The following is a 72089-nucleotide window of genomic DNA, read 5'->3' as shown; positions in this document are numbered from 1 at the left end:
ACTATAGTTTTGCTTTTCAAGAACTGCATATGAATGGCTCATACAGGATGTGGTCTACCTTGTCTGGCTCCTTTATTCAGTTTTTTTGTGATGAATCCATATTGTTACTTGTATCCATTGTTCCCTCCTTTTCATTGATAATATTTCCTTATGTGCATACACTACAGTTGTTGTTGTTGTTTTGCCATTCATCAGCAGGTGGGCATTTGGAAATCTTCCAGTTTGGGCTGTTACAAAGTGGCACTGAACATTCATGTATGAGTGTTTGATGGACATATATTTTCATCCTTGGAGTAACACTGCTGTGGCATATGGTAAATGCATGTTTAACTTTACAGTAAACTTCCAAACTGTGTTCCAAAGTGCATTCACACCAGGAGTTTGTATTGCAGTTACTCTACATTCTCACCAACACTTGTTAGTTTAAGTCTAAAATTTTTGCCATTCCAGTAAGTGTGTTGAGATACCTCGCTGTGACTTTAATTTTCTAATGACTAATGATGCTAAGCATGTTCTCTGTGACATTCTCCTTGCATTTATCCTTTTTGCTGAAGTGTCCGTTCATACTTCTTGACCCTGGTGGTATACAGAAATATAATTGAGATAGAAGAGTTCTAGAGAGAAGTTGTCTTATCAATACGTGCCTTGCAAATAATTTCTCCCTCTTTATATAAGGTGTATTTGTTTGTTTGTTTATTTATATACAATTACTCATTTTTTCTAGCATGATTCATTGAAAGATTACTCTCCTTATTGAATTGCCTTGCTACTTTTGTTGAAATCAAATATATGTGTGGGTCTGTTTCTGGATTTTATGTTCTGTCCCATTGATCTATACATCTATCTTTATGATCATATCACACTGTCATGTTTATTGCCACTTTATAGTAAATCTTGAAGTTGAGTAATTTAAATCTGCCAACTTCATTCCTTTAATTTTTTTTCTATTATAAGTCCTTTGAATTTCAATACACCTTGAGAACCTGGTTGTCAATTTCTTCAAAAGAACAACAACAAAAAAGCCTGCTGGCATTTTGATTGGGATGGCTTTGATATATGGATTTGATACTTTAGTATTGCATCTCCCACAAATTCATCTTTATGTTTTTAATAGTTACGAGTGTTATTGTAAATGGCATTTTAAAATTTCAATTTCTGATAGTTCATTACAAGTATGTAAAGCATTTTTGCAAATTGTCTATGTATTCTGCTAGTTTACTAGACTCAGTTTTTTTTTCCAGAAGATTTTTTTTGTAGATTCCTTAGTATTTTCTGCCTAAGTTATCACTTAAATATAGCTTTACTCTTTGTATTAGTTTCCTAGAACTGCTGTAATAACATCCCACAAACCAGGAGGCTTAAAAAATGTAAATTTATTACCCTACCTTAGTTCTAGAGGCTAGAAGCACCAAATAAAAGTTTCAACAGGGTTTGTTCCTTCTGAAGGCATTGAGGGAGAATCTGTTCCAGGCTTATCTCCAGCTTTTGGTGCCCTCAGGCATTCCTTGGCTTGTAGATGCATTACTCCAATCCTACGTCTTTATGAGGTGTAATTCCTGCATGTGAGTCTTCATATGGCCATTTTCTTATAAGGACATCAGTCATATTGGAATAGTGGCCCACGCAACTCCAGCATGATCTCATCTTTACTGATTAAGTCTGCAATGACCTTATTTTCAAATAAGGTCACATGTTGTGGTACAGAGTATTGGGACTTCAACATATCCTTTTAGGTGATGCTATTCAGTTCATAACACTTCTTTCCATTCCGTATGCTTTTCATTTTTTTTTTTCTCCTTGGCTTATAATACTTAATGTGACTTCCAGTACAACACTAAATAGAAGTGGTGAGAGTAGCTATCTAAATCATGTCTATACCCAGTTTTATAACTGAATCACTTTGCTGTACACATGAAACAAACACAGCGTTGTAAATCAACTGTATTCCAATAAAAAGAAAAAGAAAATTATATACAATTCAAAAAAAAGAGAAAAGTAATTGCTATTAAGTACTCTGCTAGATTTGGGGGATACAAATATTAAAATCATAACCCCTGAATAATAAAGAACTCATATTATTGTTAGAAACTAGCAAGTAAACAGGCAATATACAGTGAGAGATATTAAGTAGATGTTTTCATAGGACTACACAGGCAGGAAAAGTAACAGACTAGAATGAACAGCATGTTCAAAGACACTGGAATGAGAGAGAAAAGATTTATTTTAAACTCTTGTTCTTATCTACCCATTCTCTCCATTCTATATGGGATGTGTTCACTGTAACATGTTTCCAAACTGTGCCCTGCCTCTCATTCATTCTCATTAGTAGAAAACCAGCTCCATTCTACAACCTCCATGAGGAATTTTCTGCTGTTTTCCTTCTTTGAGCTCTGTATGTCTCATCTGTGTCTTGGGGTTTAATATGTACTTAATACTGGCTATCTCTACATGGTTTTTCTCTTCACTGTTAAACTCTAAAGGTTTTAACTCTAAAAGGGATCATACATTTTATTATTTCCACGGGATTCAGTACCTCACTGGTCATGTTGTCTGCAGTTTGTAGATGGGTGAATGGACAAATGGATGGATGCAGGCAAAGAACCACTGGTTTAGTCCTACAACTAGTCCTAAGTGTCACTGATGTATATTGTATAAAGGACAAAAACATGTTATAATAATGTGATTGTCATCAGAACGATGAAATAAATCAGATTCTCATAAGTGTATGAGTATTTTTCAGCACACATTCTCTTCCTTTATTATAAAACTCGAACAATTGTTGAAAGGGTTGCTATACTCAGTTTTAGGAAATACATCACTGCAGGGCCAGTTCATGCACAAATTCTAACATATTTTCTGAAGAAGTCTTATTGTCCTAAAAGCATTCTGGGCCTCTAATATACCCATGCAGCATTCTCTCTCAGAATCTTTACATCACAATATCTTTTATTCTTTCATTGTGAGACTATTTGTAACATCCCTAATTTGGTGTTGTGTTCCTTAATCTATGTTCTCAGTATTTTCACATTATAATTTTCTATCTCTTTCCTCCTTATTATATTAGTTGACCTTCTTACAGTGGTGGATTAGAATCATTATGCATGTGAGATTCAAAGCAATTACTGCTTTGAGTGTTAATAAGTATTTATTCTGATTTTATTAGGAATAATGTTATGATGATACTGAATTATAGAAATGTGTGAATTGGTTGTGGGCCTCACAAAACAAAGCCTTTGAAACTATTGCCAAAAGCAAAAGTAAACATAACTAGCTTCTTTAAAAATTCCTTGCTAAAATAAACATACAGAGGTTGTTAAATAAAAGTACTAAAGCCATTTTCACCTACAGTGATAGAAGTAGAGGATAAAGAAATGTGATATCCAGTCTACCATTTCTGGGTGAAAACTGTTTTAAGAGCCCCTAAACACACTTATTGTGCTGGCTATTCTTTAAAAAATGTTCCACAGCCCTAGCTTAGAATAACTATGATTCTTTTTCTTTCCCCCAGAGAGACTAGATAAATGGCTGTAACAGACAGAAGCAGTTTGTCCCATGACCTAAGACCATGTTCAGATACACGGGTTACTAAAAAGTCATACTTATATCCAGGTACAGGACTCTAAGTTTTGTATGTGAATAACAATTGGTCTCAAAAATCAATAAAATTCAAGGCTAGTGACAGAGGTGATGGAGCTTGGGTACAGCAACATGATGACTGGCCTTAGAGCAAGTGAGTTGTTGTGTGTGAGAATTTGTCTTCAAATGAAGTGTTTGATTACGTAGTCTAGTTAGATCCCAGTTGCAAACAGGATGCCAAGATATTAGTCAGTAAGCTTGCACATTGCCAATTTCTGAGGATTCTGTGATAAGAGAAACTTATAATGCTTTTCCAATCACTGAGATAGATATTAGTTTTTAAAGTGTGAGCTAAAAAATGAAAATTTGAGGGATTTCTTTTTTGCCGTCTGCTGTTGACTACTGTGAGGTCTTTATTAAAGCATTTTAACCTCATTGAATGTTGGTTTCTTACTATGTATGATGAAAATGATAATACTGAACAATTCCTGAGGGCCTGACAATTAACTAGCATTTATAAAATGCTTTAAAGAGAGGAGCCATGTGAGAGGAAATTATTTAATGTAAACTGATAGAGGACTTATGAGCATACCATCTGAATGAGAACTCTGTATCCACTGAACTAGCTGGGTGTGATAAAAGAGACAGCTGGAATTTGAAAACAAAAGTTTGAAAGTCTGGCAATTAATCCAGAATTCTCAGGACATACAGATAGCTAATTATTATGACTTTGCTCTTTAGAGCACATTGTAAAACACTATAAGTTTTATTTTAATCATTCTTTTCAGTGGTTTGGCTTCCACCCACAGAAGAAAGAGCAAAATAAAGGATCATCCAATCAATTGTTTGCAATAACCACCATATTCTTCAAAGTGGTTAAAATATATATATATATAAAATATATACGTAAAAAAAAATATATATATATATATAAGAATGTTAGAAGAAAAAGGGAAACAATGATCTGAAAGATAAATAAGAAATGTGTAAAAAAGAGGAGATAAATGACTTCCTGTTTAAGATGAAAACCAAAGGTGATGTACAGAGGGTGATGGAGCTGACAGCCATGCCTAGTAACTAACACACAAACAAAAATGCGACTCATGTTGAGTCAGTAGATTCGTCCAAACAGGCTGAAGAGAATCATTCTGCGTGCACCCTGTCACTCTCCCACTTTGCCGTGAGCAGATAATTGCCTGCTTCTTTGCCGTTAGGGAGAAGGAGGGCAGCAGCACAACCTAAAATTAAGGAGCAACCCCAGAGCAGTACCATCCAGAACTGGATGAAGTGGGGAGTTCACAGCAATGAGCACAGATGGGTCGACTGCCCTGAGAGTCCCCTCTTGCATTCTTCCTCAGTTCTGACTTGCGGGCTGGGTACAATGAATGGGGCCAACAGCCAGATGAAAGAGTTATGTCTTGGGAAGAGGCACAAGAGCCATTCCTCGGTTGAAGAAAGTGGCCCAGCCACTAAGTGGGTGAGTAGAAATTGATTGATTGATGACAACATGAAAGTCTGCCTTGAGGCATCCCCACTTCTACCACTTGCATCCTCTAAACTCGAGGGTGGAAACTCATCACAAGGGAAGCTCATGGTCCTAAAGGAACAAAAGTTCATGAAGATAGTTTACAATGTAAGTGTAGGATCTGTGTACTATGAAACAAAGATCACAGTGGAATTGCCCTAGCCAATGTAACTGGAATAAACAGAAAAAACAAACAAATGAGAATCTAAAAGAGCATAATAAATATTCTCAGAAAGAGACATTAAAAACATTAAGCAGTACCAGATTGAAATAAATTAAAGTAAAATGGGTATAAAGAGCATAAATGTAAAATATGTACATATATATGAAATAAATATACAATGATGGGTTTTATAACAGAGTGAAAGTATTCATAGAATAAGAAACAACTATATAATTGTGCAAATTCTTAAAAAACACATCAGAAAGATATAAAAATATGGAAAGAAGAGAAGACAAGTTAAATAATACAATAAATTAAAGTAAAAATAATGTTTTATCCAGGGGGCTCAAAGTAGTGAAGAGAGTAAATGGAAGACAGGAAATATTTGAAAACTATTATACTAAAGACATAAGTAACATCAGCTTTAAAAGGTTGAGAGAGCCAAAAAAGAATTGCTGAAAACGACACATTGTAGTGAAATGTAAGCATACAAATCAAAGAGAAAACCGCTAAAATATTCTAAAGAGAAAGAAACAAAGGAACAAAAATTACATCGGCATCAGTTTTCTTGTGATCATGCCATCTGAATAGAAAATCTGTGTATCTACTGAAGTAAATCAAAAGTCAATCAAAAGTCAATGGAGGGCTTCCCTGGTGGCGCAGTGGCTGAGAGTCCGCCTGCCGATGCAGGGGACACGGGTTTGTGCCCTGGTCCGGGAAGATCCCACATGCCGCGGAGCGGCTGGGCCCATGAGCCATGGCTACTGAACCTGTGTGTCCAGAGCCTGTGCTCCGCAACGGGAGAGGCCACAATAGTGAGAGGCCCGCGTAACGCAAAAAAAAAAAAAAAAAAAAAAGTCAATGGAACTACAGCATCAAAATTTTGAAGAAAAAGAAATTGTAATCTGTAACTTTATATTCAATTAAAGTATATTTTCTTGTAGACAACTTGTAGTTGGGTTTGTTTTTTATTCCACTCTGATAATACGTGTCTTCTGTTATATTTAGACACTCATTTAAAATGATTATAGATATATTTGGCCTTTGTATCTATCATCTTTGTAACTGTTTTCATTCATTACATTTGTTTCATGTTACCTTTTTCTGTCCATTTCTGCTTTCTCTGGTTTTAACTGAGCATTTTATATGGTTCCATTTAATCTCCTCTCTTTGTATATCAATTATCCTTTTAAAAAATTTGTTAGTTTGCCCTAGAGTTTCCAATCTGAATTTTTACCTAACCTAAATTCACTTTAAAATATTGTAACACCATAATGTTTCACAAATAGAGCTTTAAACAGAGTATCCCAGTTACTTCCATCCATTACGACACTGCTGTTCTTTATTTCACTTATGCATATGCTATATTCACAACAGTATATTGTTACTATGACTTGAAACAGCTTTAGATCAATTAAAAATTAGAAACAAAAGTTTTTATCTTCATTTATTTCTTCTCTTTTCCAATAGTATTATATTCTTCATGTAAATCTGAGTTTCTGACATATTATTTTCATTATGCCTAAAGAATCCATTCCTTGCAAGGATGATCTGATGGTCATAAATTACTTCACTTTTTGTTTGCTGTAGAATGTCTCTATTTCTCCTTCATTTTTGAAGGACAATTTTACTGGATACAGAAGTACACGTGGTGTTGTTTTTTCCTTGCAATACTGTAAGTATTTTATCTCACTTTCTTCTTGTCTGCATGGTTTTTGATGAGAAGTCAATGTAATTCTTATCCTTGTTCCTCTATAGATAAGAATTTTACCCCTTGTGGCTTCTATCAAGATACACTCTTTGTCTTTAGCTTTATGTCCATTGAATATGGTATGCCAAGTGGAGACTGCTTTGTTTTTTTTGTTTTTAAATTTTGCTTTGTGCATGGTGTTCTCTGAGCTCCCTGTATCTGTAATTTTGGAAAGCTGTCAATGATTAACACTTCAAAATTTCTTCTGCTCTGTTCTCTATTTCTTCTCCTTTTGTTATGTCCATTTTGTACATATTACACCTTTTGAAATTGTTCCATAGTTCTTGGATGCTACAGTTTTGTTGTTGTTGTTGCTTTTGGTTTAATTTTTTTTTTCATTTTTTTCCCTTTGTATTTCAGTTTGGGAAGTTTCTATTGATATGTGTTATCTCTTTAGTCATGTACCATCTACTGATGGATGCATCCAGCAAAGATGTCCTTCATTTCAGCTACAGTACTTTTGATTTCTAGCTATCTTAGTTCAGGCTACTATAACAGATTATCATAGACTGGGTGGCTTAAACAACAAACATTTACTTCTCACAGTTCTGGAGTCTGGGAGTCTGAGATCAGGGTGACAGCATGATAGGGTTCTTGGTGAGGCCCCTCTTGCAGACAGCTGTCTTCTTGTTGTATCCTCATATGGCCGAGAGAGCAGAGCGAGGACTAGTTTTCTTTCTTGTAAGGACACTAAGCCCATCATGGGGGCTCCACTTTCATGACCTAAGTACCTCCCAAAGTCACCACCTCCAAATATCATCACATTAGGGCTTCAACATAAGAATGTTGTGGAAACAGCAAGTACTTACTGTATAGCACAGGGAACTATATTCAATATCCTGTAATAAACCATAATGCAAAAGAATATGTATATATGTGTGTGTGTGTGTGTGACTGAATCACTTTACTGTACATCAGAAACTAACACATTGTAAATCAACTACAATAAAATAAATAAAATCAAGTTTTTAACACAAAAAAATCAAAAAATGAAATTAAATAAAATTAAAGAAAAAATTGTGTGGGGACTCAAACGTTCAGCCCATAGCACTAGTGCTTCGTTTGAGTCTTAACAGTTTCTGAATTTCTACTTGCATTGCCTATTTGTTCTTGCATGTTGTCTACATTCTCCATTAGCCCTTAATATGTTAATTATAGTTACGTAAAGTTCCCTACCTGATAATTCCAAATATGTGTGTCATATCAGAGTTTGGTTCTGATGCTTCTTTTGTCACTTCAAATCATGAGGGAGTTTTTATTTTTTTCTTGCCTTTAGCATATCCTATAAAATTTCTTGTTGAAGCCAGACAGGAGGTGTCAATGTACTGGGAACTGAGGTAAATAGGTCTTTAGTGTGAGGTTTTATGCTACTTTCTGGGCGTTAGGCTGTGTTTAATGTTGGCTGTAGCTATAGGTACCACAGACTTCCGTTTCCTCTACTGTCCTATTTTTTCTTTCCTCTTGACTTTGATATATCATACTAAGACTAAAGAAAGAAATCACTAGATTATCTCAATAGATCTATGGAAGTAATGTCTTAATATTCATAATATTTTTATATTAATACACTCAGAAGACTGGAAGTAGAAAAAAACTTGATGCAGAACTTGATATAGTCTATATAACAAAACTCTAACATAGACCCATCTCCGCTGTACATCCACCAGTAACAGGTCTAATTGTTGTCCTCAATTTGCTCATCTTATTCTGGTGTCTTCATGTGGAAAGTTAGATCATTAATTTACCCATCACAGATATTAAAGAGAAGACATTTTGAAAGCATTGTTTAGAGTAAGTAACGTCAAAAGGATGGATGCTATCACCTTTACTTTTTTCACAGAATTGGTGCTACTACCATGTTAAAATAAAGGCAGGGAGACCTTCAGGATGGCAGAGGAGTAAGACGTGGTGATCACCTTCCTCCCTACAAACACATCAAAAATACATCTACAAGTGGACCAACTCCTGCAGAACACCTCCTGAACACTAGCAGAAGACCTCAAACTTCCCGAAAGGCAAGAAGATCCCCACATACCTGGGTAGGGCAAAAGAAAAAAGAAAACACAGAGACAAAAGAATAGGGACCGAACCTGCACCACTAGGAGGAAGCTGTGAAGGAGGAAAAGTTTCCACATACTAGGAAGCCCCTTCACTGGCAGAGATGGCGGGTGGGCATGGGGGAAGCTTTGGAGCCATGGAGGAGAGCACAGCAACAGGGGTGCAGAGGGCAAACTGGAGAGATTAATGCACAGAGGATCGGTGCCAACCAGCACTCACCAGCCCAAGAGGCTTGTCTGCTCACCCGCTCCCAGTGGGGGCTGGGAGCTGAGGCTTGGGGAAGTCAGATCCCAGGGAGAGGACTGGGATTGGCTGTGTGAACACAGCCTGAAGGGGGCCAGTGCACCACAGCTAGCAGGGAGGGAGTCTGGAAAAAAGTCAGGACCTGCCAAAGAGACAAGAGACCATTGCTTTCCGGTGCGCGAGGAGAGGGGATTCCTTTCCCTTGTACCCACAGTAGGCAGAGCACCACCTAAGCGAGCTCCAGAGAAGGGTGCAAGCGGAGCTATCAGCACAGACACCAGAGACAGCCATGAAACGCTAAGGCTGCTGCCACTGCCACCAAGAATCCTGTGTGCAAGCACAGGTCACTATCCACACCTCCCCTCCTGGGAGCCTGTGCAGCCTGCCATTGCCAGGGTCCCATGATCCAGTGACAACTTCCCCGGGAGAACACACAGCACACCTCAGGCTGTTGCAATGTCATGCCAGCCTCTGCCGCCATAGGCATGCCCCACATTCCAATTATAACTACTGTACCCCTCCCTCTCCCCGGCCTGAATGAGCAAGAGACCCCTAATCAGCCACTGCTTTAACCCAGTCCTGTCTGGGTGGGAACAGATGCCTGAGGTTGACCTACATGCAAGGTGGGGCCAAAACCAAAGCTGAACCCGAGGATCTGTGTGAACAAAGAAGAGAAAGGGAAATTTCTCTGTGCAGCCTCAGGAGCAGTGGATTAAATTCCCACAAGCAACGTGATGGACACTGCATCTGTGGAGTACCTGAATACATAATGAATCGTCCCAAAATTGAGGTGGTGAACTTTAGGAGGAACTGCAGACTTGGGGTTTGCTGTCTGCAACTGATTTCTTACTGATATTTATGTTTATCTTAGTTTAGTTTTTAGTGCTTGTTATCATTGGAGGATTTGTTTATTGGTTTGGTTGTTCTTTTCTTTGTTAAAAATGGATTATTTTTTATGTTAATAATTTTAAAAAATGTTTTTATTTATCATTTAAAAATTTTTTATTTATTTATATATTTTTTTCTCCCTTTTCTTCTGAGCCGTGTGGCTGACAGGGTCTTGGTGCTCCAGCCTGGTGTCAGGCCTGAGCCTCTGAGGTGGGGAGAGCCAAATTCAGGACATTGGACCACCAGAGACCACCCAGCCCCACAGAATATCAACTGGTGAGAGCTCTCCCAGAGATCTCTGTCTCAACGCTAAGACCCAGCTCCACCCAATGGCCAGCAAGCTCCAGTGCTGGACAACCCATGCCAAACAAATAGTAAGACAGGAACACCATGCCACCCATTAGCAGAGAGGCTGCCTAAAATACTAAGGTCACAGACACCCCAAAATACACCACTGGATGCAGCTCTGCCCACCACAAAGAAAAGGTCCAGCTGCACCCGCCAGAACATAGGCACCAGTTCCCTCCACCAGAAAGCCTACACAAGCCACTGAACCAACCTCACCCACTGGGGGCAGACACCAAAAACAATGGAAACTACGAATCTGCAGCCTGCAAAGAGGAGACCCCAAACACAGTAAGTTAAACAAAATGAGAAGGCAGAGAAATATGCAGCAGATGAAGGAGCAAGGTAAAAACCCACCAGACCAAACAAATGAAGAGGAGATAGGCAGTCTACCTGAAAAAGAATTTAGAGGAACGATAGTAAAGATGATCCAAAATCTTGGAAATAGAATGGAGAAAATACAAGAAACGTTTAACAAGGACCGAGAAGAAATAAAGAGCAAAAAACAATGAAGAACAACAAAATAAGTGAAATTAAAAATTCTCTAGATGGAATCAATAGCAGAATAACTGAGGCAGAAGAATGGATAAGTGACCTGGAAGATAAAATAGTGGAAATCACTACTGCCAGAGCAGAATAAAGAAAAAAGAATGAAAAGAATTGAGGACAACCTCAGAGACTTCTGAGACTACATTAAACACACTAACACTGGAATTATAGGGGTCCCAGAAAAAGAAGAGAAAAAGAAAGGGTCTGAGAAAATATCTGAAGAGATTATAGTTGAAAACTTCCCTAACATGGGAAAGGAAACAGTCAAGTCCAGGAAGCACAGAGAGTCCCATACAGGATAAATCCCAGGAGAAACACAGCAAGACACATATTAATCAAACTATCAAAAATTAAATACAAAGAAAAATACTAAAAGGAGCAAGGGAAAAGCAACAAATAACATACAACGGAACCCCCATAAAGTTAACAGCTGATCTTTCAGCAGAAACTCTGCAGGCCAGAAGGGACTGGCAGGACATATTTAAAGTGATGAAAGGGAAAACCTACAACCAAGATTACACTACCCAGAAAGGATCTCATTCAGATTCAATGCAGAAATTAAAACCTCTACGGACAAGCAAAATTTAAGAGAATTCAGCTCCACCACACCAGCTTTACAACAAATGGTAAAGGAACTTCTCTACATAGGAAACACAGAGAAGGAAAAGACCTACAAAAAAACCCCCAAAACCATTAAGAAAATGGTAATAGGAACATACATATCGATAATTACCTTAAATGTAAATGGATTAAATGCTCCAACCAAAGTTGTAGACTGGCTGAATAGATATAAAAGCAAGACCTGTATATATGCTGTCTACAAGAGACTCAATTCAGACCTAGGGACACATACAGACTGAAAATGAGGGGATGGAAAAAGATATTCCATGTAAATGGAAATTAAAAGAAAGGTGGAGTAGCAATTCTCATGTCAGACAAAACAGACTTTAAAATAAAGACTATTACAAGAGACAAAGAAGGACACGACATAATGATCAAGAGATCAATCCAAGAAGAAGACATAACAATTGTAAATATTTATGCACGTAACATAGGAGCAACTTAATACATAAGGCAAATGCTAACAGCCATAAAAGGGGAAATGGACAGTAACACAATAATAGTAGGGGATTTTAAGACCCCACTTTCACCAACGGACAGATCATCCAAAATGAAAATAAATAAGGAATACAAGCTTTAAATGACACCTTAAACAGGAATGACTTAATTGATACTTATAGGACATTCCAAAACAAAACAACAGAATACACTTTCTTCTCAAGTGCTCATGGAACATTGTCCAGGATAGATTATATCCTGGGTCACAAATCAAGCCTTGGTAAACTTAAGAAAATTGAAATGGTATCAAGTATCTTTCCTGACCACAATGCTATGGGACTAAATATCAATTACAGGAAAAAAACTGTAAAAAATACAAACACATGGAGGCTATACAATATGCTACTAAATAACCAAGAGATCACTGAAAATCTTAAAGAGAAAATCAAAAAATACCTAGAAAAAAATGACAATGAAAACACGACGACCCAAAACCTATGGGATGCAAATAAAGCAGTTCTAAGAGGGAAGTTTATAGCAATACAATCCTACCTCAAAACAAGAACAATCTGAAATAAACAACCAAACCTTACACCTAAAGCAACTAGAGCTAGAAGAACAAAAAACCCCCAGAGTTAGCAGAAGGAAAGAAATCATAAAGATCAGATCAGAAATAAATGAAATAGAAACAAAGAAAACAATAGCAAAGATCAATAAAACTAAAAGATGGTCTTTGAGGAGATTAAAAAAAACTTGATAAACCAGTAGCCAGAATGATGAAGACAAAAAGGGAGAAGACGCAAATCAACAGAATTAGAAATAAAAAAGGAGAAGTAACAACTGACACTGCAGAAATACAAAGGATCATGAAAGATTACTACAAGCAACTATATGCCAATAAAATGGACAACCTGGAAGAAATGGACAAATTCGTAGAAAAGCACAACTTTCCAAGACTGAACCAGGAAGACAGTATATATAAACAGACCATTCACAAGCACTGAAATTGAAAGTGTGATTAACAATCTTCCAACAACCAAAAGCCCAGGAAAAGATGGCTTCACAGGCAAATTCTATCAAACTTTTAGAGAAGAGCTAACACCTAACCTTCTCAAACTCTTCCAAAATACAGCAGAGGGAGGACCGCTCCCAAACTCATTCTATGATGCCATTATCACGCTGATACCAAAACCAGACAAAGATATCACGAAAAAAGAAAACTACAGACCAATACCACTGGTGAACATAGATGCAAAAATCCTCAACAGAATACTAGCAAACAGAATCCAACAGCACATCAAAAGGATCACACACCATGATCAAGTGGGGTTTATCCCAGGAATGCAAGGATTCTTCAGTATACGCGTATCAATCAATGTGGTACATCATATTAATAAATTGAAGGAGAAAAACCATATGATCATCTCAATAGATGCAGAAAAGCTTTTGACAAAATTCAAAACCCATTTATGAAAAAACTCTCCAGAAATTAGGCATAGAGGGTACTTTCCTGAACATAATAAAGGCCATATATGACAAACCCACAGCCAACATCATCCTCAATGGTGAAAAACTGAAACGATTTCCAGCAAGATCATGAACATGACAAGGTTGCCTACTCTCACCACAGTTATTCAACATAGTTTTGGAAGTTTTAGCAACAGCAATCAGAGAAGAAAAAGAAATAAAAGGAATCCACGTTGGAAGAGAAGTAGTAAAACCATCAGTGTTTGCAGATGACATGATACTATACATAGAGAATCCTAAAGATGCTACCAGAAAACTAGTAGAGATAATCAATGAATTTGGTAAAGAAGCAGGAAACGAAAATTAATGCACAGAAATCTCTTGCAAACTTATACACTAATGATGAAAAATATGAAAGAGAAATTAAGGAAACACTCCCATTTACCATTGCAACAAAAAGAATAAACCTAACTAAAGAGACAGAAGACCTGTATGCAGAAAATTATAAGACACTGATGGAAGAAATTAAAGATGATACAAACAGATGGAGAGATATACCATGATTTTGGATTGGAAGAACCAACACTGTGAAAATGACTATACTACCCAAAGCAATCTACAGATTCAAGGCAATCCCTGTCAAACTACCAATGGCATTTTTCACAGAACTAGAACAAAAATTTTACAATTTGAATGGAAACACTAAAGACCCAGAATAGCCAAAGCAATCTTGAGAAAGAAAAATGGAGCTGGAGGAATCAGGCTCCCTGGCTTCACACTATACTACAAAGCTACAGTAATCAAGACAGTATGGTACTGGCACAAAAACAGAAATATACATCAATGGAACAGGATAGAAAGCCCAGAGATAAACGCACGCACATATGGTCACCTTATCTTTGATAAAGGAGGCAAGAATATACAATGGAGAAAAGACAGCCTCTTCAATAAGTGGTGCTGGGGAAACTGGACAGCTACATGTAAAAGAATGAATTAGAACACTCCCTAACACCATACAGAAAAATAAACTAAAAATGGATTAAAGACCTAAATGTAAGGCCAGACACTATAAAACGCTTAGAGGAAAACAAAGGCAGGACACTCTATGACATAAATTGCAGCAAGACCGTCTTTGACCCACCTCCTAGAGAAATGGAAATAAAAACAAAAATAAATAAATGGGACCTAATGAAACTTGAAAGCCTTTGCACAGCTTAGAAGACCATAGACAAGACAAAAAGAAAACCCTCAAAATGGGAGAAAATATTTGCAAAGAAAGCAACTGACAAAGGATTCATCTCCAAAATTTACAAGAAGCTCATGCAACTCAATATCAAAAAAAAACCAAACAACCCAATCCAAAAACGGGCAGAAGACCAAAATAGACATTTCTCCAAAGAAGATATACAGATTGCCAACAAACACATGAAAGGGTGCTCAACATCACTAATCATTAGAGAAATGCAAATCAAAACTACAGTGAAGTATCACCTCACACCAGTCAGAATGGCCATCATCAAAAAATATACAAACAGTAAATGTTGGAGAGGGTGTGGAGAAAAGGGAACCCTCTTGCACTGTTGGTGGGAATGTAAATTGATACAGACTCTATGGAGAACAGTATGGAGGTTCTTTAAAAAACTAAAAACACAACTACCATATGACCCAGTAATCACACTACTGGGCACATAGCCTGAGAAAACCATAATTCAAAATGAGTCATGTACCACAATGTTCACTGCAGCACTATTTACCATAGCCAGGACATGGAAGCAACCTAACTGTCCATCGATGGATGAATGGATAAAGAAGATGTGGCACATATATACAATGCACTGTTAGTCAGTCATAAAAAGAAACGAAATTGAGTTATTTGTAGTGAGGTGGATGAATCTAGACTGTCCTACAGAGTGAAGTCAGAAAGAGAAAAACAAATACCGTATGCTAACACATATATATGGAATCTTAAAAAAAAAAAATGGTTCTTATGAACCTAGAGGCAGGAGAGGAATAATGATGCAGACATAGAGAATGGACTTGAGGACTTGGGGAGGGGGAAAGGTAGGGTGGGACGAAGTGAGAGAGTGGCATTGACATATACACTACCAACTGTAAAACAGATAGCTAGTGGGAAGCAGCCACATAGCATAGGGAGATCAGCTCGGTGCTTTGGGACCACCTAGAGGGGTGCGATAGGGAGGGTGGGAGGGAGATGCAAGAGGGAGGGGATATATGTATACATACACCTGATTTACTTGTTATACAGTAGAAACTAACACAACATTGTAAAGCAACTATACTCTAATAAAGATGTGAAAAAATAAAAATTAAAACAATAAAGGCAAAAACGTGTCAAAGAAGAGACCAAACTGTCATTATATGAGATAAAACAAAAACAAAAAACTCAGGCAATAGAATGTTGCTGTGTGGTTTCTCAAACCTAAGGGTCTTAGTGTGTCTTCTTTTTCCCACTTTCAGAGTCCTTTTGTGATTGTTGAATTATTTCCAGGGCATTCAGTTGTATTTGGGAGAAGCAGGGAAAGTGACTCTGTGTTATCCAGTCTGCAACCAGACTGTACTGGTAGTTATTTCCTTTCATCATATTCTGACTATTACCTTGCTTTCTTCTCTTTCCCATTGCTGTTTTTGAGAAAAAGCTTTTAGCATAACTGTTATTGTGAAAGTAATGTATATTTTTCTCCAGGTACTTTTATGATTTTCTATTTGTCTTTCAGTTTTCACAGTTTAACTGAGATTTTCTAGGTGATTTTTAAAAATTCATCCCGTTTTGGATTTTCTAGATTCTATGAGTCTTTGAGGGCTTTCTGTTCTGGAAAATTCTCAGGCATTTTCTTCCCAAATAGTATATAAATCTCATTGTCTCTCTTCTACCACGATTTCTATTAAACCACGGTTTCTATTAAACATGCGTTAGAGCTCCTCATTCTATGTGGGATGTCTCTTAATCCTATTTTAGTACTTTTAATCTTTTTTTTCCCTCTTTGTTTTATGATACGTATAAAGTCTTCTGTTTCCCACTTCAGGAAGTGTGAAGTTCAAGTGTATAGTATTGGGAGGTTCTCTTGTGTTAAAAGTTATCTCAATTTTAATAATTATACTTTACAAACCTGACACTAAAATAAATTGTATATATATGTATATTATATATTTTTATCATATTTATATATGTGATATATATTTTTAGCATATTTATCAAATGTGAGACACTGTTGTGAATGTTATAATAAAATATAAAATATATCCCAATTTCATCAATTTATAGTGAAAAAAAAATTTTGTGTCTTAGAGTCAAGGAACAAAAGTAATCCTGAGGGAAGTAAATCCCCTTCCATTCATAGTTTTTTCATCTCTGATAATGTCTTCTACGGGAAAATATAAATAAGACATTTATATTAATCATTCAAAATGGTGAAATAATAAATTTGGGTCTTCTTGTCTCTTTTCCTCCGTGTCTCTGCCTCATTTCCAGGCAGTGTATATTTTAAGCACTTTCCTAACAGAGGTTTCTCCTCCTATCCAAATATTGATCTGTTTCCACCCATCACTATAATACAGCAATGCCATAGCTTCTATGGTATTTTTTCATATCTTAATCCTTGCAACTAATCCAAAATGAATGCCTTCATAAAGAAATTTCTGGCAACAGGAATGTGTGACAGCAGCCAGTTAGGGAATGAGAAGGCCTGGTGAAAGGAAAGGAAATCATCTTTCGAAGGAGACATCATCACAGTTTCTTCATAGGGGCCAGACTATTACAGCAGAGACAAATATTATTGTTTTATAAATACTATTATGATTATTGATTATTTGGCCTATTTAAGAATGAGTGAGATTTTATTTTATTTTTTTTTAAGTTTACAACACTCATTCCCCCCACTATTCTGTTATGCTATCCAAAAAAACATCATTACCTAAACTCTTGGGAAAACTATTTCATAATAAGACAGCAAAAATAAATGCCTTACATGTTATTATATATATATACAATAATTTATAAAGTAGAATATTTTAAAGAGCTCTCATATCAGCAATAGGGCACTCTTACAATGAAAAAACCTTCAATTATGCTGTAAAGGTCTAGTAATCCAAGAAAATGTCACTTCAAAATAAACTTCTAACAGTTAATTATCAGTGATATTTAACTTGTACAAAAATTAAATATCACCATATAATCCTGTGATCATTTTATTGCTTTTGTAGACATTTCAATATTTTAAGGGTTTTCAAGTAACAATGAAAAAGCCTTGCCCTGAGCCCAGTTCTTAGCTTTGTATGAAAAACCACATGACATTCTTGTGCTTTGTTTTACAAATAGACCTTTAAAAAACATGAGAAAAACAGTGCATTATCACCAAGAAATAAACATCTAATTATATAGTGTAAGTTTTTAAAGTCCCAAGAATTAGCTTTATTAAATATGAAATATAATACCAACGGAAGAAAAGAGTATTTACCAGTTTTCTATTAAAGCTTAGCCATGATAATAAGATTGTAAGAACTGATAACTTCTATTTCAGAAGTGAAATTCTTTGAATAACTTAAATTTTTTTAGCTGTTCCATGTTTTTCAGATGAAGTGATAAATACTATACATTCTTACCCTTGTATATGTAATATAAAGATTATATAAAATATAATATATAGTATAAAAATGAAAATATAAAAACTTTTATTGAGAAGAGTAAAAGAAGGACTTTTTATTGATTTGAATACTTAATAGTAATTTGATTAGTAGCCAAACTTAAATAAGCTAGTAAAGGGCGTTTTTTTTTTTTTTTTTGCAGTACGAGGGCCTCTCACTGCCGTGACTCCTCCCGCCGCGGAGCACAGGCTCCGGACGCGCAGGCCCAGCGGCTACGGCCCACGGGCCCAGCTGCTCCGCGGCATGTGGGATCCTCCTGGACCGGGACATGAACCCGCATCCCCTGCATTGGCAGGCGGACTCCCAACCACTGTGCCACTAGGGAAGCCCAAGGGCTATTTTTTTATATGCATTCCTACTGGTGGAATAATATCACCAGAATTTACATTTTCAAAACTCTCATCCTTATCAACTTCTCCTAAAAACAATGATTTCTGATTGTGTACACTCACAGAGAAATGAAGTAGTCAACATTGTCCAAAGACACAAAATATTTTTAGTAGAAAATGTTGTGGATTTAGATTTTATAAAATCTAGATGTCCCTCACTGAAACATCTCCCACTTTGCTTTCTGATGCCAGAGGGCATATTACTAGATACATGTCCTGGGCTATGCAGCTTTAAACAAACACTCATGAACCACCAAAGATGAAGGGGTATAAGTTATGTATGTATACCCAGTTGTGTTGTTATTATTTTAAAAAGGAGTTTCTCCAACAGTATGTAGATTACATAAACCTATATGTCTGTGCTCAAAAAGTCCCTTTTAATTTAATGATATCAACCTTTGATAAGTAATATTGTATAGAGTAGCTTTGTAGTAAAATCCATACATTCAAGCCCCAGCCCTAATTACAGATGAATGACAGTTGTAATAAACTGCTTTTGGTTCAGTAGTACTGAGAAAATATTTTTTATGAGAATATATCAGTGTTTGTGTGTACTTAAAGTTGGCAGTTCTGTGTTTATTAAGAACATATAGAAAAGAATATAAGTTGATCTCTAAAACACTTAAGATGGGTAAAAAGGGTGCTGGTTAAAAAATATTCCAAAGTTAAAATTAAGTTTAAACCTATAGGTGTATAGGGGAAATTTTTCTGTAGTTCGAGGTAATAATCATCTATCAAAGTGCCCAGAATTTGGAGAGGTAGGAAAAATAATTCAGTAAAACAACTGAGAAATGTAGGACTACTACAATCACAGCTGAGGATTCCATGGCTGAAATGTTCTCAGTCACTCACCCCTATTAATGAGCTACAACTGATTCCTCAACAGCTTTAACAAGGCTTTGTGAGTTGAAAAAAATCCTTATAAAAATATAACTTCACATTTTGGGGTATGATAATACCTACTGTACAATAGAGATCCCCTTCCTTTACTAAAAGCCACGGAGTGAAGCCAAGTATGAGAATACCAAAAGATTCTTATTTTCTTACCTTTCTCTTTCATTTTCCTTCTCTGTCCTGGGTCTAAAGGATGGGAAGAAGAGATAAGCATATTAAAGCATAACAAGAGATCATACGTGGATACTGGTATTTCTTTACATTTGTTTTTCTACCTAGCACACAGTTAAAAGTAAGGCACGGTCAAGCAACAGTAGAGTACATCGTCGGAACCAATATAAGGAGACCGAGTTAGGTTCAGAAGCAAAGGGAAGCTTTATTATTTGATTAAAGAAGTGAGAGGAGGAGAGGTGAGGGCTTGCGCTCTAGAGCACATGCTCTCCCTGACAGGCTGAGGGTGTGGCTGCATTAAGGGATTCTCCCCAGAGGGGAGAGGGTGGAATTCCCGCGGGGTGGGTCAGAGGCAGCTACGGAGCTACTCAAGGTACTCACTGCAGATCGAAGTGACGAGAGCGGTATCCCCGCTCACCGACGCGATATCCCTGCTCACCGGCGCCATCTTGAATTGCAGCGTCGCGCACAGCACTTCTGCGCACAGTACGCGTTGCTGTCTTGAATTGAGGTGTCGTGTGCAGCATCTCTGCACACGGCCCGCTGCCGCCATCTTGAATTGCAGCGTCGTGCCCAGCGCTTCTGCCCACGGTACGTGTTGCCGTGTTGAATTGAGGGGTCGTGTGCAGCACCTCGGCGCACGGCCCGCTGCCGCCATCTTGAATTGCAGTGTTGCCTGCGGCACATTTCCTAGCCTGCCAGACGCGGCTTGGCGCAGCCGTTTCGCGCCAGAAACTCTGGCCTGAGATGACAGGTGCGGCCTGCTGTGAGTCAGTGAAACCAGACCAAGCACAAAGGAAAAGAAAAAGGTTAGACTCTATTTTATTACCCATATTCTATTTTTATTGCCTGGGACTTGTTAATGGGCTTTGCCTGTGGCAGCACTAATAACTTTCTGACAGACTTTGAGTTTTATATTATTTCATTTGTGTTCAAGATAGAGATACGAAACAAATAATTTAGCTAAATACCTACTATGTGCAGGACTGCTCAGATATATATGGCCAGAGAGAAAAGGGAAAACACACTAATTATGTTGTTTTTTTCTTTGTTTCTTGCGGTACGCGGGCCTCTCACCGCTGCGGCCTCTCCCGCTGCGGAGCACAGGCTCCGGACGCGCAGGCTCAGGGGCCATGGCTCACGGGCCCAGCCGCTCCGCGGCATGTGGGATCTTCCCGGACCGGGGCACGAACCCGTGTCCCCTGCATCGGCAGGCGGACTCCAACCACTGCGCCACCAGGGAAGCCCTAAGTTGTTTTTGTAAGAGGAGATTTTGAAGAACTTTTTATTTTCCATTGTTTCCACTTTTGTGTGAAATTTCCTTATGAAGTTATACATTATTCAGACATTTTGTTATTTTTCCTTTTTAATTGCCAAGGTAATACAGGAAGAGTTGTTCCTAATAGTATGTGTTATCTATGTACAGACATTTGTTTTATAGATAAAAAGAGTCAAGCTCTACCTATAAATTTTGTATTGTTTTTCACCAGCATCAAAGTGCGGAGAATTTCATATTACATGCACATGTTATATGTAATATGTAGCACATTTAGATATATCTCATTTTTCTAAATTATCATGTAAAATCCTATATGGGTATCCCTATGGATATTATTCACTTTACCAAAACCAGTGTCACCATAACAAGCAGCCACAAGAGCTGGCTTTAAACAAGCATTTAAATATGCTTTTCATTTCAACCAAGCAGCGAATCAAGGGTGAGCTTCTCTGATTAACACACTTCTGAGCAGTAGCCAGTCCCCAGCAGTCTCACTGGAGTAACTGTGCTCCCACAGATAATGGCAATACCTGTACAGCTCTGAAAATCCACCAGTCCCTGTAGCTGTAGAGTGAAATTTATTGTATGAAAAGTAGGTTTTAAAATATGCCACAAACCATTAATCTATTGATGTTCAGTTGTTCTCCATTTGTTTCGTGGTACCCTTTACAGGTTCTCCCTGTATCATTTTAACATGTCTATTATTTGTTAAGCATTTCCTTACTTTCTAGCGCAAGTAAGTAGTCTAGGCTCACACCGTGTAATATATCTGCATCAGCACTACAATGAGATATATCTCTCCAGGGAGTCCTGATTTTTTCCAGTGGAAAATGGTTTTGAAAATCAAAACCTTACCATGAATTTTTGGAGCTACAAGTGTCACTGTGGGGGGGGGGGGTTCTTGTGTTAGATAGAATTAGGAAATATATACTATATATTTTAGGCTGTGTTTTCGATGTTGTCCTTAAACAGATGTACTGGCAAACACACGTGTGTGTTATTTATCATGAATTCATAGTGATGATTATAGTTCCAATCTATCCTTCTAACCCAAAATGTTTTTTATGCTCTCATCCATCCCATACATATATCTCTCTTCTTCCATGTGAGAACCACCCCGATATTCAACAAAATCATAATTTTTTTGTGTTTTCTCAATTCTACAATAATCACAATTATTTCTCCTGTGCACTTACCTACATGTCAAGCAATTCTGTTTTTAAAATATTTTCCTCTAATTTGTGCGGCATTTTAAATTTATATTTCCATGTCTTATCAATAAGAACATTTTTCATATTTTATTGACTATCCCTATTAGCCTATTTTGTACTTCCTATTTTAATTGACATTTCTAGCTGTTCCTACCCTGTACTTCTTAGAACCTGTTTCTGTTTTGGATTAACAGATGAGTTTTCAACAATGTGTGAGAAAATTGTGCACAAAGGAAGCTCACTTAGTTTTGGGACTTCTCAATTTATGTGACTACCACTAACTTTGTACCCAGCAATGCCTCATAATTTAAGATTTATTTATAATACACAATTTAGAGAGACTGGCCATGTCCTTCTAAAAAGCATTTTTTTTAAGATAATGACTCCTTAAATACTTCTGCTGGTGAATATTAAAGTATGTATATGAGGAGACTGGTTGAGATTATTCATTCCTTTGGGAATACTGGAGTCTGGAGGGGCGGAGTCACAGACCTGTTAATCCTTTCCTTCCCTCTAAAGTATAAATGTCAAGGATTGGAAATAGCCTCAGGGCATGAGCATATTTAGTGCTCTGATAATTCTTGCATGTTTCTGTATATAGGCTTTCATGCAGGGGGAAAAATGGCCAGGGAATTTACATTTATAGATATTAAGTTAATTTTCAGAAATACTTTAACAATTTTTTCATTGTTTTGAGCTGGAGGGCTAATCCAAATAAATAACCTGGCATATCATTAGAGGAAACCAGAATGCAGAAGCAGCATGAAGAATTTGGCTTTGCTCTGCACACCTGAAGCAGAGGACACTTACAACCTTCATTCCAAACTCAAATTTTTAACAGGGGAAAGATTATCTGAAATAAAAATTATAATTTTCCTAATTGTCCCTGGGTATAGTACAGTTCTCTTGTTTCTTTAATCTGATCCTTTTATGAGTTATATTGGTTTCTCTTGAGATGAAATCAATATTGAGGATTAGGTATTCTGAGATGTTGCCTCTGAGACCACATTTTTTATTAAAGTGAGGCACATCTGCATAGTGAATTAACATCTTATAATAAAACCTTTGTTTGACTAAAGATAAATACGGCTAGAATGGATAAAAATATATGAAGTGTCTACAAGATTAACATCAACAAGAAACCACTACAGTTCTCATCCCCATGCAAGCATGTAAACGGGATATTTAATGAATAGCCAAGAAAATGTTAACGCCAAAGGAGAAAGATATACTTCTTTTTCCTCTCATTTTGCTTATAACTCAGATTGGAGACTACAAACCCCTATGTTGAACTGCCAAACTGTTCTCTGGTGTTATATATGCTTGCTCCATCGTTCTCTGAACAGCTTCCCTACTTCCTGGAATTCCACAGCTGTACATGCTCCAGACTAAAGCTAGCCTCAGGAAACCCAGCCCTCCTACATTAGCCTTTCAACTCCTGGTAATGAAGTTTTCCAACAGGAATTAATTATGACATGGAAATGCAGCTGCAGCATATTCACCCTTGCTGAGATCAAATTTGAAAATAGTGTTGGTTTCTTCCATTATTGAAATTCATTCATCCCACAAGACAAGGATGGATTATTTCCAAACTACTACAAGATGAGGTAGGGAAATATATTAATGGTCAAAACCAAAACAAAACAAAATAAACAAATGTAAAAGCCTATGGATTCAGAAATTGTACGTCTTTATAAACAACATGAAAATGTATTTTTAAATGCCTTTGCTATCTGTGTCTTTTTTCTCTTTTTACCTCTTATTTTTATAGGCTAGTTTTTTTTTCCCACTCAGCTATATTTGTTTTTCTTTTTAAGCTTTCTTTTCCTTTCTCAAAAACAATATTGATATTTTAAATTCTCAAATATAAAATACATAACCCCATGTGATTTAGTTAGATACTATTAGCTAGTTTATTAGTATGTTACATTTTAAATTAAACAAGGCACATTGCAATTGTTTTTGGTGGTCTAAATATAGGAGAGTATATTGTGATGAGTACCATCTATGAAAAACTTTAGTAGCGATCAGGGTAAAGAGACTGTTAAAAGAATAATTATTGTGCAAATGAATAATTTATTAGACAGTTTTCTGCAAGTCAATTCTTGAATTCAATGATTTCTGCCCTCTTTTTTCCTTCACTTGGCTATGCATTGAGTCCGCTTCTCTAGTTCTAATAATTCCTTGTCTACTAAATATTTGGGGTTTTCAAAGGAAATGTATCTAACTATGAATACATTTTTTTAAAAAATGGAAAAATCTATGATGATTTTTATCACGAACAGTTGTTTGTAGATGAAAATAGCATGCCGTCAGAGAAGAATTACCAGTTGTTTTGTAGATGACTTTCACTCCCTTTGAGGAAATTTTCATGACAGCTAATTGATATTCCCAGTATTATATTCATAAAAACAGCTTCTATAGAGTACCTTTGACATGCTATATAACTTGTACTCAACAGGTTAAATCATCATTTATATCTGTTAAAACTTTACTTCTGTCCTCTGTTGAGTCTTCTTAGATTAATAATAACACAGGGGTCAAGAACTTTTCTTCCAAAATATATACAGCCTAACATTTGCATAGGATATTATGGTTTTCAAAGTGATTTAACATGTATTCTTGAATCTCCTCAACAACTCTACAGTTGGGAAGAGCAGGTATTATATTTCTCAATTTGCAAATTAATACACTAAGAATAATTAAAATGACTTTTATAGAGTAATATAACATATATATTAGAACTAGGAAAACTATGTACTCAGTTTTTCCAAAGCTTGGTAGAATTCTTTAAAAATAGGATTAGATTATTTCTCATGTACTTGATTCAGTCTCCACCTCTGTTGTATACATACTCAGATACTTTATAAATTTATAAATTCTAGACCTCTATGGCATGCAATTAGGTAACTGTTCATGTTCATATGCATCCTAATATATTGTTGAATGTCTATCTACTCTATTTTTCAAATAAGTACATTTTTAGATACCAGATTTTGCTTAAATTTGTCATTGCAGAAAGCGATATGTTTTGTAATGCTGGGAGAATATAATATCTAAGATGCAGAATCACAAAATAAGGTAATTTTAGTACAGTAGGTATTTGTGGTTTTCATATGCTCACTTTTCTATTTGAATGTATTACCTTTTAGATGACCACACATTATCAGTCTATGTAGTTCAGTTTGATTCCTTACCCAGTTGTAAAAGTTAACAGATGACCTAATGCTGACCAGTTTGAGTCACCTACCTGCCTGGCTCTAGCCCTTGTTTCAGGATGGGCATGTGAACTATAATAGCTCGTTCATCATTAGTCTAAAACCTTTGCCAAAACTCTTGAGAAGAAGGTTGTATTAGTGAGGATTTTCTTGAGAAGCAGAACCAACAGGATGTGGGGACATATAGTCAGGAACAATCCTGACCATGGTTAGAAATTGTTCCCAGAAAATAGGAATTGCATTTGAACTTATATGTGAGGATTACAAGGCTTAGGGTCTGGGAAAAGTTGGGCATGGAAGCAGAGAAACAAGCAGTGTTTGGTTCTATAGAAATTTAGGTAGGAAGCACATGGAGTATGTAAACGATGCAAAGATATACCTTCCTGGATTATATATTAGACTCCTGAAAAACATTTCCCGTTCATGCCAATGTATCAGGAATACAGTTTTATAGATCTGATTTAGATAAATACTCTTCTAGACATTAGAGATGGAGAAGCAGATGGGAAAGTTTCTCATGCTTCTGACTCTTAAACTTATACCTGGTATGATGTCATCCTTCTTATGTGTTCGTGCAAGAGACAGCTTTGAAAAATCAGGTCCTTCACTGGGACCCATGATTTTCGAAGTAAGTATTAATAGGAAAACTCAGATTTACTAAGGATCATCATGCAGAATTAAGTAAACACATTTAGTCCTCAAAACAACACTTTGAAGTGAGAAAGCTAAAGGGGATGGGAATGGGAAATCTGGAAGGTCAGATAACAACGATATGATTGGCCTTGATCATCTGGTTTCAGCTTATATCTTCCATTTCTTTTTATCCATTCTCCACCTTGCTCCTTTTAGTTCAATTTTTCTAAAGTCCTTGCTGAAAATACCTTTGCTCTCATCTGCCTTAGGGCATTACCTTATGTTCCTGTGTGGAACACTCCTCCTACCACTCAGACTAGCTACTTCCTACTTAAAATTTACATATCAGTATCTCTAATGTAATTCCTCTGAAAGTATCACTGACTACTATAGAATTAAGTTAGGTCCTCTTTTTTGTATGCTGCCTGAATGCTGTGTATTCTGCCTTCCCACTGGTTTCCACATTTCTAAATATTAAATTGTTTTTTTTTTTTAATTTTCTGGCATCCCTGCATGTCTATAGGCCACAGATTAGGGAGCTGTTTTTTGCTTCTTTTATCTCTTTATCTCAAACTTTTGGCCCCATACCTAGAACAGAGCCAGCCTTCAGAAATAATAGTTGACTTACAAACTCTGGCCAACAGAAGTCCTCTAGAAGTTTCATGGACCTAAAGAACATTGTTTCCAATATTGACATAACTTACGTAGGTTTATATAAAGTAAAATGAGGGACTTCTATTATGAGTATGGCAGAGTAACTGATGGTAGTCTAACCTGTCTGTAAACAAACATGAAATCGGATAAAATATACAAAACAGCTGCCTTCAACACTAGACAGTTATCCATGCAAGAATGTGATTTCTGAAAGAAGGAAAGCTCATGAGATCAGCCCCATGATTGCCCGGGCTCTTTGGTCAGGACAATTTCCTGACCATAAGGCATCAAGCTGGAGTCCAAGCTGTGTGCAGTGTTTTGAATGTGCTGAGGCAGAGATCAGAATTTGAGGCTCAGCAGGGGAACTATAACAGAAGGAGCTTTAAAAAGGGGGTCTCCAGAGCTGCTCTGGGGTCCTGTGAGTACTTGGCTCAAGAATGGACTGCCCATATGCAAGCTAGCTACCCAAAGCTAACCAGCCATTATGGGGATGAGACACTAGAAAACTAGTACTGCTTGAGACCTTGGTGTTCCAACCCAACCAGAATGGAGAGTCCACTTCAGTACCTCCTTAGCACCTTGAGCATCCAGCTGAGACATCAGAAAGTCTGAGTTAGTAGAAAGGACCATAGTATAGAGTAAGACTTACTCTAGTTCTTTGCCAAGATGAAAGCCAAGCTAAGCTCTCACTAGCTCCATGGGGAGACAGCGCTCAGAGACTGGGTTCAGCCTAAAGCTTGGGAGACAGCTTGAGATTTTCGCAGATTGTCTAACAAAGCACAAAATCAAGCATATATAAGTGGAAGCTTTATAAATACACTTTAATCCACACCTACACGCATGAGTTGTATGGTACTGATTACCAGCCCCAGTGGAAGAATTTCAGTGCCAGAGTCTAATGAAACCAAAGAAAAATAGAAAATCTTGAAAGCAGGAAGGGAATAGAAACACTTTACATACTAGAGAAGAAAGTGAAAAATGATGTCTGACCTCTCATCATAAACAATGGATACCAGATGAAAATGTAATGAACTTTTAAGGGTTGGGAAAAAAGAACAAAAAACAAAACTCTAAACCCAGCAGTCTATATTCAGCAATATTATGGTTCAGAAACAAGATTGAAAAAATACATTTTGAGATGGACAAGTGGTGAGAGAATCAATTGCTAACAGAAATGCACTACAAGAAATGCAAAAGGATATTCTTCAAGCTGAAAGCAAATGTTAACAGATGGAAAGCTGTATTATAAGGAATAAGGAGCACAAGGAAATGTAAAAGAAAATGTTTTACTATTTTTCTGACTTATAAGTTACCCTAAAAGACAACAAGCTGTTTAAAGCCAAAGTAATAAAATGGAAAGGTGGCTTTTATAATATACATAGAAACAAAATATAGGAATACCTTGTTTTATTGTGCTTTGAATATACTATGTTTTTTTACAAATTGAAAGTTTGTGCCAGCCCTGCATCAAGCAAGTATGGGCGCCAGTTTTTCAATAGAATTTGCTCACTTCCTGTCTCTGTGTCACATTTTGGTAATTCTCACAATATTTCAGATGTTCTCGTTATTATTAAATTATGTTTGTTATTGTGATCTGTGATCAGTGACCAATGAAGTTATTGTTATGACTTGTCGAAGGTCCCAAGTGATGGCTAGCATTTTTAAGGATAAAGTATTTTTTAATGTGTGTTTTTTTTTTTTAGATTCCATATGTCAATAATATCTGACAGTATTTGTCTTTCTTTTTCTCTGACTTATTTCATTTAGCCTAATACCTTCCAGGTGCATCCATGTTGTTGCAAATTGCAAAATTTTATTCTTTTTTATGGCTAAGTAATATTCCATTGTATATATATATACATACACTGCATCTTCTTTATCCACTCATGTCTTGATGGACACTTAGGTTGCTTCCATATCTTGGCAATAGTAAATAATGCTTGGCAATTGTAAGTAATGAACATTGGGGTGCATGCATCTTTTCAGATTAGTTTTTTCAGATATATACCCAGGAGTGGAATTGCTGGGTCATATGGTAGTTCTATTTTTAGTTATTTTGAGAAACTTCCATACCGTTTTTCACAGTGGCTACACCAATTTACATTCCCACCAACAGTGTTACGAGGATTCTTTTTTCTCCACGTCCTTGCCAACATTTGTTATTTGTGTTTTTTTGATGATAGCCATCTTGACAGGTGTGAGGTAATATCTTATTGTAGTTTTGATTTGCATTTCTGTTATGATTAGCAATGTTGAGCATCTTTTCATGTGTCTGTGGGCCATCTACATTTCCTGTGTTGCTTTTTTTTGAACATAATGCTATCACACATTTAATAGACTACAGTATAGTGTAAACATAACTTTTATATGCACTGGAAACCAAAAAAATTGTGTGACTCACTTTATTGTGGGGTCTGGAACCAGACCCTCAATATCTCCAGGGTATGCCTATATATGATAAAATAACAAAATGATGGAGTGGGACAAGCAGACATACTGCAGTTTGGTTTTTATGCTTGTGATGAAGTTTAACATTCCAGGTGGGAAATGGCAAATGTATTATAAGAAGTGTAGAATGTGATATAAAAAGTGATGGTATCATGGACGGGATGTGAAGTGGAAAAACATTAACTACAAAGAGACTCTGATAAGTTAAGGATGAATATTGTGCACCTTGAAGCAAACAGTAAAACTCTCCTCCAAAAAGTGCAATTAGGAAGTCTGTAGAGAACATAAAATAAAATATTAAAAATACATTCCTGACTTCTCAATAACTGACAAAATGGATTGCTTTGTAATTCTGTGCCTCCACACACAAGAAAACAACACTAACAACAAGAAGGATAATTTACACAAAATAGTACCCTTGGTATAAATTGCAGATGGAGAATGGGAAAGAGTCAAAACAACTGTTAATAAAAAATTGGAAAAAAAAATCACTAAACCCCTTCATGCACTTTCTCACATACTTTCTGAAAGCCTTTGTGGCAAGTAAGCGCTGTGCAAGGAAAGCCATGGGGAAGAGTGAAACAGAGAGCTAGCATCCAGGCTAGTATTGCTCTAAAACCACCAGAAAGATAAATTCCAGACTAACTGGTAAGAAATATCTCCTTGAAAATAAGATTAGTGGGACAGGGCTTTCAGTTATGTGTGATTCGAGTGCCAATTTTTAAAGGGGCAGCTAGAGGAGACTAGTTAAAAAAAAAAAAGAAAAAAAAAAGGCCCCCTTACCAGTTATGTGATGAAGCTGAAAAGCACAGCAAAGGGGGAAAATTTAGAATCCTGTGAGATAACAGACAACCAAGATTTTGGTGGATACTTAACACCTCCTCTCACCACAAAATGACAAAAACACAAAGGAACTTTACTCCTAGAAAAAGAGGAAATCAGTAAACAGGGGTTCTTATAAATTACTCAAAGTCCAGAAAATGGAATTATAGTTCTGTACTTAACCTAACCATTAAAAAAAAAAAAAGATTTTCAGCTTGGTTTACAAAGCAAAAAACAACTGCATGTTAGAGATACACCTAAACAAAGTAATTCAGTAAGGCTAAAAATAAATAATTGGAAAAAAGTATTCTAGACAAATGGAATCGATAAGAAAGCAGGTGTTGTAATCCTTAAATCAAAGTACAAGTCAGTCCTAAAAGCATTAAACATGATAAAGAATTTTGTAGTGCTAAAAAACCACAATTCACAATGAAGTGAATATCTGTGTGCCGAATATCAGTGATTATCTTTTGAAGCAAAACTATAGAAGATAAAGCATAAATTGAAGTACACTAATAATGGGTTACTTTAATTTTCCAGTCTCAATCCAAGAGATATCCTGGACAAAAAGTAAGTTAGAATCTAGAAGATTTAATCAATATAATCAAGAACATGGATCTTAAGGAAATATATGAAATTTTATACCCTCCTCATAATACTGTTACAAAAATCCTAATAAACTGAATAATGTAAACATATTACAAAGGATATGCTCTAATTTAATAAAATTAAATGAAACTAGAGATTTTTAACATAATAAATCAACAGTCCCTTTCTCTTCCTATTAAACTTTTGTGGAAGAGGAAATAAACACTAACCTTAAAGAACTGCCTAAAATGATAATAAGTAGAAGCCTTTATATACAAATGTATGGAATATGATTAAGGCAGTCATCTGAGGAAGACTTATAGTATAAACACTTTAATCAATAAATATAAAAGAGTGAAAATAAATGAAGTAAAGTCCAGGTACAGAAAACCTAGAAAATTAACAAAGTAAGTCAAAAGACATTATGAAGTATGAAATAATAAAGATAAAATTAGAAATAAATGGTATAGAGATTAGAAACATAGTAGAACATAGTAGGTTTTTTTTTTTTTTTTTTTTTTTTGGCCATACCTCACAGCTTGTGGGATATTAGTTCCCTGACCAGGGATTGAACCAGTGCCCTTGGCAGTGAGAGTGCAGAGTCCTAACCACTGGACCACCAGGGAATTCCCCATAGTAGATTTAATTCCTGAATCAAAACCCTAATTTACAGGGAAAATTAATTAAAGAACAACAGTTTTATCGATTAGAAAAAAGGAGAAAAATCAAATGTATAAAGATGCTAGGGAAATAACCATTGAAACAAAAGACATTTTTAAAAAAATGTCATAAGAAAATACTTTGCAAATTCGTACATAAATGCATTTGAAAACCTAGTTTGACCCCACCATAGATATAAAGTTTGAACATACCACTTTCCAAGGAAGAAAAAATGTTACCAAGAAACTATTCCACCAAATAAAACTGTGTGATAGTTAATTTTGCATATCAACTCAGCTAGGTCATAGTACCAGCTATTCAGTCAAACATTATTCTAGGTGTTTCTGTAAAAGTATTTTTTAGATGAGATTAACATTTACATAAGTGGACTTTGAGTAAAGTGAATTACCCTCCATACTCTAGGTGGGTTTTATCTAATCAGTTAACGTTCTTCACAGAAAAAAAGCTGACCTTCTCCCACCCACCTCCACCAACAAAGAAAAAGAAAGAGAATTCTGTCAGCAAATGGCCTTTGTACTTAAACTGCAGCATCAACTCTTCCTTGAGTCTTCAACATGAGAGCCTGAGATGCCAGTCTTCACAATCTGGTAAATCCATTCCTTATTATAATAAATCTCCCCCTGTCTTTCTTTCTTTCTCTACATATATCTACACACACACACACACACACACCCCATCTTATTGGGGTTCTGTTTCTCTGGAGAATCCTAATACTGCACAAAATGAATACCAAATGTTTTCACTGAGAAATTCCACCAAACCTACTATGCCTCATTATGCTGTAAATTGTTCAGAGTTTCAAAATAAAGGAAACTTTCTTTATTTCTTTTTTTGAAGCAAGTATAACATTGTCTAAATTTGACAAAGCCAATACAAAAAAGAAAACAATAGATGTATATCATTTTTGAATATAGATGTAAAAGTATTAAATAAAATCTTTTAAAAAAGAATCCACTGCTACATTAAGCTAATAATATATCATTAACAAAAGAGATTTATCCTAAAAGTTTAAATTTGATACACTGTTAGGGAATTCAATACTATCATACATGGTTTTAATAGTTTTATTTAAGGAAAAAATCATAATGATCTGCATAGATGTTGAAAATTATCATACAAATATAAAACTTATTCCTAAAAAAGCACTCAGGAATATAGTAGTTGACAGAAACTATTAACACAATACAACATAATCTTAGTCCTAAAGCCAGGATCTCACTTAATCAAAAAATAGTTAGATGAACTTTTAAAATTAGGATCAAGGCAAAGATGCCCAGTAATTCCATAACCATTCAACATTGTCTTAGAGATATGACCCAATGGAAATAAATGGACCGTGGTTAGAGTTGTATGATTATTAAGAAGAAAAACTATAGCTACTGTCAGATGATATATTAGTATATCTGAAAAACCATAGTGAGCCAGCAATAAAAGTAAAACAATCAATAAAATATTCAGGCAGGTAATATGGCATAAAATTAATATATAGAACTCAATAGCCTTATAATAACAATAACTAGTTATTAGATGTAATGGTAGAGAAAAAGCCCATTTACAGTTACAACAAAGATGGTCAAATGCTTAGGGATAAACTTAATAAGAAATGTGCAAAGCCTTTACAAGGAAATGTTTAAAATACTCCTGAACAACACAATATTAGATTTGAACAAATGAGTAGACATTCCCTGTTTGTAATTAAGATGGCTCAATATCATCAATATGTTAGTTCTTCTATGATAATTCATTAATTTAGGGTGATTCTAATAAAAATACCAGCAGACTTTTTTATAGAACTAAACAAGTTGTTACTAAACTTTATATGGAAAAATAAAATGCAAAAAGAGCCAGGAAATTACTGAAAAAGAAAAAGGAAATTCCAAAGGGGTAGTAGTCCTGTAAGACTTAAAAACATACTGTAAAGTTTCATAATAAAGACAGAGTGGTACTGAAGCCTGAATAGACAGATGACAAGTGGAGTAGAACAGAAACCCCAGAAATAGATCCACATACATATAGAAATATGGTAAATAATACAGGTGGCATGTCAAATCAAAGAGGTAAACATAATCTTCTTAGTAAATGGTGTGGGGACAACTGGATAGCCATTAAAAAAAAAAAAAAAAGATAAAATTGGGTTCTTGCCTAACAACATACAGAAGAATAAATTCCAAATTCTGTCTCTTGGGCATTAGCTCACATTTTGGTTAAATTATTTTATCTTTACCTGTGCTGCTTTATGTTATCACTGCACATCCAGAGACTAAGATCAAGTCCAGAACTGTGCAGACCTATATGCAAAATTTAGAACTCCACATCTCTGGCCCTCTCCTTACCATTATTTCCCTCTACTCTCCAGTGGCTATGGTTTCTCTCAACTATGTTTTATTTTGTTTTGTTTCTTCCTTCTGCCAGAGGGACGGTAGATTTTCTACAGGAGTTTTAGCTGCCCTATGAGCACAAACTGCAAGCTAAGATTATGTTTTTAATTTTTTTTGCTGTACGCGGGCCTCTCACTGTTGTGGCCTCTCCCGTTGCGGAGCACAGGCTCCGGACACAGGCTCAGCGGCCATGGCTCACTGGCCCAGCCGCTCTGCGGCGTGTGGGACCTTCCTGGACCGGGGCACGAACCCGTGTCCCCTGCATCGGCAGGTGGATTCTCAACCACTGTGCCACCAGGGAAGCCCTAAAATAAGTTTTGAATATTTCTATGTTTCTCTTTTAATGTTTTTTAAAGTATTGTTACGGTATGAGGAGTGATCTAAGTTTATTATTATAGAAATGGAAGTCAATTGTCCCAGTACTATATATGTTGAATAATGCATTGGAAATGCTAACATTTGCCTTCCAGTTGCCTTTTATGTCATGCTATTTTAGATGTCTTCAAGGTCTATTTCTCATTGTATGAATTTTTAGTTTTGTTGTGTTCTTGGGGAACCTGTACAGTATGTCTTTCTTAAATCTTCAAAATGTCGGTGATATATTTTAGATTGTAATATGAAGTTGCAATAATCACTATGCTAATATGTATACATTTATAAATGTGTCAGTTTATTTGAGTGTCAATTTCTTTTTTGGAGATGGTCAGTTTTTTTCAAACTTTTTAAGACTCAGTATACTTAGTTCTGTTCAGTCTACAGAATTCTTTGTCTATAACTTCATGAGCAATAATAAATGTTACTATGATTGTACTTTCTCAGCCCAAGCTTCTGATTTTCAGAATCAATAAATTTGGTTTTAACCAAATCCTATAATTATTAGAAATAGTCTATATGGCTTCCCATGAACCTGCTTGCCTCTTCCCCAAAATGCCTGTACAGCTTTTATGTTTTGTGTGTGGAAAGCCAAACAGCTAGTTATCAATAATAATCTGCACAGATAAAATATAAGATTATATTTAAGTAATTTACAGTTCATAAATCAGTTACACATATGTGACTACATTTCAACTTATATGATTTCAGAGACAATGTTTTAGAAAGCTGAAATTATATCTTTCAGTTCAAGCAATTGTTTTATATGGCTCCACATGTAAGGACAAGAGGAGCATATAATTATTTTTCTTTTTATTTCAGCTTTATTGAGGTATCTATCATTGGCATGTAAAATTGTATGATATTTAAAGTATACATCATGGTGTTTTGTTTTTTTTTTGCGGTATGCGGGCCTCTCACTGTTGTTGCCTCTCCTGTTGCGGAGCATAGGCTCCAGACACGCAGGCTCAGCGGCCATGGCTCACGGGCCCAGCCGCTCTGCGGCATGTGGGATCTTCCCGGACCGGGGCACGAACCCGTGTCCCCTGCATCGGCAGGTGGACTCTCAACCACTGTGCCACCAGGGAAGCCCCCCATCATGGTGATTTTATATACATTTACATTGTGAAAGAATTTCTTCCATCTAGTTAATTATCAAGCACATTGTTCACCTCACATATTTATGCTTCTTTTTTTTGATGAGAATATTTAAGATCTACTATCTTAGTGAGTTTTAAATATACCATACACTATTATCAACTGTAGTCACTATGTTTTACATTAGATCCTCAGAACTTACTCATCTTACAGTTGAAAGTTTGTGCTTCCGACCACCTTCAATCATTTCCTCTACCCTCTACCCCTGACAACCACCCTGCTTCTGTAGATACCACATGTAAGTGATATCATGCAGAATTTGTCTTTTTCTCCCTTATTTCACTTAGTTTAATGCCCTCAAGGTCTATCCACATTGTCACAAACAAAAGAATTTCCTTCTTTTATCCTGGCTGAGTAATGTTCATTTGTGTGTGTGTGTGTGTGTGTATAAGTGGTATGATATATAACTCACATACTCTTTATCCATTCACCTGTTGATGGGCACTTAGTTTGTTTCCGTATATTAGCTGTTACGAATAATGCTGCAGTGAACATGGTAGTGCAGATGTTTCCTTGATATCCTGTTTTTAATTTCCTCTGGATATATACCCAGAAATGTGATTACTGGATCATATGGTAGTTTTATTTTAATTCTTAAGAAACCTCCACAGTGTCTGCACTAATCTACATTCCCACCAACAGTACAAAAGGGTTCCCATTTTTCCACACAGTCACCAACCCTTGTTATTTCTTGTTCTTTGATGATAGCTGTTGCACCAGGTGTGAAACAACAACTTGTGGTTTTGATTTGTGTTTCCCTGATAATTAGTGTTGTTGAGTCACATTTTATGTAACTGTCGGCCATTTGTATGTTTGTTTTGGGAAAAAGGTCTGTTCTGTTACTCTATTTTTCCCTTCAGTCTGTAAATATTTATTTGCTTTGTTTATTTAAGCCCTCCTATGTTAGATGTATAAATATTTACAAATGCTATATCCTTTTGTTTACTTGACCCCTTTGGCATTATAATGATCTTGTCTCTTGTTTAGGTTTTGACTTAAAGTCTGTTTTGTCTGATATAAGTAGAGCTGCCTTTGCTTTCTTTTAGTTTCCATTTTCATGGAATATCTTTTTCTATCCCTTCACTTTCCATCTGTTTCTTTACAGCTGAAGTGAGTCTTTCGTGGGCAGCACATAGATGGGTCTTTTGTTTTAACCATTCAGCCACTCTGTGTCTTTTGACTGGAGAATATAGTCCATTTCCATTTAAAGTAATTGTTGACAGGTGTGGACTTACTATTACCACTTTAATTTTTTTTCTGGTTGTTTTGTAATTCCTTTTATTTTTCTTTCTTTTTCTTCCTCTCTTGTTATCTTCCTTTTTGATTTGATAATCTTCCTTTGGTGGTATTCTTAGGTGCCTTTCTCTTTATATTTAGTGTATCTGGTATAGGTTTTTGCTTTGTGGTTAGAATAAGACTCTCGTAAAACATATTGTATTTAAAACAGTGTACTTTAAGCTAATGATAATTTATCTTTCAATGCATGCTGAATCTTATTCTCCTCTTCCCACATGTTTTTATGTTGTTGATGTTTCAATTTACATATTTTTACCTTATGTATCTATTAACAAATTATTGTAGTTATAGTTATTTTTACTTCTTTTGTTGTTTAACCTTTATGCTAAATTAATAAGTGATTTATTCACTACCATTACAACATTAGAGGTTTCTGATTTAACTACATATTTATTTATACCTATGAGATTCATACTTTCACATGTTTTCCTGTTACTAATTAGCATGCTTTGGTTTCAGCTTAAGAAGTCCCTTTGACATTTCTTGTAATTCTGTTACAGTGATGATGAGAGCTAAAGAGTTTTTCACATAAGCAAAAGCTTGTCTGGAAAGCTTTCTCTCTCTTTCAATTCTGAAGGACAACTTTTCTGGATAGAGTGTTCCTGGTTGGCAGTTTTTTGTATTTTGGGTTTTTTTTTTAGCACTTTGCCACTAAAGTGCCGTATTGTGCCACTCCCTTCTGTACTGCAGAATTTCTGGTGAAATATTTGCTGATAGTCTTATGGGCATTCCCTTGTATGTAATGATTTTTTTTTTTCACTTCTTTTAAGATTCTCTCCTAATCTTTAACTTCTGACAATTTCATTGTAATATGTCTCTGTGTGTTTCTCTTTGGATCTATCTTTGTCTGTTCTCTGAGCTTGCTGGATCAGAATGTCTGTTTCTAGCTCCAGGTTAAGGAAGATTTTAACCACTACATCTTTAAATAAACATGCTGCCACTTTCTCTTGGTGACCCCTATAATGTTAATATTGGTTCATTTGATTGTGTCTCATAAGTCCTTTAAGCTATCTTATCTCTTTTTCATTATTTTTTTCTTTCTGCTCCTCTGATTGGACTGATTCTACTGCCATGCTTTCAGTTTCACTGCTCCTTTCTTCTGCTTCATCTAGTCTGCTGAGGAACCCTCTATTTTAAGTTTTTTAGCTCAGTTATTGTATTATTCAGCTCTATGATTTCTGTTGAGTACTTTCTTATATTTTTCTCTCTCTTTGCTGAAATTCTCCCCTTATCCATTTTTCTACTGACTTTGGTGAGCATTTTTATAACCATTATTTTGAACTCTTTACCAGGTAAATCACTTATCTCTGTTTCCTTAAGGTCTGTTTCTGGAATTTTATCTTGTTTTGTTTGCAACATATTCCTGTGTTTCCTCATTCTCCTTTTGTCCCTCTGTTGGCTTCTGTGCAGTAGATAAAGCAGCCGCCCTTCCCAGTCTTGATGAAGTGGTCTCGTGTAGGAAATGAAACTTAATCATCCTTCCTGGCCCGAGCTCTTTGTTGTCTCTCAAAATCTTTGCGATTATTCAAGCCACACTCTTTGTTTAGTCACTCCCAATAGTTGAACATGTACCAAGACCTCCCCAATGTGGATATTTTCTTGTTCATCCAAAGTGTAAGAGTCACTTAGTTAGTTTCTGGATTTCTTTCAGAGAGAATTTCTCAATGTGTATGAATACATTCACTGTGTCCAGGGGAGGTGGTGAGTTTAGGATCCTCCTATCCCACCATCTTAGACTGAAACTCAGCATTTAATTTCTTTATATATAGTGTTTAAAAATAGACTGGGAGATAATGAAAAGAATAATGAAAACATTTTAGAGAGTGAAACCCAATACATTATAATCTTTATCTCACAACTTTTCCACTTTGTAAGGTTCAGGGAACTTTGTATAGTAGATTTAACAAATGGATCTTGAAAATCAAATTGTTCCTCTACATAATTTCACAAGTAACCTAATATCATAGATAGATTGATAGATATTGATAGATAGATGTAAAAAATGGATGGATGGTTGGATAGATATAGATATTGATAGATGATAAATATTAGATAAATATAGATGATAGATGGGTAGATAGGTATATAGGTAGATAGATAGTTGGATGGATATAGGCGTTTCCATCCTTTTTTATAAATTTATTTATTTTATTTATTTATTTTTGGCTGTGTGGGTCTTCGTTGCTGCGCATGGGCTTTCTCTAGTTGCAGCGAGCGGGGGCTACTCTTTGTTGCAGTGCACGAGCTTCTCATTGCAGTGGCTTCTCTTGTTGCGGAGCACGGGCTCTAGGCGCACGGGCTTCGGTAGTTGTGGGGCACAGGCTCAGTGGTTGTGGCTCACGGGCTTAGTGGCTCCGCGACATGTGGAATCTTCCCAGCCCAGGGCTCGAACCCATGTTCCCTGCATTGGCAGGCAGATTCTCAACCACTGCACCACAAGGGAAGCCCTCCTTCTTTAAAACAGGTTTAATACAGCACTTAATTTCCCCATTTGATTGTTGTAAGTAATAGCCCAAGGAAATGATTGTAGGCCTCTTTGTAAAATATAAAGTCTTGTGCAAATATGAAGTGTATAAGGTGAGAAAAAATAAAGTATAATTCAAGTACAAATGATACAAATATTTACTATTTTAGGAACCTAGTCCTGCAGGCATTCAGGGGTAAAAAAAAAACAAAAAAATTGCTATACTGGGAAACATCCCCTTAGTGTCCCACTGGGTTGCCTAGAGGCATAAAATATGCTGGCTCTTATTTTAACATGGAGAACTACAGCTGCTTTGATTGTTTCTTAATGAATCAGCCCTTAAAAAATTTAGCCCGTTTGAGACAAAGTTGACTAGGAACTGGAAAGAGAATAGCCCCTCTAATTTTCTCTAAATTTAACAGCCACTAATTGCACTGAAAGACCCCCTTCCTTTGCTGATTACCTTAAATGCTCCATAATATAAGGTGCTAATGAGATTTTCTTTCCTTCTTTCTTTTTTTAAAAACAGCACTGTTAATACTGGTGTATTATGCAAGATTTACTCCACTAACTATAGCCCAGTCTGTGTTTCTTTTCACATGTAAGCAGAAGGTGATTTTGTTTTATGGAAGATGATGATTAATCCTCAAGTGAAAATGCTTTATTTCTATCATTAAAGAACAAATTGCTATTTTACAAGGCTTGGTTGTAAGAGATTAGCTGTTCCTTTCTGGTTATTTAGAGGCCCTCAGGCTTTCTTTGGGGATATCATTAGTTTCTACAGTGCTTCAAAAAGAGATTAAGTAGTCCTAAAGGATTCTAACATATACATAAAACTTAATATGTTATTCTTCTTAGAAAAAGAATGGGGAAAAAGTAGCAGGAGGTATGTTGTCTGGGAGCCATATAAAAACCTAAAATATTTTATCTATGTGAGGGTTTTGGCACCTGATTCCATTATTAAACACTCATGAATAATTTTCTCTATTGAACTTTTAAAAGTTAGTAGAACTTAGAGAATGTTATAGCAAATAACTTTTTGTCATTTTTTGATTACCAATTCATAAATGACTGTGCAGCTTGATTCCATTTAGCATCATCAGAATTTTATCATCATCATTATAATAAAAGTTAACACTTACTGAACAGTTACTATACTCTTAGCACTATGCTGTAATTTACATTCATCATTTCATTTAGTCCACTGAATAATTCCATGGGATTATTAACACTCTTATGTCCATTCATAAATGAGGGAACTGAATGTCACACAGTGCGTGAGTGGTGAAGACATAAACGGAAACCAAGTTTGTCCAACTGGAGTCCACCATCATGCAACAATTTAACCTATTTTGTTTTTAAACACAGGAGTGGAAACTCAGAAGATTCCGTGTTAGATACATTGATTGAGACTAAACGCTGCCACTAAACCATCCATTTTGGTATCCATTAGTCATAGTCCATTTGGAGGCAAATTTCCTGGCAGCCAGTTACTCATTTGGTTGAGCAAACATGGGATCTAATTAAGCAGGAAGTACATTCAATGGCTTGATTTTGCACAAATGTAGTGATCCTTAGCCTGTGGACTGTGACATCAGAACTTCCTATCTGACTGTAGTACTACCTCTGTCTACATAAAGATATTAGCCAGAGTTTTTATTCTCCAGCTGGATTTCAAAGAATAATAGAAAATATAATTTATTGAGGGTTTATTATGTACCACCTACTGTTCTAAATACTTTACATAAATTTTTTCACTTATTTAACAACTTTATATAGTAATAATACGACCAACTCCTTTTCACCCATAAGGAAAAGGAGGCACAAAAAAGTTAAGTAACTTGTCCAAAATCACATGGTGTGTGGCAGAGCCAAGGTTCTAAATTATGCAATCAGTTGGCATCAGGCAGTCTTGCTCTCAGCTGCCATTCTGTTGATAACACCATCCTTCCAGTGGCTCAGGTCAAAACTTTTAGAGCTACCTTTAACTTCTCTTTTTCTCTCACATCCATATTCAATCCAACCAAGATCCATTGTCTCCACTACCTCCAGATTCTGACCATTTCTTGCTGTCTCTACTGCCTTCACTCTGGGCTGAGTACCATCATCTTCAATGGATTGTTCACAATAACCTTGTATTTTTATCTCCATGTTTGACTCTTACTTTGCTGTAGTCTATTTTCAAAATATTAGCCAGATTCAATTAAAATACCTCTGCATGCTTTTGAAAGATGAACTAGCATCCATATACTATTTAAATGCTGGCCATCTGACCTTTCAATATTATAGATAACCAATACAGAGATTAGAATCCAGATGGCCTAATTACTAATGTAAGCTTCTTGTTATTTATTCTATTGAACTTTCCTATTTCCTTCTCAAGTTTCTTATGGGGTAGTATTTTGGTTATACTCTTAGTTTTTTGTTAATCAAAGTGAATCTCTGATTAAAAAAACACACACACACAGAAGAGAAACAACAGCAACAGAGCAGCCATAGTGGTAAGAAGAATCATCTCTGTAGTTTATTCAGTTATATATAGTTTGTCTTGCCTTAATGATACACTCAGAAAAACCTTTTATCTAGGATATCACTTCTTTTTTTTGTCAATAGATTTATTTATTTATTTTTAAATTAATTTTCATTGGAGTATAGTTGATTTACAGTGTTGTGTTAGTTTCTGCTGTACAGCAAAGTGAATCTGTAATAGATATACATATATCAACTCTTCTTTAGATTCTTTTGCCATATAGGTCATTACAGAGTATTGAGTAGCATTCCCTGTGTTATGCAGTAGGTCCTTATTAGTTATCAATCTTATAGATAGTAGTGTGTATAGGAAATCATTTCTAACCGAACTGAAATCATAGCAGGCCTGCACTTACTTTTTTTTTCTTTAACATCTTCATTGGAATATAACTGCTTTACAATGTTGTGTTAGTTTCTGCTGTATGACTAAGTGAATCAGCTCTATGTATGCATATATACCCATATCCCCTCCCTCCTGCATCTCCCTCCCACCCTCCCTATCCCACTCCTCTAGGTGGTCACAAAGCACCAAGCTGATCTCCGTGTGCAATGTACCTGATTCCCACTAGTTATCTATTTTACATTTGATAGTGTATATGTGTTAATGCTACTCTCTCACTTCATCCCAGCCTACCATTCCCCATCCCCATGTCCTCAAGTCCATTCTCTACATCTTTATTTCTGTCCTGCCCCTAGGTTCATTATAACCACATTTTTTTTTTTTAGAGTCCATATATATGTGTTAGCACACGTTCTTTCTTTTCACTTTCTGACTTACTTCACTCTGTGTGACAGACTCTAGGTCCATCCACCTCACTACAAATAACTCAATTTCATTTCTTTTTATGGCTGAGTAATATTCAATTGTATATATGTGCCACATCTTCTTTGTCCATTCATCTGTTGATGGACACTTAGGTTGCTTCCATATCCTGGTTATTGTAAATACTGCTGCAGTGAACATTGTGGTACATGACTCTTTTTGAATTATAGTTTTTTCAGGGTATATGCCCAGTAGTGGGACTGCTGGGTAATATGGTAGTTCTATTTTTAGATTTGTAAGGAACCTCCATATTGTTCTGCATAGTGGCTGTATCAGTTTACCTTCCCACCAACAGTGCAAGAGGGTTCCCTTTTCTCCACACCCTCTCCAGCATTTATTGTTTTGTAGATATTTTGATGATGGCCATTCTAACCTGTGTGAGGTGATACCTCATTGTAGTTTTGATTTGCATTTCTCTAATGATTAGTGATGCTGAACATCCTTTAATGTGTGTGTTGGCAATCTGTATATCTTCTTTGTAGAAATGTCTATTTAGATCCTCTGCCCACTTTTGGATTGGGTTCTTTGTATTTTTGACATTGAGCTACTTGTATATTTTGGAGATTAATCCTTAGTCAGTTGCTTTGTTTGCAAATATTTTCTTCCATTCTGAGCGTTGTCTTTTCGTCTTCTTTATGGTTTCCTTTGCTGTGCAAAATCTTTTAAGTTTCATTAGGTCCCATTTGTTTTTTTTTTGTTTGTTTTTATTTCCATTTCTCTAGGAGGTGAATCAAAAAGAATCTTTCTGTGATTTATGTCATAGAGTGTTCTTCCTATGTTTTCCTCTAAGAGTTTTATAATGTCTGGCCTTACATTTAGGTCTCTAATCCATTTGGAGTTTATTTTTGTGTATGGTGTTAGGAAGTGTTCTAATTTCATTCTTTTACATGGAAGCTGTCCAGTTTTCCCAGCACCACTTATTGAAGAGTCTGTCTTTTCTCCATTGTATATTCTTGTCTTCTTTATCAAAGATAAGGTGACCATATGTGTGTGGGTTTATCTCTGGCCTTTCTATCCTGTTCCATTGATCTATATTTCTGCTTTTGTGCCAGTACCATACTGTCTTGATTACTATTGCTTTGTAGTGTAGTCTGAAGTCAGGGAGCCTGATTCCTTCAGCTCCATTTTTCTTTCTCAAGATTACATTGTCTATTCTGAGTCTTTTGTGTTTCCATACAAATTGTGAAATTTTTTGTTGTAGTTCTGTGAAAAATGCCATTAGTAGTTTGATAGGAATTGCATTGGATCTGTAGATTGCTTTGGGTAGTATAGTCATTTTCACAATATTGATTCTTTCAATCCAAGAAGATGGTGTATCTCTCCATCTGTTTATATCATCTTTAATTTCTTTCATCAGTGTCTTATAGTTTTCTGCATACAGGCTTTTTGTCTCCTTAGGTAGGTTTATTCCTAGGTATTTTATTCTTTTTTAGCAATGGTAAGTAGGAGTGTTTCCTTAATTTCTCTTTCAGATTTTTCATCATTATTGTATAGGAATGCAAGAGATTACTGTGCATTAATTTTGTATCCTGCTACTTTACCAAATTCATTGATTAGCTCTAGTAGTTTTCTGGTAGCATCTTTAGGATTCTCTATGTATAGTAGCATGTCATATGCAAACACTGCAGCTTTACTTCTTCTTTTCCAATTTGGATTCCTTTTATTTCTTTTTCTTCTCTAATTTCTATGACTAAAACTTCCAAAACTATGTTGAATAATAATGGTGAAAGTGGGCATCCTTGTCTTGTTCCTGATTTTAGAGGAAATGGTTTCAGCTTTTCACCATTGAGAATGATGTTGGTTGTGGATTTATCATATATGCCTTTTAGTATGTTGAGGTAAGTTCCTTCTATGCGTACTTTCTGGAGAGTTTTTATCGTAAATGGGTATTGAATTTTGTCAAAAGCTTTTTCTGCATCTATTGAGATGATCATATGTGTTTTATCCTTCAGTTTGTTAATATGGTGTATCACATTGACTGATTTGCGTATATTGAAGAATCCTTGCATTCCTGGGATAAAACCCACTTGATCGTGGTGTATGATCCTTTTAATGTGCTGTTGGATTCTGTTTGCTAGTATTTTGTTGAGGATTTTTGCATCTATGTTCATCAGTGATATTGACCTGTAGCTTTCTTTCTTTGTGACATCTTTGTCTGGTTTTGGTATCAGGGTGATGGTAGCGTCATAGAATGAGTTTGGGAGTGTTCCTCCCTCTCCTATATTTTGGAAGAGTTTGAGAAGGTTAGCTCTTCTCTAAATGCTTGATAGAATTTGCCTGTGAACCCATCTGGTCCTGTGCTTTTGTTTGTTGGAAGATTTTTAATCACAGTTTCAATTTCAGTGCTTGTGATTGGTCTGTTCGTATTTTCTATTTCTTCCTGCTTCAGTCTCAGAATGTTGTGCTTTTCTAAGAATTTGTCCATTTCTTCCAGGTTGTCCATTTTATTGGCATAGAGTTGCTTGTAGTAATATCTCATGATTCTTTGTATTTCTGCAGTGTCAGTTGTTACTTCTCCTTTTTCATTTCTAATTCTGTTGATTTGAGTCATGTCCCTTTTTTTCTTGATGAGTCTGGCTAATTGTTTATCAATTTTGTTTATCTTCTCAAAGAACCAGCTTTTAGTTTTATTGATCTTTGCTATTGTTTTCTTTGTTTCTATTTCATTTATTTCTGCTCTGATCTATATGATTTCTTTCCTTCTGCTAACTTTGGGTTTTTTTGTTCTTCTTTCTCTAATTGCTTTAGGTGTAAGGTTAGGTTGTTTATTTACGATGTTTCTTGTTTCTTAAGGTAGGATTGTATTGCTATAAACTTCCCTCTTAGAACTGCTTTTGCTGCATCCATTATGTTTTGGGTCATTGTGTTTTCATTGTCATTTGTTTCTAGGTATTTGTTGATTTCCTCTTTGATTTCTTCAGTGATCTCTTGGTTATTTAGTAGTGTATTGTTTAGCCTCCATGTGTTTGTATTTTTTACAGATTTTTTCCTGTAATTGATATCTAGTCTCATAACGTTTTGGTCAGAAAATATACTTGATATGATTTCAATTTTCTTAAATTTACCAAGGCTTGATTTGTGATCCAAGATATGATCTATCCTGGAGAATGTTCCATGATCACTTGAGAAGAAAGTGTATTCTGTTGTTTTTGGATGGAATGTCCTATATATAACAATTAATTCCATCTTGTTTAATGTGTCATTTAAAGCTTCTGTTTCCTTATTTATTTTCATTTTGGATGGTCTGTCCATTGATAAAAGTTGGGTGTTAAAAGTCCCCTATTGTTATTGTGTTACTGTGAATTTCCCCTTTTATGGCTGTTAACATTTGCCTTATGAATTGAGGTGCTGCTGTGTTGAATGCTTGTTATATCTTCTTCTTGGATTGATCCCTTGATCATTATGTAGTGTCCTTCTTTGTCTCTTATAATAGTCTTTGTTTTAAAGTCTATTTTGTCTGATATGAGAATTGCTACCTCCAGCTTTCTTTTGATTTCCATTAGCATGGAGTATCTTTTTCCATCCCCTCATTTTCTGTCTGTATGTGTCTTTAGGTCTGAAGTGAGGCTCTTGTAGACAGCATATATACGGGTCTTGTTTTTGTATCCATTGAGTCAGTCTGTGTCTTTTGGTTGGAGCATTTAATCTATTTACATTTAAGGTAATTATATGTATGTTCCCATTACCATTTCCTTAATTGTTTTGGGTTTGTTATTGTAGGTTTTTTCCTTCTCTTGTGTTTCCTGCCTAGAGAAGTTCCTTTAGCATTTATTGTAAAGCTGGTTTGTGCACCCCATACTTTTGAAAGTCTGAATCCATTTGGTGACCTGTTTGTCCCCATTCCTATTCCACCTCAGGCCAGAATCAACAACACTTGTATATTATATGATATATAATATATAATATATATGATATACAATGCATAATATATAATATTATGTATAGCATGTGTAAATAAATAAATAGATGTGTATTTTGAAAGAATATATATTTTCATAAATATATATTTGCTACCATTAATTACACAGCCACACACATATGCTTTGGGAAATTAAAAATATATTCTAAACTATCATTTTCTAGTATTTATTGCATTGTATGGAGATGCAGTTTATACGTATATTACTCATATTTCTAGCAATGTTGTTAAAATCTTTTATTAATCTAAAATTTTACCAGGTAATTCTTTTATGTTTTCATATAGGCAAAAATATGTATGATTGACAATTTTGTTTCTTCCTTTAAAATCTTTACTTTCTTCCTTTAAAATCTTTACTTCCTTTAAAGTCTTTACTTTCTATTCACCTTCCTCAGATTTATTGCACAATCCAATAGAATTGGTGATATTAGCCCTTTTCCTTGTCCCCACATTTAATCAAATGCCCACTAGAAGAATGTGACCCATCTGTTGGAGACAATCTACCACCTAGTCATAAAGTTAGTTTCACCCAAAATGCTCCAACATACATGACATGCAATTGAATACTTTCTTTTTTTCATCTTCCAAATACATATCTCCTGTAGTTTTCTTTTGTTCCCCATCTAAACTGCAATATTCTGGTACTTTACTTCATTCCCCAATATACATACCATGCCCTAGTTCTCTTGTCCTTCTATTTGAAATTCTCACCTTAGTTCATGAAGAGATTCTGTTAAAGGTAAATATTTTCCTTATAGTACTAAAAAAAAATACATTTATAATCTCACACACTCCCTTGATTATTTAGTTTGATTACAAGTTTAGGTTCTCTCTGGATGTGATGCTTTTGTAAAAATCTGTTGTTTTAATTATTTGTCTTCAAGAACCTTTACTTTTCTCTTTAAAATCAATTAGTATATTCTTTAGCATATCAAGGGCTGAAATGCATTTTAGAAGTTACTAGAAAGAATTGTCTTTGGCTGTCTTCAATTTATGAGCAGTGTATGTGAGGAAATGTATTTTATGTAGTATGAAAGTTATTTATTTTCTGAAGCTTTTTAAACATAGAGGGAAGAATTCAATTTTAATATATTGTGTCTTTAACTTTGAGAAGAATCTTACAGAAGGAGCCATAGATATAGAATTAACAAAATAATGAGATACTACAAGATTATCATCTTAATCATCTTGCATAAATTCCTTCCACAGCATGTATTAATTTTCTAAGTGGCATTCTACAGTGAATTTTTCATATCAAAGATGTTTTTATATAGATACAAAGTTTTGACCATTCTTGAATGAAGCAATTATCAATGAAGATCCATATCCCAACCAATTTTCTGGCTCATAATGCATTCCAAAAAGAGTTTTATTTTCAATTAGATGTCAGTAGGAGGTGAAACATACTACAGATACAAAAAATAAAAAAATAAAAAGCAAAATCATTACAGTTCCTCTCTGCCAGAAATATGACCTTCTTTTTGAAAGAATGAAAGATAAGCATTCTAATTGTATCTCTGAATCACAAGACTGTTGAAAATACATTTGCAAGGATGAAAATCAATTAAATGTTCCTGCTGAACCTGGTGTTTTTTTATTACAGACCATTTCTTTAGTTTCAATCGTTAAGAATAACATCATTATGGGAGACAGAGATGATAAAATGATAAAATATATTGTCTTCTAGACAATTTAAAATTATTTTCCTTTCATTGTTTTTCATTATTGTTGTTGTTTTTATTCTTTCTGTATAGCTGGTTGTTAAAGAAATAGGGCATTTATATTGTTCATTGAAGAATTCTCCATAATTTGAGGTTGTATCCAAGTAACCTTTTAGGGAACATGTCTCCTTTATTCAGATGAGACTATCCAGCATCTAGCCATAAGGATGTCAGAATCCTTTTTCTTTCCATTTTGTCTCTAGTTTTCAGTTTTCCCTGATATCAAACACCTCATTAGAATGACTGGGAACTGTTGTCATGCTAGGAATCTTATGTATCTGTCATAAAAGAGGACTCATGACCTGTGTTTGTGTAGGGACAGAAATGAAATAAGCTGTGATGACTAGAAAGGTACTCTGAATTTTATTCTACCATTTTATGTGCTGAGAGATTCAAATTCACACTGCTTCAACCTCCTTCCAAAGTTACCTTGATTAAATTTTCCTATAGGATAGGGTAAGCCATTTCCTGTTAAAAAAAAAAAAAATTCTCCTTGTTGGGAAAAGTTAACTGTGTGAATGAGTTAATTTTTTTTAACTGATGAATGAATGATTAAAATGATTGTTGGCTGACTTTGACTGATCTTTGGCTGATTTGATGCTCTGTGTTAAACTCTTCCTTAAATATTTGCAAAATTTTCCCATTGTTTCCAGTTAACATACCTTTCATATGAAGCACATATATTTTCTTGGCTAGAAATAAGTAGGTAGATGGCCAGTAAGTAGTTATCCATTGTTTCACTAATTTTGCCATCATCCAATACCCCTATATTCACATTGATTTGTGACCAATTTATGAAAAAAATTACTTTACATTTTTATGCGAGTTTAAATTTAAAAACACTTCCTTGTGCCATTAATAAATGTTCTTGAAAGCTTATAATTAATTTTCAATGTCTTTTACTAATTGTTAAGCTATGAAACATTTTTTGTCCTCAAAAAATATACAATGTCGTTGAAGAAGCAAGTCCTGTGCATCAAAAACAAAACAAACAAAAAACATTGTAAGGCCACATATCCCAAGGGGAAAAACAAGCGATGTCACCAATTAATGCTATAGAGTTAAGTAGACAAAAATCGTTTAAGAAAATTGGGATAAAATCATTGTTAGAACTTTAAATTGGGCTTAGGAAAATTGAAAGTGCTATTTCACTTTTATAATAGTAAATTATGTATACATTTAAACTTTACATATTGCAATTTTCTGACACAATATACATGCATATAAACATATATGTGTGTTTTCCTAAATATTTTATAGGGTCTAGAAAAATAAATAACTGAATGTTAGTAATCGTTACCCTTAGGTCATGAGACTGTGTAAAGGCATTATTAACTTGAACATTTTACTATAAATTAGGATATATTGTTTGATTTTGTTCTAGAACATGAAATAGAATATTTGCAATTTTAAAACAAACAATAGAAATCTATACATCCCAAAAGTACAGGCTACAAAAGCAAAAATAGACAAGTGGGACTGCATCAAACTAAAAAGCTTCTGCATAGCCAAGAAAAAATATCAGTGACTTCTGCATAGCCAAGAAAAAATATCAGTGAGTGAGGAGAAAGTCTATGGAATGGGAGAAAATATCTGTAAAAAATACATCTGATAAGGGGTTACTATGCAAATATTTAAGGAACTCAACAACAAGAAAACAAACCAATTAAAAAATGAGCAGAAGCTCTGAATAGACATTTTTCCAAAGAAGACATGTAAATGGCTAATAGGCACATGAAAAGGTATTCACCACCACTAATAATCAGGGAAATGCAAATCAAAATCATAATGAGATATCTCACAACTGTCTAGGATGGCAGTTATCAAAAAGACAAAAGATAAATGTTGGTGAGAATGTGGGGAAAAGGAACCCTTGGGCATTGTTGGTGGGAATGTAAGTTGGTATAGCCACTATGGAAAACAATATGGAGGTTCCTCAATAAATTTAATTAAGTAAATTAATTAAAAAGAGAACTACCATATAATCCAGCAGTCCCATTTCCTGATATATATCCAAAGGAGACAAAACCATTCTCTTGATATCTGTATTCCTATGTTCATTGCAGCATTATTCACAATAGTCAAGACATAGAAACAATTTAAATGTCTGTCAGTGGATGAATGGATAAAGAAATTGTGGTATATATACACAGTGGAATATTATACTAAAAACAAAGAAATCCTGGTGGGTGCTAGAGGCAGGGGGTGGACCAAATAGGTGAAGGGTTACAAGCTTCCATTTGTAAAATGAGTAAGTCACAGAGATGTGAGGTACAGCATGCATGTATTGCATATTTGAAGATTGCTAAGAGAGTAGATCTTAAAAGTTCTCATCACAAGGGAAAAAATTTGTAAATGTATATGGTGATAGACGTTAACTAGACTTACTGTAGTGATCATTTCAGAATATATACAAATACCAAATCATTATGTTGTACACCTGAAGGTAATATAATGTTATAGCCAATTATGCCTCAGTTTTAAAAAAGGAAATCCAGTCATATGTGACATGAATGAACTTGTAGAGCTTTATGCTAAGTGGAATAAGTCAAAGACAAATATTGCATGGTATCACTTAATTAAAAAGAGAATGTTAAACTCATAGAAGAAGAGGATAAAAAAGTGGTTGCCAGGGGCTGGAGGGAGGGGTGGAAATGGAGAGGTGTTGGTCAAAGGGTACAAATTTGCAGTTATGTAGGATAAAAAAGTCTAGGAATCTAATATACAGTCATGAAGACTATATTGAATACTGCATTGAACACTGGCAGTATGCTAAAAGAACAAATTTCAGGTGCACTCATTATACACAAAAATGATAACTATGTGAGTAGACAGTATGTTAATTAGCTTGGCAGTCATAATCATTTTACTAGTATATGTCTATCGCATCATTGTGTTGTACACCATAAATGTATACAAATTTTATGAAAAATATTTCAATAAAAAAATTTACACAGCCATTAAAACAATGCTAAGATGTATATTTACTGATATGAAAACACATTACCTGAATATATACATACATATTTACTATATATTAAACTATATAGAGTAATTTATATGTTTCTACTATATATATAGTAAACATTTATACGTAGTAAATACATGGTAAAGATAAGTGAATGGATGGATGGATGGATAAAGGACATATAGGTGGATGAATGAATAGAAAAATTGATATATGGATAGATGGATAGTAGATAGATACCCCTATATAAAGATAAGAATGTGCATACACACATACATACATCAATATTTCATGAGAGAGGAAATCTGAAGGAATATATTCCAAAATGTTAAAACCGATGGGAGTTAGGATTATAGGATATTTGGGTGTATTTTATTTTTTCCTCTGCTTATCTGATATGTGTAGTTTACCTGTAGTCATACTATTTTAATTATATATTAAAAATAATAAAATTTTAAAAATATGATTGTTCAACTGTTTCAGCAACATTTGCTGAAATGTCTATTCATTCACCATTGACTTGCCTTTGCAGCTTTGTCAGATATCAGCTGACAGTATTTGTATGGTCTGTTTCTAGGATCTCTCTTATTTTCCATCCAATGAACCTTTCCTTTTTCCACTATCACATAGTCTTCACTACTTGATATTATGAGACCTATAATTCTGTTCTTTTTCAGAATTGTTTGGCTATTCAAATTTTTTTCCTTTTCATATAATTTTTAGAATCACTTTATCGATATCTACAAAATATCTTAAAAACTGCTGTGATTTTGATCGGGATTGTATTTAACCTGTACTTCAATTGAGGAGAATAGATCTTATCCATATTGAGTTTTCCAAATTATAAACGTAGTACATTTTGTCCTTCAAGGAGTTTGTTCATTTTACTTAAGTCACAGATGTATTGGCCTAAAGGTTTTCATAATATTCCTTTATTGTCATTGTAATATCTCTAGAAGTTATAATATTGCCCTCATTTTATTCCTGTCATTTGTAATTAGTGTCTTCTTTGTGTATTTTAAAAATTCCCTCTAGAGGTTTATCAAATTTGTTGATTATTATAATGGACCAGCTTATGGTTTCATTAACTCCCCTTATCATTTTTTGGTCCTCCATTTTATTGTTTCTGCTTTCATTTTATTATTTCGTCCTATTTACTTTAAGTTTTATTTCACTTCTTTTTCTAGTTTGTTAAAGTGAAAACTTTGGGTATTTATTTGAAACGTTTTAAAAAATAAACAAAGTTCAAAATTCTAAGGAAGCACTACTTAAAACACATACTAGACATATTTTTCATATTAATATTTATTCATTTTGAAATATTTTTTGACTTTTCACGTTATTTCTCCTTTGACCGTGGGCTACTTAAAAAGATAGTGATTAATTTCCAAATTTTGCCAACTTTCCAGATATTTTGTAGTCTTCATTTCTAAATTAATTATGTTTTGGACAGATTGTTATGTGTATTATTTTAATCTTTTTAAATACGTTGAGAGATGTTTCAGTGCCCTGTACATGTTCTATCTTGGTGAAATTTCCATATGAACTTGAGATAAGAATACTTTTATGCTACTGCTGAGTAGATTGTTCTGTAAATATCAGTTAGATCCAACTGTTTGTGTTTAAATTTTCAATAATTTTGTTATTTATTTATTTCTTGTCTACTTATCTATCCATTACTGAGAGTGTTAAAATTTAAAATGCAATTTTGGATTAGTTTATTTTTCCTTTCAGTTTTGTCAGTTTTTGTCCTTTTGAAAATGTCTTATTGGTCGCATATTCATTTACAGTTGTTACATGGTCTTGCTGAACTAACCCTTTATAAAATGTTTCTTTTTATCCTAGTGCTATTCTTTTTTTAAGTCTGCTTTTCTGATATTCTAGCTGTTCATACTTTCTTAGGCTTATTGTACTGTTATCTTTTCCCATCCTTTTACTTTTAAGTTATTTAAATTTTAACTTAAAATGGGTTTCTTGTTGGAAGCACTTGGTTGGGTTTTGATATTTTTTACCTACTAAATTTTTGCATTTTAATGAAAGTATCTTAGCAATTTACACTTAGAGAGCAGCATTAGATTTAATTAATTTATTTGTTTATTTATTTTTGGCTGCGTTGGGTCTTCGTTGCTCTGCATGGGCTTTCTCTAGTTGCAGTGAGGGGGGGCCACTCTTTGTTGCGGTGCACGGGCTTCTCATTGCGGTGGCTTCTTTTACTGCAGAGCATAGATTCTAAGTGCGCAGGCTTCAGTAGTTGTGGCGCATGGGCTTAGTTGCTGCATGGCATATGGGATCTTCCCAGACCAGGGCTCGAACCCGTGTCCCCTGCACTGGCAGGTGGATTCTCAACCACTGCGCCACCAGGGAAGTCCCAGTAGTATTAGATTTAAGTTTACCAATTTTCTATTTTCCATCCATTCGTTGTTTCTTCTCTGCTCTTTTACTGCCTTCTTTTGTATTAACTGAGTAGTTTTATGACCCTATCATATGTTAAATATTGGTTTATTAGGTAGAAAACATTAACTTACTGCAGTCCATCTCCAAATAATATTATTTTATTTCATGTATAATGGAAGATACCTACAACTCTCAGAAATCGCAGTCCTGCTCTATCTATTGTCTAATATCAGAAAGCAGTTGACATATCTTTTTTCTCATTTTATGCTTGTGTTTTGTGGTAGGATTATGTTTGGTCCTTGTTAATCCATCATATTTGGAAGGAATAGAAGTCTGCAAATCATTTAAATTATAGTTTTATATAATTGTTATGTGTTTGCAGTGTTGGGGCGTGTATCTTATGTTTTATATCTTATGTTTTATCTGTTAGTTATATTTGGTATGTTGTCTACTTCAGGATTTACTCTAATAATATTAGAAGTGCGTTTGTGCAAGGAGTAGACTGTCTTTATTTAGGAACATATGTAATGGATGTATTTGGTCATAAAAATGAGGCCCTTGGGGTTGGGGGATATGGAGGGATGTATAGGTGGAGCACACAGGATTTTAGGGCAGTGAAACTACTCTATATGATACTATAATGGTGGATGCATATTATTATACAGTTGTCAAAACATATAGAGTGAACAACACCAAGATTGAAACCTGTATAAACTGTGGATTTGGGAGGTAATGATGTTTCAATGTAGGTTTATTAATTGCAGCAAATGTATTGATACTACTCTGATGAGGGATGTTAATAATGAGGGAGGCTGGGCGTGTGTAGGGGTAGGAGGTATAATGAGAAATCTCTGTACTCTCCACTCTATTTTCCTGTGAACCTAAAACTACTATTAAAAAAAAGTCATGTTAAAATGAGGCCCTCTGTTGTTGTCTTTCAAGGACGAACTCTGAACTGGAAGTTAATAGGAGTTGAGCAGAAAAATAGGGGATTGTATAAAGCAAGTGTTGAGATATGTTCTCAGAGAGGTATGGCAGTGAGGTATTTGTAGTGGTGGGTGTGGTCTAAGAACCTTACAAAGTAGATGTGTCCAATAATCCATTTTAAGTTGTTTGCAGAGTGGCACCATATTGTACCTTGCTTTTGTCCCTTCAACTTTACAAGACATACAATTTCCTTGTGGTGAGCAGCAATTTAAAAAATTTTGTTCTGTGCTCCTTATCAGTGTTAAATGATGGGAAAAAAAAAAGAAATGACCAGGAGAGTTTAAGTCCTTGGGAATTCACAGAAATCCTAGGTAAGGTATTGAAATTATCTAATACATTTAAATCCTAAAGGACTTCAAATGATATCTGAAATAGTTAACCTTTTTGGTTAATAGTATTTCTTTTTTGGTGGCTAATATAAAGCTTCCCCTTTATATTGAAGTTTGTTGTTTTCATTTGCACTTTTTATGATTTTATGTCTAAATTTTAAGGGCTTGTAAGAGAGGGAAAGTTAAAATTAAATAATAGGAAGTATGTATCTTAGCCCAGATAAGTATTTTATATTTCTTATAAGAAGATGATAAACCTTTAAATTATGATTCATTTTCATAATTTGATCATTCATATATGGAATAGTTATCTTTTGTATTTTAGTTTTTCTTCTGTAAAATGAGAACTATCATCATTTCAGAAGCGGACATTTTAAGGGATTTTTTTTTTTTAATATGCTTGTAGAACACATATGTCCTAAATTGTTTTTATTATATATTTGGGAAATGTTACTTACTGTACCTTTTTCTAGAAGATTTACAATGCATATTGGCACATTAAAAGCATATTACAGTAATTGTGAATTACTGTAGTAATCTGAAATGTGTTTAATTTTTAAAATGCAATCCTTGCCTTTTTATTTGAACAGGAGAATTATTTTTTCAAAATGTATCTAAAAATATTCTCCAGAATTATGTCTGTCTGCATTTGACAGGATTTGGGAATTATTGTCCATAGACATCATGGGGCAGTGTGCCGTCAAGTTTCCCTATGTGTACGTTACATGTCAGTATAACACTCTTTAGTTCATGCTTATTTCTCTTTTGGAATTATTTCCTTATGGTGCTTTCTTTCAGTAATTCTAAGTTGCCTCTAATGCAAATCATTTAAAAACTTATAAGATATTTTTCATAAATAGATATTCAAATATTGTCTCTTATTTGACCAGAAGTATACTCAAACCACATTTGTATTTCTGGATTATTCAGTTAGTTATCACAATGTCTTACACTAATTTCTAATTTCTCTCCCCATTGTTGGTAACATCATCTGTTCAAACGCTGGATGAAAAAAACTTCACAGGCTATTAATATTGCTATACTAAAAATATTCCTTTTCAAATAACATCTTAGTTTCAAAAAGCACTCATTGTATTAGTTAGTCACCATTATTAAATGCCAGAAAAATGGTGATTGTTGACATTCCTTGCTTGGCAATACAAATTGTGGGAAAGTAGGAAAAATATTTTCCCAAAAGAATACATGTCTGTTCTCTATGGAAACTAAAGCAACCATGCCAAGATACTTTGGCATACATAAAAATCAGAGCACCCAACTCAAAGATTCAAGTGTTCTCGCTTTTAACACTAACAGCTTTTGGTTAGGGTTGTGTGAGGACACCATGTAAACTTTCTACTTTGGTTGTTACCAGTTACATCTTGTTGATGCAAAATTGAAATGCAGAAGATGGCATGTATTGATTTTTAAATTTTTAGATAGAATAATTAATTAAAGTTATGTTTTAGGAAAGTAATTATCCGATTATCTTTTTTTTTTTTACACACAATATTTGCTTTAAAAAATATCCAACTGGGCTTCCCTGGTGGCACAGTGGTTGAGAGTCCGCCTGCTGATGCAGGGGACACAGGTTCGTGCCCCGGTCCGGGAAGATCCCACATGCCGCGGAGCGGCTGGGCCCGTGAGCCATGGCCGCTGAGCCTGCGCATCCGGAGCCTGTGCTCCGCAACGGGAGAGGCCACAACAGTGAGAGGCCCGTGTACCCCAAAGAAACCAAAACATATATATATATACATATATATATATCCAACTGCCAGTGTGTCAGGACTGTTAAGTAGCAATGATTTTGTTAGTATATATATGACAGTTAGACCCTTGTAATGCTTTTTTATTTGGGGCTTATTCAGTTAAATAACGCAGCCTTATTTTTTTCTTTACTACCCTGAATCCACATCATAATTTTAACATTGAATCAACTTTTTTGAAGTTCATAAATCTCTCAAATACTCATCAGTGTATAACTGTAAAACAAATTTTGTACCTACTCCAGTTTCAACAGAAATTATCTATGCAAAGTTGTAGTTTTATTTTTCCTTGTATATGGATCAGAAAATATTTAGAGGTAATACTTGCTTTGACAGTTGAATAATTCACTCTTTTATACATTACAGATTGACACCCCAAGTTGTTTTTTATAACCCATGGTAACTTCTGTAGAAAACATGTAAGCGTTTTGGCCTATTCCAAGGATAGACAGCCAGCAGTTAGATTTTAGTTGACATCATTTTATGTGGGTCACTGACATACTAGTAAAATTGTTGAATAATTGTTGAATGTTGTTTTCACATTTCACCCCTGATATTATTTAAAGATGAAAAAGTGAGAATACCAGTACTAGTGTGTATTAACTAAACACAATTTGTATAAAGATGAAACTCATTATGAATGGCTAAAGTGGTAAATTTTTAGTCTTATTCTAAAGATTGTATGACATGTCAGACATATTTCATCAACTATTGTACCTAAAATATATTTATTACTTGATATTTTGCAATGTATTTTGTCTCCTGGAACATCCTATCACTTCTGTGCACATGCCCAACTTATCTATAAATTATTACATTTTTAATTTTTCTATGTATTTACAGGAAATGGATATTACTTTATACAGAAATGGATATTACTTGTAGCACATATTCCAAGAATGCTGAAAGCAGATTATCTTTGATACCTGTTAATATATCCACTGAGCTTCCTTTGCCATTTTTGCTGACCTATTTCATTAACATAATTTTAATGAATTAGTGCTAAATATGGTATTATAGAAGGATATGCATATATTTGCATCAACTGTTTTCGGGATGGGGAGTTCCCTGGCGACCAGTGGTTAGGACTTGGCTCTTTCACTGCCGTGGCCCTGGGTTCAATCCCTGGTTGGGGAACTAAGATCCCGCAAGCCACGAGTGCAGCCAAAAAAAATTTTTTTTATTTTTTAGGATGACTTGCCTGAGATTGCCATGCAATTTTCATAATTATAATAGTTCTCTTAACATTGAACTGTAAATTGGAATGATATTGAAATAGCAGATATCTCCTTTTCTCCATTGTTTTTATTAGTGTTAATGCCAAGCCATATAGCACCTTTATGCAAATTAGAAAACAGCACCCTTACTTTGGGCAGGTGAAACCAACATGCCAGAGCCAACAGTTTAGTGCGTGGTCAGTGGTTTACATATGAGCTACCTCTTGCCTCTTTAGCTGAGTGCCTTTATCCAGGGTGGTAATTGCACAGTTTTCCCTGATGGCCCTACTCACTTGGGGTAGTTCCTTTTTAAGAAGGCTCAGATGGGGGCTTCCCTGGTGGCGCAGTGGTTGGGATTCCGCCTGCCAATGGAGGGGACACGGGTTTGTGCCCCGGTCCGGGAGGATCCCACATGCCGCGGAGCGGCTGGGTCCGTGGGCTATGGCCACTGGACCTGCGTGTCCGGAGCCTGTGCTCCACAGTGGGAGAGGCCACAGCGGTGAGAGGCCTGCGTACCACAAAAAAAAAAAAAAAAAAAGAAGGCTCAGATGAAGAGGTAGAAATTAGAAAGCATGATTATTGAACTTCAATCTTGTTTATTTTCCTTGGAACCAAACAGCTTTTAAATTCCACTAGCTACCTCCTATTCATGAAAAAGACTGTGACATCATTCTCAATTTAAAAAAATTGAAATATAAAACGTATAACATAAAATCTACTCTTTTGCAGTGTGCAATTTAGTGGGTGTTAGTTTATTCACGGAGTTGTGCAACCAACACTGTCTCATTTCAGAACGAGGGGTACATCACCCCCATGTAAAACCCCATATTCATTACTAGCCCCTCCCTCTTCTCCCCTACTCCACCCACTGACAACCTCCAATCTACTTTTGTCTCTGTCGATTTGCTTATTCTGGGTATTTCATATAAATGTGATCATACAGTATGTGTTCTTTTGTGTTTATCTTCTTTCACTTAGCATAATCTTTTCAAGGTTCATCTCTATTGTACGCTGTATCTTCATTAGTTTTTATGACTAAATTATGATCCATTGTATAAATATGCCATTTTTTCTTTATCCAGACATTTGGAGTGTTTTCACTTTTTTCTGTTAATGAACATTTATATACAAGTTTTTGTATGGATGTATATTTTCGATTCCACAAGTGGAATTGTTGGGTCATATGTTAATTCCATCTTTAGCTTTCTGAAGAATGGCTGAAAATTGCTTTTTTCATTGCCTGCACCATTTTACATTCCTACCAACAGTGTATGAGGGCTCCAAGTTTTACACATTCTTGCCAGCATTTGTTATTAGTCATCCTTTTTATTCTAGCCATCTGAGTGTTTGTGAAGTGGTATCTCACTGTGATTTTAATTTGTATTTCCCTAATGACTAATGATGTGCTTACTGGCTACTTGTATAGGTACTGTGAGCATGAAAGTCTCTGCCATTCTCAAAATGCATTTCAACAGGCATGAGATTTTACTATGAACTCTTATTAAAGCTTCTGTTATAATTTTTTATATTTCCAGAGTTAATTTTGATAATTAGAGGCGAATGGGTACCTAATTTTATTTTTTAATTTTGTTTTCTAAATGGATAGTTGCCAATTACTATTTATTGAAGAATCTTAATTTCCTATTTGATTTGAAAATTCATCTTTACCATATACTTGTTTCTACTTCTGAGCTTTCTATGCCTTTCAGTTGTTTTATGTATTCATTCTAAGCAGGTCCAGTCTCCTGGAGTTTTAGAATTAGCGTACATTTTAATAACCACTAAGAAAATTGCTTAATTTTTTTCTCCAGATTTTCCTGAGTTACTACTGAGTATTCCTGAGGCATACTGAATTTTTTTTTTTTCTATCTTATTATAGGTTTATTTTTCACACTTTTTAAAAAATTTGAATTGGGATGCCTTGACATTTAAATTAAAAGAATATTTCGTGTATTCTTCTGAACATTTGATAACAGAGATCTCAATCTGAATCATGCCCTCCATCATCCTTAAGCTATATCAGTTTGACAGCATTCACATATCCTAGAGTGATAGTTTTTCCTTTCAAGATTATCTTTTGGAAAAATATGACTACTTATTTGATAATTATACCTGAAATAATATGAAAATATTTTACACTAGAAACTACTATGTACATATTAACTGTACTTTTTATTATTGTTATTCCCATTTGTATTATTGACAATTAAATTTATTATCACTTTTAGTGGAGAATGCATAAAATTCTTTCAACACAAAGCAAGGCAAAATTTTTGAGTTAAAATAATCCTTTCCCACTGAAAATTTATCGTTTAATTGGTTAATTACCACCAAATGAGAAGCTGCTTCAGTTTTCAACAACTTCAGTCAAGAGGTTGTTTTCGGCACAGACAAAAGTTCCTTATCAATAATTATATATTTAGCCATATTATGATGCACATCCTATATCTGACATTGTGCATTAAATCTGGAAGATTTTTGACCTTTGGCCTCTGAAGGGGAATACTGAGTATGACCGATAAGTAACTTCTGGTATACAAATAACTAGTTAACATGAATTATACTTAAAATATTAAATATATATATTTTAATATTCTTGGAGCCAGTTTCATAAACAATGCAACTTCATGCTAAGAAATTTTATTTGAATTTATTCTGCTTTAATCGTATACTCTTAACTTGTGGCTGTTAATGGTTTATGATTTAAATAAATGACAAATCTTATTGCAACAAACTATATTTCATGAAAAATACTGCTTAACAAAAATGTTTTTAAAGTCCATTATTTTTCCATTCATGTTTATCAATACCTAAACAAAAAAAGTCCATGTATACTAAAAAAAAAAAAAAAAAGTGTTATATCCCTACTAATAACTTCATCATAATGAAATTTCATAAATAGTTAATTTTTTTTTTTTTTTTTGCAGTACGCGGGCCTTTCACTTTTGTGGCCTCTCCCGTTGCAGAGCACAGGGTCCAGACGCGCAGGCTCAGCAGCCATGGCTCATGGGCCCAGCCGCTCCGCGGCATATGGGATCTTCCCGGACCGGGGCACAAACCTATGTCCCCTGCATTGGCAGGCGGACTCTCAACCACTGTGCCACCAGGGAAGCCCAATAGTTAATTTCTTTAATCACAGAATATCTCACTGGCAAACAGTTCATTGTTTGCAATATTTATTGATTACTATAATAATATTGATTATGCTGATACTTAATGTTTATTGTTCACTGAATATGTTCTAGGCTTTATGCCAATTAATTTAAAATGCATTATCATTTAATCTACTGAACCGTTCTATGGGGAAAGATACTTCTATTACTTTCCTTTTGCATATGAAAAAACTAAGGCTCAAAAAGGCTAAATTGTTTACTCTCGATGACAGCCTGTGGATGTGAGGACTGATGCAAATGTTTACTATTGAATGAGATTACATTTCACTTGTCTATTTCGTTTACGTGTAGTGACTGTCCTCCACCACTCATATATTTAAGATCATTTAAGCAAGTATAGTTGTTTTGTTTTAGTAAATGCAACAAAATGTCTAATATTAGTATTTTACTGTACTTACGAGAAATCATAAATATCGTGTGTAATGATATCCTATTTGCCTAATATTATAATAGGCAGGGTTTTCCCAATTTTCTTATCTGTATTGAGGGTAAACATGTATATTATCACTTCAGATACCTGCATTTCAATTGTATGCTTTGAATTATTCATTCACTGATTTAACACATATTTCTTGAATGCTTACTAAGTGCCAGTCGCTTCCAGGTATTAAGGACACAGCATTCGCCGAGTCAGACAAGGTCCTTTTGTCATGGAGTGTACGCAGTAGTGGGGAAGAAAGGCAATAAATACAGATTAAAATATCATTGTGTTTTAGTCTATAATATGCACTTTGAATAAAAGAAAGGAATGACTTAGGTATGCAAAGAGTTGAGTTCAGAGGGGTCAGATCATGAAGGAACCTGCAGACACCCGGGTATGTGATGAGAGGTCTTTGGAGAGTTTTGTACAACAAAGGGCTGGGGTATAATAGATCTTTTTTCAAAAATCCCTCCGGCCACTTTGCGAACAAATGATGGGAGTTGGGATGTGTGTTGGCCAATAACAGTAAAAGTATGAATACCAATCAGGAGGTTATTGTAATCAATTTTTAGTGCAATATAAGCCTATATCTTCAATTTTGCTATTGTGTTATTTGGGTAAAAAGTGTCCATTTTATTAGAATGTCCTTACCCCCAGGGAATTCTTTCATTTATTAAACATTGGGCATATGCTCAGTGCCAGGCACTGTGCTAGCTATTAGGAATATAGAGAAAAAAACACAGTCACTGCCATCATAATTATGATTAACAGCTGCTCAAACTCCAGTGACCTAATGGAAGTTCTGAGGTAACACATTCTACAACCAGTCTGATAGCGTGTATTTCTTTTTGTGACAACTCAGAGAATGTAATATGTACTTTATAAATCTAAGAGGTCATCAAGCATAAACATAAATGGAGCTAGAAGAGCCTATATTCTCTGTATACAAACAAATAGCAAGCCTTTAGATACACATATAACAAATACAAATTACTTTTAAATGTTGAAACGAGTATTGAGTACTCTGTGCAGGGCTATGACTGTATCAGGTGATATCACTGGCAATTGCAGGATCACCAAGTCCCAAGTTCAAGATTTGAAAGTGTCCACTAAGGTAGACAATACTTATATAAAATTTAACAGAAAATGTATTTCATGCTATTTAGCTATAAATTACAAATGACGTGTCATAGTTATTAAAAAATGAGGTCATCTTAGGAAATATGTTTTCAATATATTTTTTTTAATTTAAACTTTACCCTTGTTTGTAATTATGTCTTACCAATAGTATGTTCTTTCCCCCAAGCTTTTATTCTTTCATTGACTTTTTTTTTCATTTATCCATCCAGTCAGAAAATATGCATTGAGAACATTTTCTGTGCCTGGTATTATATAGTAGTGAGCAGACAGTTAAGATCAGAGTACTCAAATCAGAGCAATCTAATTATTGGGGCTATAGACAGTGAAAATGGCAATAGCAATAGAGTATGACAGGGTGGAAGAACAGGTACGGTGTTCACACATGGACGTGATAGAAGAGATGGGGTTAACAAAGTGAAAGGGCATGAGTACAGGTACGGGAGGTAGACGGCAGGCTTCCAGGCTAAGAGAACAGCTTATGCCAGAACACCAAAGAAGAAAGCATGAACGTGTTTTAAGTGAACTGAAAATAGGTCACTTTCGCTTTTTTGAGGCAGGATTAGGAGTATGGAGTTCAAAAAGCCGGGGAGTTCAAGATCAGACTGGAGAGGAAGTGGCAGTGGAGGGGGCTGGGGAGTAGATTGTGCAGATCCCCAAAGTCTTAATAAACCCTTTAGATATTTTCTTGAGGATAGTTGGGGAGTTATGACATATTTTTTACCAGGAGAGTGGCATGCATGGTCTTTGTATAACAAGGATCACACTAGCATCAGCTATAGTGGGATAGTAGGACTAAGGAATGGAGGCAGGGAAGCAAGTTAACAGGTGATTACAGCAATCTATTCTTTCCAATGACTGACTTTCCTACAAGATATTTGTTTTGTCCATGCCAGCACCATTTTTATGTGCAAAAAGGAGTGTCCTAAAATTGACTTCTCACTCATGCTACTCTGTGATCACCTACTAATCTAAGATTGGTGACCGTAGTTTCATTCTTATTTCTCTTATTCTCAAAATTCTTATTTCTCTTACACTTCTCTCTTCTTCTCACTTCTTTCATTCTCATTTTTCCTTTGTCTTTCTCATGAAGTGGGAACACTCTTATATTTGGAGAGTCAGTAATTTGTTAACCACGTTATTGAATCTGGTTGATAGATTTTTTTTTTAATATACAGTTTCTCATGGTTATAAAAATCAGTCCTGGAGACTAACCAGAAGCACATGCCCCCATAATAAAATGAAGCAGAAGAGTGTTCTGCACTTTTAGACTGGATGAGTTTCTTATCGGTAATGAAGTTTGTTTTTAAGTGATGACCATAAATGACTGAAACTTTTAAGTTAAGCATATGCAAACGGTAGCTAAGGGCAGAGTCAGATACTTTTTGTTCAAAAATAGAATAAAGCCAGCAATGTGAGAGAAGTAACACGAGGTTGATTAGAAGAATATTGGAAAGATGTTTGTGTTAGTTAAAATACAGAATAAATTAGGGGGGAATATTTTTATAAGAGTCTAGCATGAATTAAAACGCTGAGCTGGCTAAACCCAACAAATCACAGTTAAAAGTAAACTGGAAGACAAAGAACAATGATATGTTCAATGATTAGATCTAAACTCCTCATACAGTAGTACCTATATGCACAATAAATTCCATAGTCACTCTGAGGTATCCTTTCTTAATCAGGTGGCCAATGAAAAAAGGTCAATATATTTTATAATTTTGAATTCAAGGAAAAGTTTAAAGCCATCTATAATTCCATGAGAAATTTAGTGATTATTTAAATCTCTACTATCTAGATTTGATCTTTAAGGATGTCTGGCATCCATACCTGATTACATAACCAGGGAAAAATGTGCTGGAATTTCACTTGGGGGCACTGACACCATGTCGGTGTTATAGTTCCAGAACAATTTTTACTATACCTACAGGGCAAACATAGTTTCTCTGATATCTTTAGAAAGACACTGCAGCCATCCCTGTGATAATGTGGAAAATAGGGAATATAGCTAATGAACTTGATAACTTAGCTAAAGGGATTTCCAGGTAGAGTATTGAAAAGGCTACTTGGCATCTGTTCCCTGTCTATGATAAACTGCTAATGGAGAGAGATGAACTAAAGAACAAACTATTTAGTTTTCTACTAAAATTTGGAGGATATGTAGAGGGCCCATGACCATCTGTTTAGCCAGAAAACTGAACTTAAAGTTAGGAAGGGTTTTAGGGCAAAGGTTAAAATGTAGCCACGGATGTGACTGTAAAAGCCTTCATTCTGTCCTTACAAAATCTAAGGCAGTGCCCTGTAGATACTTTCAGCTGGACAGGGGCTTAAGAGTCTTAAGTCTGTACCTGATAGATACTCTCTGGATTCTAACAATAGGAATTCTAACAATCTTGAGAGTGTTGTCCTATAAGAGCATCCAAAGTAGTCAAGGTGGAGAAGACTATGTACAGAAGAGATTCATGGGTGTGGTTTTGCCTAATGGAGTAGATTTTAAGTATTATGTAAGAAACCTACAAAGTTTTAGAACATTTACCAAGTTGGACTCAAGGGGACAGAGAGAATCCAAAACTTAAATGAGCATTTGGACCTGTAAATTTTTGTGAGCAGGAGGCAGACTGGGAAGAAAATGTAACTGCAAACAGGTTATTTCTTATGATAAAGAAATCATGTCTCAGAGAATGAAATGGGAGGTTGGAGGGCAACATAGACACAGAGTCGTCCCTGGGAGTAGGGTGGTGCCCTAAAGAAAGAGACAGTGATCTGTGTCCTGCTACAGACCAGCGATGGCCATGTACTTACTGCCTTTTGAATTGAATTAGCTATTGCTGTTATTTTATGCCTGTCCTACCATTGTGTGTTGGGAATGTGGGAAGAAAGTATATTGTCTTTTTGGTTAACAAGCCTTCAAGCCAAGAGAAATCATACCTTGGTAATTGAACCAGTGGGCATCCGCTATACCTAGCCCTGATACAGATGAAGGTGTCTCGGACATTGAACCTGAGCTTGATGCCATAATGGGATGAGATCTTTGGGGGTCGTAGGAGTGGACTGAGCATGTTTTACACAAGGGAAAAATGAAATAATTGTGGCCAAAATTCTGATTATGACAGTGTGATGTCAGTGAAAAGATAACTGCACAGTCTTGGCTCTCTTGCCGTTAAGATGTGAGGTCAATTTTTCCCCTCTTTAAATCTTGACAGGCTGGGCCTGCTTTGACCAATAGACTATGATAGAAATAACTCTATGTGGCTTTTGAGTTTAGGTCGTAAAAGACCTTGAAGCTTCTGGCTTGTTCATTGGAGGGAGCACTGTACTAAAGTGTTGATCCACTAAGAAGGTTGACTACCCTGGGGTCACCGTGCTGTGAGGAAGCCCAAGCCACGTGTATTATTTTTCTTATATGCCACAATTGTCTTAAGGAAAGAGTGATGCTCAGTATAAGATTTTGGAGAACATTTACTTTTTTCTTTCTGGATTGAATATTAGATCAGTTCTTACCTGGAATAAGGCATTTAATCTCCCTAAAGGAGGGGACAGCAGTAGATGGTTTGTATTTAACATGTAACTGATGGTTTGACATGCTCCAGTAGAATCTTTTAGAACCTTAAAGTTTTGTGAAGAGCAACACACAGAAAGAAACAAAGGAAATGATATGTGAGCATAGAGCATAGTTAGTTTTGGGACATGCAGGGTAAACCACATAGAGAGCATGCTTAGGTCAGTAATAATCCTCCACAGTATGTGTTTTAATGAAAAAATGTGAAAGGATACCTGGGTTCCTTTCTTATTCTGCATTTAATTAACATTTAAAGTTTCCTCATCTGTACTTTTTACATTCCACATATAAGTGATATCATACAGTATTTGTCTTTCTCTGTCTGATTTATTTCACTTTGCATAATGCCCTCCAAGTCCATCTGTGTTGCTGCAAATGGCAAAATTTCATTCATTTTTATGACTGAGTAGTATTCCACATCTTTATCCATTCATCCGTTAATGGACACTTAGGTTGCTTCCATATCTTGACAACTGCAAATAATGCTTCTAGGAATGTTGGGGTCCATGTATCTTTTTGAATTAGCATCTTTGTTTTTGTTAGAATATATATCCAGGAATGGAATTGCTGGGTCATATGGTAGTCTTATTTTTAAAATGAAGATAGTATTAGTCAGGGTTCTTCGGAGAAACACAACCAATAATTTATACACACACACACACACACACACACACACACACACACACACACACAAAGATTTTTTTATAAAGTATTGTCTCATGCAGTTATGGAGGCTGAAAACTCTCATGGTTTGCCATCTGCAAGGTGGCGACCCAGGAAGGCCAGTGGTATAGTTCAAGGGCCTGACATACAAACCACAGAGCCAGTGGTATAGATTCCAGTCTGGGTTTGAAGGCCTGAGAACCTGGGGCATTGAGGGCAGATGCAAGGTCCCATCTCATCAGTCAGGCAGAGAGAGGACAGATTCAACCTTCCTCCACATTTTTGTTCTATTCAGGCCCTCAGTGGATTGGATGATGCCACCCACATTGGAAAGGGCCATCTGCTTTCCTCAGTTCACCAATTCAAATGCTAATCTCTTCCAGAAACACCCCCCTAGACACACTCAGAAATAGTGTTCAACCAGATTTCTGGGCATCCCTTGGTCCAGTCAAGTTGACCACACAATCATCACAAAGATGATATTTCTTAACATAGCACACTGCATTAACGATTGACTGGCATAAAACTTATGAAAATAACTTTGCAGATTGCATCTCTATATAGAAATGGTGATTACTAACATGAGTCATGCCAGCTAATTCTGTCTCATCTCAGTATGCCAACATTCTCCACTTTGCCTGAAACTCCTAACTGTACCCTCTACAGTTTCATACAAGTCACCTGGATAACTCTTTCAACACAGGTTGCTGGACCCCATCGTCAGTGTTTCTAATTCTAGTTCTAGTAGGTCTAGTTCAGTGGGACCTTAGAAATGGCATTTCTAAGTTCCCAGGTGATGCTGATGCTAATAATGCTGGTCTGAGGACAGTAATTTGAGAACCATTAATCTAACATATGAAGTAAATCGATTTGTTTCTTAAAAATCTGATAGCAGATTGGAATGCTTTCTGACCATGTTTGCATGGATCTCTGCCAAGAAATAGATGAGATGTTTACTCTTAAGATGTATTTCTTTTATGTTTTTAGTTATTTATTTTAGTCTTGGTAAAGCATCAGATTTTAACAAGTAAAGTAGTTCTTTTTATCCAAAGAAAAAAGGTTATATCTTTTATCATCAAGAAGATAAGCTTCATGAAGCCAAAGATTTTAGCTGGCTTTATTCATTGTTTTATTTTACCAGCACCTAGAATAGTGCCTAATATATAATAATTGTTAAATTAATATTTGGAGAAAGAATCTGTGAAGTATTACATTTAGACATAAAGTAAAAATAGAGAAATAAAATAAATGAAAAGGTCATATTAATTTAATTTTATTAATTTTTATTAATTTATTCATTTTTTCAAATTAACAATTTCACTATCCTGACTTTTACCTCTTTTTTTTTTTTTTTTTTTTTTGCGGTACGCGGGCCTCTCACTGCTGTGGCCTCTCCCGTTGGGGAGCACAGGCTCCAGACGCACAGGCTCAGCGGCCATGGCTCATGGGCCCAGCCGCTCCGCAGCATGTGGGATCTTCCCAGACCGGGGCACAAACCCGTGTCCCCTGCATTAGCAGGCGGACTCTCAACCCCTGTGCCACCAGGGAAGCCTGACTTTTACCTCTTAAAGAGATATTTAATAGAAACAGTAATAATAAAGTGCAAGTAGCAGTTTTAATGCTTATTGATGTATCAGACACTATTTTAGTCATTTAAAATGTATTAATGTCTTTAGCCCCAAAAGCTGCCCTATAAAGGAGGAATTAAAATTAACTTCCTGTTGCACAGAGGTTAAATGACTTGTGCAAGATAGTCATTTTCTCAACTTGAAAATTACTTGAAGAAGATTGTAAGAAACATTCGTACACCATAAAAATAGAAAATTCTAGGACTATGAGATACAAATTACAATAGCAAGTCAAGACTTCAAGGTTTGATGGGGAAGAGACAGAGAAATGTTGGTGGGTAGAACAGGGAAGTCAAGGGCATTTATTTTAGCTTTCCTTCCCAATAGGGAAAAAAGCCGTTTAAGATGTTCAGGGACTAACTCTCTTTTGGCAAAATAGCCTGGGGTGTGCCTAGTCTTTTTAGGTACCAAGACATGATAGAGAATGTTTCTCTAACCTGAAGCTGTTGGAATGAATCCACTTGTAGAATTGAAATGGAGTGAGGAGAGGTGATTAATTTGTGCCCAGCAGCCCACTGCAATAAATATAACCAGAAGCAGATATCAAATGTTTAAATATGAAGCAAATGTCAAAGAGGCTGGGTGATCAGAACAGAAAACCAGGAATGAGTAATTTGGAGAAGACCTGGGCACCTTTCTGGAGCAGGTGCCAAAGGTCAGCTTCTCAAGAATTTGAGTGGAGTGGTAAGTGGAGAGGAGCACAAAGATGATAATATGTACACGAAAATAGACATATTGACTTATTGTTTTTATCATTCACAGAGCACTTATTGAACATTTATTTATGCTGTGTTTTGAAGGGAGTAATAAAAAATGATGTTGTCCAGATAATGGTTTATGTAGTCACTAAGGGCAGGACCTACAACTTAATGATCTTGATTTTCTCCCTATATCTAGCACTGGGTAGAAAGTAGGCATTCAATAGACATGTGCTGAATAACTAAATAAATGAAACAATACTAAAAATAAGTATGGTCTCATAGGAATAAGCAGATCTCCACAAACAGCTATAACATGAAATATATCAAAACTGTCAGAAGCTCAGAAATAGAAAGAAATCATTTACACTGTTCATGACACAGGTGAAATTTGAGCTCTGCCTGTTCAGGTTCATTCATCATTAACTTCTAAAGGTATTTATGCTTTGACATATCGTTTCTTCTTACTTGAATCACCTCCATTCCTTTCAGAAAAAGTAATTTTTGCAAAGATACATAGCTTTTGTTCACTGTTTTAATTTGTACCTCCACATGACATTATTGCCATCACTGGCATTATAATACAGTTCAACTGAGACATAGTGTGGAACAGCTCCTATGTGATCTACACTCTCCTCAATAATGTGGTGGTTAAAAAAATGTTACTATATCCCTCCGATTTGTAAGTTTTTGAGGTATTTTGATAATAGCTGCTAATTCCCCATTATTAATATTTTTGCTAAAGTTTGATTTCAGTTGGGGAATAAAATGAGCCAATGATTCCTATGTACAAGTGAGCTGAGTTCAGTTGAATTGATCCCATACAATTTAACCATGTCTCCCTTAGTTTAAATGATGGCTATAGAACTATGCATTCTAGATCCAAAGCAGTTCGTGAGTCTGAGTTGTCCAGAGACTTGCTAATGATAAATGGACTAAGAAACTTATAGATTGAACAAACTTCACACGAACAAGGCAGTTGAGCCTCTTAAAGTTAGTCCACTATCTTGTTCAGATGAGCTTGTCTACCTTGTTTTAATAATTTAACAATTGTGCAGCCAGAACAACTAGTATATAAAGTAGTCTGTCAGGAGATTTGGTGAGGGGAGACTTAATTTGCTTTATATTTGTATTTGCCAGACTTACTTTTCACTTACATCTGACAGATTTTATTACAAACTTATGCTCAGCACCAGTGTGATTACTAAACAAGATAGAAGAAGGCCCATACTGTCACAAATATGAAGCTAGTCTTGTGTCCTTGGGGACATAAACCATATTTTAGGTGTCTGCAAATACTAAAAATATAACATAGTACTTCCTATGTAAAGGGAAAATCTTTAAATAAGGGTATGTCTTTAATCCCTTATGTTGGAAGACTGAGCTAAGAATTGTTTTATCTTCCTTCTAATGAATGAGGCTGAGACAGTTATGGGGATACAATACCGATCTTGAATACCAGGAACCATATGTATCAATATATAATGCATTTATATGTATATATAAATAAATGCATTTCCATGCAGTTCTATTACATTGCTGAATTGCCTACTTCAAGGGGTCACAGATCTATAAATATTTTTTTTTTTGCTCTAGACCTAATATTTGGAACAGTTTGTTAATGTGCAATTTGTGTTGTTTTGGTATTAATTTTCTAGATTTAGAATGATCTCTCTGTTACCTAGCCACTCATCAATCTGTTTAGACCTAAGCTTAAGCTTTATGTTTAGACTGAATATCAATTATGCATGCCATCCAATAAATAAGATAAGCTCAGTAAACTCCGACTCAACACAAAAATAACCATCCTGCATTATCGACCCAGAATCACTCAGAATGGTCCATATCTACTCTAACACTCAAATCATGAAAATTCATGCTCATTTCAAAGGGGTTTTTCCAAAGTTTCAATTTCATGTTATTTGATGACACAGGTACATGATTAACTACTCTCCATCTGCAGGAGAAACATTTTTGCTAACTTCATGAATGTGTGATGTATATCTGGAAAAAATAAATTAACTGCAGAGCTTAGTTAACTGCCTGCAAACACCTGGGTTTCAGAAGGGTATCATTCACAGGAAAATATTTGACTTGACAATTTTTCTACTGCTAACCTAGCCTTATTCAGAGACTCTGAATCCAGATTTGTACAAAAGCACTTGACTGGGTAGCTGGCACAGGGCAAATTTAGTCTGGCATCAACCTAAATGAAACACAGTTCATTTATATTTCACACACACACGTAGACACACACAGAACAAAAGTAGGAAACAACCTTTTATCCAGATGCTTTAAAAAGATTTAACAGCCATGGTTACATTTCATACTGTTATTCGACAAGTCAAGGCATCACTAATTTTTAATGTTTTGAGAAAATTATTTTTATTGCTGCTAATGGAAAAAGAGGTTAAGGACACATGCGGGAGCACTGCTCAGAGGAAAAGCATTAATAGCAGATCCAAAGAAAGAGGATTAATTTGTACATCACCAGTATTCATGTCTCTTACCTCATTGACAATAGCTGAGAGAGATGACATCATTCAGTTACTGTGTTCCCTTGGTCACCACCTGGACCTTCCAGATCTCTGCCACTACCTGGCAGTGATGGGTCTTCTGGGAGGAACTTAAAGGGTTAGTACATTTTTAAATCAACAAAAATGCTGACACACTCAGAAGGGGGACTAGGTATTTAAACTGTGGTTCTTTATTGGGTCAGGTGCTTTTGCAGTAAAAATGGCTTTAAAATTATGCTGGTCTCATCAGAGGAAACCTGAAAAATGTTCCTTTCTCAGCAGTATCATCCTGACCTATAAACCCATTGTTTAGCACAGTTTCAAAACGTTCTGTTTTCTGGCCATTTATAGATGGCAGCAAGCTTCAAACAAGGCTTCTTGTTTTCCCCCATTGAACTTCAGTTGGCCTCATGCAGCTTTAACAAGATCCCTGAAGAAGTCAATTCAGAGAGGTAAAAGAATGTGTGTATGCACATCTGTTTTATGAGTAGGTGAGAGTCAGAGCCAAAAGTGTTTTCTATATATTTTAAGGGAATTTAAACAACAGGTACTGTTTAATGCTAAGTCTTTTGTGCAAAATGCAGGCATTTTGGGAATTTATGTATACAAAAACAATTAGATAGTTGATCTAAAATGTGTCAAATCTTAACCACAAAACCATAAAATATCTGTGACAAAATTACCAACACCTTTGAAAAATACC

This window comes from Delphinus delphis, chromosome 2, assembly GCF_949987515.2.
Source record: "Delphinus delphis chromosome 2, mDelDel1.2, whole genome shotgun sequence".
NCBI lineage: Eukaryota > Metazoa > Chordata > Mammalia > Artiodactyla > Delphinidae > Delphinus > Delphinus delphis.
This window is presented reverse-complemented; position numbering follows the sequence as displayed.